Raw genomic sequence first — 72,089 nt, 5'->3', positions numbered from 1 at the left:
TGGGTAGGATGGGCCTCTTTTCACAGTTGATATAGGCATTACTTATTTTTATTTTTTTTAAAGTGCTGCGAAAAAAGATACTGCATTATGTGTCTACCTCATCTTTGCTTGTGCACAGAAAGCTAACATTATCTTGACAATCTCAGTGCAATAATAGAAATCAAGCTGACATTTCCACAAGACCCTTATGAGTCCCACGGTAAACTATACGCCAGATGGATTATAGTGTTACAGTTTTAACATTTTTTTTATTGTTTTCTGGTGGCTGAAGTTTAGAGAGGAGCAGTTGGTTCTAGGGGACAATTAAATGAAATGGCCTTCAGGCTGGAGTTTGAAAAGAACAGAAAAGAACAGATAGGAACAGACATTGAAGGGTAAAAACACGTCCACAAATATAACACAATAACATAGTAAATTGTTAGGATAACTGCGGAACATGGTGTAAGGGTAACATAAGTGTTTACAATTCAATGATGTTACTTGGAAATATTCATATTGTGCTGGAAATAAATCACATTATTCTTTATTTATGCTAACAAACTTCTAGCAGTGACAAGAAGAAACTATGCTATACTTACAAGAACAGAACGATATTATACTAAAACCTATGCTACACTGTAAACTATGAACTAAACGATACTATCCTGGCAGTATTATTTTGAGATTACAGGTAAAAAATCATTGCAGTTTTAAAGCACTGGACTGAACTTGTGCAGATAATGTGAAAATTGATTTTGCTGGTTTCACCAAATTTTCCCCCAAATTTCTGTTCAAATAATTTTTATTATAACTTTGAAATTTAATATTAGCATGTGGAAATAATCATATAGTCAGCTCGCAAGGGAATAGGGGTAAGGAGAGGGAGGGAGGTAGGGGGGATGGGTTTGGGGAAAGGTAACTTGTGATCATACTTATTCAAATAATTTTATTATATCTTTGAAATTTAATATTAGCATGTGGAGTCAGCTCACAAGGGAATAGGGGAAGGAGAGGGAGGGAGGTAGGGGGGTGGGTTTGGGGAAAGGTAAGAACAACATTGTGGACACGCTGTCCATTTTAAACAAAATTTGATAATGATTAACAATTGTTTAACAGATTAACATATAGTAACATATAATAGCATATAATAATAGCATATAGCATATAATAAACAGTAATATCCTCACAGGTATGTAGAAGCCATCATCTTTCCTTTTAATGCGATAGGTTAGAGTTTACCTCAACCCATTTCTTCCATTTCCTATCATGTTTCGTATAGTAATTATTTGCTATTGCGAAGTTTTCTTCGTATGTCTTGTGTAAGTTAATTTGGTCTATAATTTCAGTAAAAGCCGGTAAAATCGGATTCTTCCAATGGAAAGCTATGATTTGTTTGACCACAAGGCAGATATGGATGATAAGAGATCTCACATTTGTGTCTATTTTTTCCCAGTTCAGGGACAACAAGGTCATTGCAGGGGTAACTATAATATTACCTGTTAATAATTTGTTAATTAATTTTATGGCTTGCCTCCATAAGGGTTTTACCCGGGGGCATGACCAAAACACATGTAGCAAACTTCCATGCTCTCCACATTCTCTCCAGCATAATGGAGATCCTCCTGATGGCAGATGAGAAAGGCGAGCCGGAGTTTAGTACCATCTTGTTATTATTTCATAGTAGGCCTCTTTCAGTGTCATGCAGATGTTTGATGCATAAGTAATAGCCCGGTTCACTATGTATTGATTTAGGCCTTCGCCGGAATTTTTTGGAGAGTCTGAAAACTATACATTTTTGGAAAGGTTATAGTATAAGCAATACGAAAAACAATGTTTCCATTTGCCCCGAGTCCCACGTGACCGCCATATTGGATTTTACAAAATGGCTGACGTAAAACCAATTTTCGTTAATATCTCAGCTTATAAATAACATAAAAATAAAATTTGACAGCTAAACATACATTTTAGGGCTAAGAAATGCAATATTACTAGTTGCAGATGTGTTTTAGATATTTACTACAGCAGTTTTTTATAATTAATTAGTATTGACATAATAATACATAATGACAGGAATCACATGTTTTTTTTTTCTTTTATTACAGGAGTTGAACATGACAGACAAACCACAAGCTACTGAAGTCACTTGTGAAGGTGAGGCACCTATCAACTGGAAGCTATGTATGCTCTGTCAGTCTTCCAATGGCAATGAGAAGTTGGTGCAAAATCCTCGGATACAGTCTTACCAGCGCGTTTTGGACATAGTAGCAGAGAGGGCAAGTTTACAAGATGGCAACTATGTTGATATCCATCGACGGATTAGCAACAGGAAAGACACAATCGCTACACATCAGGCAGTCTACCATCGAAGTTGTTACACAAATGCAATTAACAACGACCAAATACAACGAGCCCGGGACCGTTATGCACATGCATTAGCTACTGGTAGCCACATTACCAAGAAACGAGGATTAAAAAGAGGACGTGCTGAAATGGACGAATCAGGTTCATTAACATCTGACTCTTCATCACCATTCACGAGGTCACATACATGGCCACTGGATAAGGAAAAATGTTTCTTTTGTCAGAACGATGAGAATGAGAAGCTTTATAATGTGAGGACAGTCAACGCAGGGAAATCGTTGAAACAAGCTATTGAAACATCAGATAATTTAACACTGAAAACAAGACTGAACACATGCATTGCACCAGGGGATGCACATTCTATTGACGTCCGGTACCACAAAAGCTGTTGGACAAAGCATGTTTTTCATGGACAACGAGAACGTAGTACCAACAGAACAGACCACAAAGAACCCTTATTACAACGTGCAAGTCTGCTAGAGTTGCTAAACCTAGTGGATATTCAAACACAGAACCAATCATATCTATCTATACAAGATATCGAAACCACTTATTTGAATATGCTTGGTATAGAAGGCGTGGAAAATCACAAACCTACATTCACTAGAAAGTGGCTCAAAGAAATTATAATGAATGCCTTGCCACATCTGAAATCCTGTCTTTCAAAAAACAGAAGGGAATCAGCAGTTCTTTATTCACCAGAAGCCTGTGAGGAAATCATGGTTAATTCTGCAATGGAATGTCGTAGTGATGATGCAGACAACATGCAGACAATCTACAAAGCAGCACAGTTAATTAGGAAAAGCGTTGCTAATTTTACAACGGAAGTCAATGATAAAAACACCATAACGGTCACTAGTGACATACACGACGTTCCAGCAGAATTATATTCCGCTATCCGTTGGATCATAACAGGGCCGATTAACAGCCTTGAAACTCAAAGAAGGACCAAAATTGTTGACCGAGCAGCACTCACTATGAGTCAGAACATCATGTATGAATTCAAATCAAAACGCCAGGTCAACTACAAGCCAAAAACCGAATCATCAGTATTCAGACAACCCAACGCACGAGAAAACCCACAGGTCCTGGGGCTAGCTCTGACTGTTCATCACACCACTCGCGATAAGAAATTAATGAATCTTCTTAGTTCACATGGGTTTTGTGTTCCCTATGGCCGTACCCTACGAATGGAAACTGCTTTGGCTAATGCTGTTGTAGAAAACACCCGAGAGTTAAAAGGTCTTTACGTGCCACCATTCTTGAAGAAGGGTACCTTTGTGTTCTTTGCAGTTGATAACACAGACTTTGCAGAGGATACCCCTGATGGGAAAGGAACCACACATGGAACTATTACTGCTGTATATCAGCAAGTAGATGCTGTTGGAGAACCAGTTGCACCACCCTTGAAGATAACAGATGCCCACACTTTATCTGTCACTCCATACCATGTACATATGTTGCACTGTGACAAGCCAAAAGTACAACATACCCAAAGATCAGAACACTTTGTCACAAACAAGGAAATATCAGGTTCTTCCCAACTTTCACAATTTGGATGGATTGTTGCTACTGCTGTATCCAGAATGCAGCAACTAGAGAAAGCATCGAGCAAAATTCCTGGATGGTCAGGATACAACTCACTGTTGTCCGAAAGCAAGCGATTTACCAACGTTGGAGCCTTACCACTGCTACCAGAGCTAGCACACGAGTGGTCAACCTTGCTGACTGTGATCATGCAAGCAAGTGAACTGAGGAAGTTGACTGTTGGTGAAGATCATCCCACTGTTATTTCATTTGATATGGCTCTGTATGAGAAGGTTGTCCAACTTCTAGATGCAAGACCTGATCTGAAACGCACCGTTGTTCCACGACTGGGAGAGCTACATGTTGTAATGGCTGCCCTGCGCGCTCTGGGTACCTCTACGGAGAACTCGGGTATTGATGATGCATGGATAGAAGGTGATGTGTATGGGTCTGCAACAACAAGGCAAATACTGAAATGTACCCATTACAAGCGTGCTCTTCGTGCTCACACATATACATATGTTGCTCTGTATGAACTGTTGCTGGACGAGTTCTTCATTGATAATCCAGAACTAAAACAGGTGTGTTTGATGGCAACAGAGGGAATTGAAGCTGCCTGTTCTGAGGAAAACAAGAACACAAAAAGTAAGTCAGTGAAACAAGCAAGCACTTCCCTACTAGAGGCCTTGACCACTGCTGACATAATCACAGTCTTTCAAACATGGGTGAAACAGAGATCCAAAAATGCAATGTTCAAGTCAATGATGAACTACCTACAGCGAGTGGAAACAATCCTTTTATTTGTTGCTGCAACCAGGAATGCAGACCTTGAGCTTCATCTTCAAGCCGGAGAGCAGCTCAGCAAGCTCTTCTTTGCATTTGACCGGATGAAATACAAGCGATTGTGGCCAAGGTATATCACGGACATGCATGACCTTAAAATAAATCACCCTCAAACATGGGAAGAAATGAAAGCGGGTAACATTTCAGTCACGAAAAGTGCTATCCCATTTGTATCCATTGGGGCGGACCATGCATGCGAGCATCTGAACAAGCTGATGCAAATCCATGCTGGCATAGTCGGCATCTCGAACAATGCCAATGCTCGTCAGAGATTCTTCATGGCCACACCTGAACTCTCCCGAGTTGTCAAAGAATATACCAGACAGTTTGATTTAGAACGTGACAAAACCAGAGAGCATCACGATCTTGGGCCAAGTGCAGTCAAGAAGTGTCATCATGTTATTGACAAGATTAAGGAAGCAATTTTGAAACATGGCAACCCATTTGCTGTTGTAGGTGACAAGTTGCACAATGTAATCACCCATGCCTACATCCCTGATGAGTACGTAAAAATGATCCTGAATGCAGATGAGACAGGTCAAAAGCTGTATGAAGACTATGTGTTGGCGCGAATCAATGGGGATGTTAGCCTATGGGCACCAGTAAAGAAGGAGAACAACAGGATGTTCATGTCGGCAAACAAGAAAACCACAGTAAAACTCCGAGACAAGACTGTTGATCTTAAGGAGACCAAGGACTTGTATGGAAGAATGATGGTTTTGGCAAGGTCCAACAGAGACATAAACCAGAAAGTGGCCATTGGGAACTACGAATTCACTCTGACCCCAAGAGCCTTTTTTGCTCCAGATGGTACAATGTTACCATGCCATGACAAATCAAAACTGATCAGTCTCCTTAACAAGTTGGTTATAGTAGAAACTCCACAGAAAGATCTGCAGCCAGAAGATAGGATGGACACAAGATCAGATGCTCCAAGTCGCAAGATAGCCCTGGTAGATGGAATGGTTCTTCTGCAAAAGATGGCCAAGAAACCGGCAACACTAGTGACAGTCAAAGATCTCAGTTACTGCTTCAATGACAGGCTTATGTCTCTCACAGAAAATTACGATGAAATAATCCTTGTGTTTGATACGTATAGGGAAAATTCTCTCAAGGATGCTACCAGGGATAAAAGAAGAAAAGGAAAGGCACCAATTCAGTACCAGGTCAGAGATGAAACAAACATTAATCATATTCCAATGAACAGGTTCCTTTCACATGACAAGACAAAGGCTGACCTGACCAACTATCTTGCTGCAAAGACTCTAGAGTTCAACAGTTCATCACAAAAACTGGTCATCACTTGTTCTTCAGGGTGTACCAGGAGCAACAAAAACTTAGTTTTCGACGACAACAATCACGAAGAAGCAGACACACTGTTGATCTACCAAGCTGTCTTGGCAACACAACGAAACCCACCGGATGCAAGGATGGTTTTCTTCTCCCCTGATACCGATGTACTGGTGTTGGTCATAGCTAACTATGACCTCATGCTGAAGAATACATCGATTTCAATGGTCTCTGGGATGATCGAGATAGAGCCAATAAGGCGAGTCATAGGGGCAGACAGAGCAAAGGCTTTGACAGCCTTCCATGCATTCACTGGTGCTGACACAACTGGAAGGTTCTCTCGAATTGGCAAAGCAATCTGGCTGCAAGCTTACATGAACGCAACACCAGATGTAATCAGTTCTCTGCAGATGCTTTCGACTGAAAAAGAAGTGAGCAAAACTATGTTGTCAACTCTTGCTACCTTCGTATGTTTTGCTTACTCTCCAAAAGGCATTTTTATTAAGAATATTCCCGAACTGCGATGGCATCTATTTTGCAAGCATATGGCAGAAAGTGACAGGTTACCTCCTACACTCGGAGCTCTAAAACAACATGTCCTCAGAGTCCATATCCAAGCCAGAGTGTGGGGACAAGCTAACATTGCTTTGCAGGATTCTCAGCTGGATCCCGAGAAGAATGGCTATCACAAAGGGTTGGATGGACAGTTGAAACCAACCATGACAGATGTTCTTCCAGCTCCAAAAGCAATAATCGAGATGATTAGTTGTCAATGCAAACATGACTGTTCTTCTTCAAGGTGTTCGTGCCGAAAAAATAACTTATCCTGTACCGATCTTTGTCAGTGTGACAGCGAGTGTATGAATGACGAGGACACTCAGACCAAATATGAAACTGATGATGACAGTGATGGTGGCGATATGTAAAGACACTTTGGTTGTTCAAAAGTTAAAAACATTAACTCTCTGCTTTTCGAGTTCGAAAATTTGTTCAAATATAAACCGATACAATTTGTAGTCGTATATAGAGTATTTATTTGGATACCACTGCATTTCTTAGTACTCAAAATGTATGTTTAGCTGTCAAAATTTAAGTTTTACGTTACTTACAAGCTGAGATATTAACGAAAATCGATGTAAATCAGCCATTTTGTAAAATCCAAGATGGCGGCCACTTAGGACTCGGGGCAAATGGAAACATTGTTTTTCTTATTGCTTATACCATAGCCTTTCCAAAAATGTACATATTTGAAACTCTCCAGAAAATTCCGGCGAAATTACATAGTGAACCGGACTATAAAGTGGATTGCATTTTCCCACTGTTCTGGAGTGAACGTTACATTCAGATTCCCTTCCCATTTTATCATATGAGCTAACTTATTAAATTGTGAGTCATTGTTAAACCACCGATATATTTGCTTGTTGCTCCAAAATAAATTGTGTGTGGGGTTTTTTAGTAAATTAATAGTTGCTTCAGATATTTTTGGTTTGTTTGTAATGAATTTTTGAGCTTGGTCCTTTAGTACCATGTAAGGGAAAAAGGCTGAGGAGGGTATTTTAAATTTTTGTTTAATAGAGCCGAAGGTGAGAAATTTAACCCCATCATGGATATCATTTAATTTTTGAATCCCATTGTCTCTCCATATGGGGGAGGGGTTAATATTTTGGGTAAGCATGATAATCTCTATAGGGGTATTTTGGAGGAGGACTTTCCTGTTGGAGCCTCTCTTTCGTTTGGACAATTTATTCCAGGCATATATAATGGGAGAAAAGATAGGGTGATGGGCGTAGGCCTTATAAGGTCTGTTGAGAATATGGTCAAAAACCAATTCTTTGGGAGATTTCCTATTGTTAAGTTCAATTTCAAGGTCAAGCCAATTCGGAGGATCTTCTTTCATGAACCAATACTGGCTTTGTTTTATTAAATTTGATAGATATAAAGCTGTAATGTTTGGTAAGCCTATGCCCCCAAATTCCTTGCATTTATATAGAATGTTTGTGGAAATGCGGGCCCTTTTTTTATTCCAAATAAACGTATTTATTGTTGATTGGAAGCTAGTCAGGTAGGAAGTGTTGATTTTTAGGGGAAGTGTTCTCATTATATAAGAGATTTTTGGGACGATAAAAATTTTAGTTGCCAATACTCTGCCCCACCATGAGAGGTCTTTAGTACCGAGGAAACCCAGGTCTTTGTTTACATTTTCCAAGAGTTTGTTCAAGTTTTTCTTCATTAATGTGTCTAAGTTTTTTGAAATGATTGTACCTAGATAGTCTAGTTCTCCTTCCGACCAACTGAATGAAACAATATCTTTTATTTTCTTTGTTTCTAATTCCGTCAAGTAAAATGGCAATATTTTGGATTTATTTTTGTTTATCTTAAAAAAGGTAATAGTTGAAAAAAATTGAAGGTTTTTTTGTAGCTCCGAAACTGATTCATAGGGGTCCGTCAGGGTAAACATCATATCGTCGGCAAAGAGCCCTATCTTATAATGGCATGTTCGCGTTTGTAGATCTTTTATGGAATTATTTTGCCTAATTGATTGCGCCAGTGGTTCCATTGATAAAATAAAAAGCAGCGGAGATAAAGGGCACCCTTGTCGTGTACCATTTGAAATGCTAAATGGTGTAGAGGAGTAATTGTTTGCATAAATTTTGGCTGTTGGTTTTGAATAGAGTGCCATTACACTGTTGATATATTTTTCATTAAACCCAAATTTTTGAAGTACTGATGTTAAATAAAGCCAATTTAATCGGTCAAAAGCCTTTTCGGCGTCTAGAGTAATAATTACAGATGGCACTTTAGAGGAATGAATCAATTTAATTGAGTTGATAAGTCTTCTAGTACCATCTGGCGCTTGACGACCTGTTATAAAACCCATTTGGTCCCCATGAACCAATAACGGCAAACAGGATTTGAGCCTATTTGCAATTAGCTTGGAGTAAATTTTCAGATCTGTATTGATTAAGGAAATTGGCCTGTAATTATTAACAAGGGTTAAGTCCGAATTGTGTTTGGGAATTAAAATAATTGTCGATTCTAACATTTCTGCTGGGAATTTACCTGAGGAACTAGCTATATTAAAAAGGTTTTGTAGATGTGGGGAGAGTAATTTGGTGAAGGTTTTATAATATTCGTTTCCGAAACCATCTGGGCCTGGCGATTTAAAGTCCTTGAGTTGAAGAATGGTTCTTTCTATTTCTTCTAGGGAAAAAGGGGAGGTTAGGTTTTCTAAATCACCAAGGGTCAATTTTGGAAGGCTAATTGAGGTCAAGAATTTTTCAATTTCAGAAATATTGGGAAGTGGGGTGGAGGGTTGGGAATGTAAATTATACAATTTGCTGTAATATTCTGCGAAGGAGTTGGCTATATCTTGGGGATGAGATACCGTTGTACCATTTTTTGTTTGTATTTTGGTGATCCTGTTTACTTGTCTTATCTTTTTTATTCTATTAGTCATGTATCGCGTTGGCTTATTAATTGAGGAATACTGCTTCATTTTGGAAATTTTGACCATGGTGCGGTATGATGAAAAAATGATTTTCTTGAGCTCCTGCCTGAGTTTTAGTAGCTCTGTTTTAATTTGAGTAGATGGGGGTTTGAATTTAGTTGTTCGCTTTCCTTATCTTTTATTTTATTTTGAATATCCTCAATCTGGATCCTAAACATTCTTTTCCTTTTTGCAGAGATTTGGATCATGATGCCCCTTATGACCGCTTTATGGGCGCACCAATGGGTGAATGGGGTTGTTTCGGTAGGTGAGTTTTCTGTGAAATAATTTGTTAGTGATTTTTCTATTATTGATCTATGATCAGGGTGGTGTAATAGGTTAGCGTCACATTTCCATAGTGGATTTTTATTAATCATGTGGCCAATTTGAATTTCCGCTGAAACTGGGGAGTGGTCCGAGAAGGTTTTCCTTTCTATAGTAATTCTATGGATCTTGGGGAGTGTAAAGATATCTGATAGGATTAAGTCAATTCGTGACGCTGATTGATGAGGGTCAGAGAAATGGGAGAATTTAATTGAAGTGGTGTTTAGGCACCGAAAGATGTCAAATAATTCATTTTGATGTATCCAATTGTCTAAAGTGTGTGGTCTGTATCTATTTGGGTTGGAGGAATCCATATTTGCATTCGGAACCATATTAAAGGCTCCCAACCAAATCATGGCACCTCTCTTGACTGATATGACTTTTTTATTTACTTTGTTTAGGAAAGCTATTTGACCCGTGTTGGGGGCGTAGATATTAACGATTCTGCAAATCTGGTTATTCAGAGAACAAACAAGAATATGAAATCTCCCTTTAGCATCTTTGATCTCCTCTAGAAATTCAAATGAGATAGTTCCTATGATGATGGTGACCACGCCAGCTTTCTTTTTTGTGTTGTCAGACTTGTAGATATGTGGGAAGTTTTTATGCGAAAATTTTGGGTTGTCTGTGTGTTTAAATTTGGATTCCTGTATACAAATTATATCGACATGGCTTTTAATTAGTTCTCTCCAAAGGGTGTGTCTTTTGTGTGGACTATTTAAACCTCTTACGTTGTAAGATAATAATTTTAAACTCATTGTGTATAAGCAAACCTGTGAGGATTAACAAACCTATATACTTTAAATAAAAGTAAGAACAATAAACAGTAAACTGAAATGTCCACTTGAAGTGGTCCACTGCGGTGAAACTGACTTCACCTGTTGGGGGGGAAAAGTTCGTGTTACTAGCTCCCAAGCAACACCTTCTTGGTTGTTGAACTTATACCCATGTAACATTAACAAGAACGACCAAAGATAGGTATTAGCTTCTTTTTGGGATAGTTTCCCATTTAAGTAAACAATAAACTTGATCAAAAACTCTTCATGTTTTACCATCAGAGTCAAGGCGATCCTTATGTCGTGGTTGAAGAGGAATACTGATGGAGTGCAAGAAGTCTCTGCCTTCTTCTGGAGAATTAAGAACGATAAAGTTGCCTTTGTAGTTGACTATTAACTTGAGTGGGAATCCCCACTTATAGGAGATTTTATTGTCCCTGAGAGGTATGGTAATGCTTTGAAACGTTTTCCTCCCTTCGATCGTTTCTTTGGAGAGGTCAGCATATATTTTTAGTTTTTCAAATGGCTCAGGGAAATGTTTATTTTCTCTAAAGTAATTTTGGATTCTTTCTTTTGTTTTGAAGAAGTGCACTCTCATGAGTGTGTCTCTGGGTAGGTCTTTAGGGATGGTGGGCGGTTTTCGCAGCCTATGTATTCTGTCAATTTCTAGCTCTTGCTCCGTTAGGGAGGGAATAATTTTCCTGAATAATTTTTTGGTAAATTCCTCCAGTTTGTTTGGGCCTATGGTCTCGGGGATGCCCCTAATTTTAATATTGTTTCTGCCATTTCGATCTTCTAAATCCGCTACCTTGAGCTTCAGCTTGTGCAACTCTTTTGTTATGTCTTTGTTTATTTTAGAGGTTAGATCTGGCCTCTCTTCTATTTTTTTAATTCTGTCCTCAAACCTGTCCATCCTTTTGCTGAGGAGGGACAATGAGTCTTCTAGTAATTTATTTTGTTTATCAAATTTTTCATTCATACTATTTTCAAATTTGTCCATTTTCCCTGTCAATTTAGATATAAGAATCCCCACAGAATTCAGGTCAAATCCCTGGGTATCGTCTATGTTTGGGTTACTTATTTTTTGCTTGGATTTAGCTGGGCTCAAGTTAGGAGAGGTTTCTGAGACCTCATCAGATGAGTCATGTGGAGTAGTGTATTTTTCGGCTATAACCTCTGGAATTTTCCTCTTTAAAGAGGTAGATGAATCCATCTCTATAATAGTAGTGGGGGAGGATTGTTTTACTTCATTGCGGTTAGAGAGTTTTTCGTGGTCTGATTCTTCCTCATCTTTTAGTGTGGACCTGGACCTATTGGGACTTGTTTTAGTTATCAAGTCTTTTGATGTATTTCGCCCTACCCCTTTACATTTTTGGGCTTTTTGAGAATTTGATGAGGCCATGTTTGAGAATTGGGGTTTGGCTGAAGAGTTACTCATAATTATCCCCGATCCGTGCTCTAGAGTTCAGATAGTAGTAACTAAGACAGTCACAGAATAGGGTAGGAGGGTTGCCCACACTCTAAATCTCCCAGCAAAGTTGGAGTTATATAGACTGATTTACATGTTGTTGTGGAAGAATTTTAGGGAGGATTAGTCAGAATTCTCTACTGGTAACTCTGAAGTAAGAGACAAAGGGTTGCTTATTAGAATAACCCTAAGAATATAATTAGGAGAGAGAAGGTACTACATAGGCAGGCAGTAGTTATGACTATGCAGAGATACAGAGGGGTGTGTAAACTAATACTATTCACCTGGGGTTGATCCTGCCAGAGAAATTAGGTTATAGCTCTTTTGCATTAAAAGCCCTTCAGGCTCCTAACTAGTCGTCAGCAGGATTAGTTGTGTTGTAGTCTCTTCTTCTTGCTAGTGGATCTGGCAGGATCTTCAGAGCCAACGGCGTTCCGGACCGTCGGTCTTCGTTAATCTCTCTACCCCCTGTGATGCAGCATCCAGCATAAGCTGGAACTTACCACCTCCAGAAATGGCGCTGAAGCAGTCCGGCCGGCTGTCTGAGTCCTCAGCTTGTGTTGCCGCGTTGTCGTCTTCCGGTGCAGCGACTTTCCCAGCCAGGAGCTGGAACTTACCGCCGAGTAGATTTGCAGCTGATCGGGTCCAGCGTGTGTTGTCCGGCGCAGCTTTAACAGTAGCCGGTCGTGCGTGTCGCCTGGTCCGCCGCTGACCACCAATAAAATGGCGCCGTCTTCTGTTTTCTCCTATGATGCGAAGTCCAGGGGAGTGTCGGAGGTGGCGTGAAGCGCTGTCCGTCACTTCACCGGATCCTCCCTGAATCCTTAATTGTTCTTTTCTGCCTCCGCCTTTCAGTCCGGGGAGGCTTGGTGCTGTATAGAGATGGGCAGGGCGGTATTGTGTCAGATGACGATTTTCTAAGGTGGCGCCCGGAGAGCTGGTACTTCTCTAATTAGCCGGGCCGGTGTCGGGGTGAAGGTAATAAACACTGTGACCCGTTAATTCCAGGGGTTCCTCTGTTGTCAGGTGGGTTGTCACAGTACTGGGTGGACAAGCTGAGGAATCACAGTCAATTTAACAGGGAGAAAACCGGCAGGAAAAATGGCTGAGGATTCCTGTCACAAAGATTGACAGGCCTCAAAATGCTGACAGGAATTTCTCTCAGAAGAGACAATTAAGTCACAAATTAGGCTCTCTGTTATCCTAGAGAGATACTGGGAACATATCCTCAATTATTTTTACCAAAGGATGCTGTTTTTCCACGGTTTGAGTTGATTTCAGACAATGTCACTCAGGAGCTTAGGCACCGCACACCTTACACCATTGCTGCCTAGGCCACGCCCCCATTTTCCCCCAAATTTCATGGCCAATGATTCTATTCATGGTTAATACATTTGCCACAAATTGTTTATTCTTTAGTGCTTTCAGCATCTAGACACCAGAACATATTAAGTGTAAGAAAAAAAAGAAGAAAAATAATACTCACCTCACTGGCAGCTCCAATGTTTGCTGCCAGATTTCCAGTCTTCTTTTTTGCAGTTGTGCACTGCATCCCATCATCTCCACTATTGACCAGGACTTTCAGCTCAGTCACTGCACTTTATAATGTTGTGGCATCCATCGTGATCTCATGATGTCTCAATTTGCAATGCACAGTGATTTTCCAAAGGCCTTATTTGGAAGTTTTGAATTTGGAAGTTCCAGGCCTATAGTGAAGAGACCAGAGATGCGGCACCCAATGGCAGAAAGAAAAGACTTGATGGTGGACAGCAAGCATAGTGGCAGCCGTAGAGGTAAGTGGTGAGATAATTTTATTTGACAATCGCGATGCACCATATTAGAATTTTTGAGACGGCAAATTTCTGTCAAATATTCACAGGCATGCGCATACGGATGAGTGTATTAAAAAATGCATTACTGTCTATGGGAACGCATTCGTATGCATGCCTTTGCGTACGCATGTGTTCGATGCCCTTGTGTTCTTCAGACTGCGCATGTCCAGGAACTGATTGAGACACACCCATTGAGACACACCCTCTTGGAAATATCAAACACATGTTCATAAAAAACGCGAACACATGCAAAAACGCATACAAACGCGTGCAAACGTTGCGTTTTTTTAACAGTCATGCGTAAGTTGATGCGGATAAAGAATACAGCATTAGCATGCGTCTGCATGTGTTTTGCAATGTGTTTGCGGTTGCGGATGAGACGCTGCGGACTCAACCGCAAATGTGAACCTAGTCTTAAAGTAAGATATGATTCAGTCATTCCATGCTCTTGGTCAGGATAGGAATATTTTCATACAGAATTTTTTTATGTATATTTTTCAGGGTGAATAAATCCCAAACAAGAGACTGTTAAAAAAAATATGTTATCTTGGTGTGCTATTTGTAATTTTTCTGTTAGTGGAATTTTTCAGCCTTTTAATGCTTCAGTTTACATGACTTATTTAACCAGAAACATCTCAAGAATTGAGATGTTTCTTCTTTTTCCACGTGGCAAAAAAAATAAATGGGAAAAATAGCACCATGGGAACTACAATTACAATTAATAGGAAGCTTTTTCAAAAAGTATTCAAAGTGTTTTAGTATGTGGATATTGGAGAAGATTCAACACATTTGCTTGCATTCATAAGAACATGGCAGAAGCCAGCATATGGAACACTGTACTGCACCTTACTATGAAGCTGTATAGCTTCTGTGCCCTGCCATGAAAATTCAATGTTCTAAGTGATTTCCTGATCTTCATAAAGTGATCCAAATTTCACCAGAATACCCAGGTTGTGGTCTCCAACATGGTAAGAGACTAATGACAGAAAACAGGTATAAAATGTGTTGTATAGATGAATGATACAATCACCACTAGAGATTTCCAGACATGATGAGCCTTGTGGGAATCCTTTAGTTAAGGGCCCCTTTCCACTTGCGAGGAAAACGGACTAGTGCAATCCGATAAAAAATCGGATTGCACTCGGACCAATGTTATTCAATAGGTGTCTTTTCATTTGCGATTTTTTTCTCAGCCGAAATCGGACTGAGAAAAATCTGGATCGGCTGAGAAAAAAATCGCAGCATGCTGCATATTGCTGCGATTCTCGGACGAGACTCGCCAATGCAAGTCAATGGGTGCGAGAAAAAAATCGCACAGCACTCGCACCATGCGAGTTCTGTCCAATTTTTACGCACCGGTGTCCTTTGAAAAGCAGGTAATTCAGCGCGGTGTACAGTAAAATCACACTGACAGGTTAGAATAGAGTAGATATATACACATAGAATAGGTATATATACATATATACAGTATATGTCAGTGAGACACCTATATATGTATATTTATATTTAATGCAGCGCAAGATAGCATTAAAGCCGCTAATTCAATTGCCGGCTTTTCAATTCTCCTTCCCAAACCCGACATGATATGAGACATGGTTTACATACCCCCTTTTTTTTTGCATATTCCACACTACTAATGTTAGTAGTGTGTATGTGCAAAATTTTGGCACTGTAGCTATTAAATTTAAGGGTTAAATCGCGGAAAAAATTGCTCCCGCGCAATTTTCTCCGCCAGAGTAGTGAAGCCAGTGACTGAGGGCAGATATTAACCCCTTCATGACCTTGCCGTTTTTTGCAATTCTGACCAGTGTCCTTTTATGAGGTAATAACTCAGGAACGCTTCAACGGATCCTAGCGATTCTGAGATTGTTTTTTCGTGACATATTGGGCTTCATGTTAGTGGTAAATTTAGGTCGATAATTTCTGAGTTTATTTGTGAAAAAAATGGAAATTTGGCAAAAATTTTGAAAATTTCGCAATTTTCACATTTTGAATTTTTATTCTGTTAAACTAGAGAGTTATGTGACACAAAATAGTTAATAAATAACATTTCCCACATGTCTACTTTACATCAGCACAATTTTGGAAACAAATTTTTTTTTTGCTAGGAAGTTATAAGGGTTAAAATTTGACCAGTGATTTCTCATTTTTACGACAAAATTTACAAAACCATTTTTTTTAGGGACCACCTCACATTTGAAGTCAGTTTGAGGGTTCTATATGGCTGAAAATACCCAAAGTGACACCATTCTAAAAACTGCACCCCTCAAGGTGCTCAAAACCACATTCAAGAAGTTTATTAACACTTCAGGTGTTTCACAGCAGCAGAAGCAACATGGAAGTAAAAAATGAACATTTAACTTTTTAGTCACAAAAATTATATTTTAGCGAATTTTTTTTTATTTTCCCAAGGGTAAAAGGAGAAACTGGACCACGAACCTTGTTGTACAATTTGTTCTGAGTACGCTGATACCTCATATGTGGGGGTAAACCACTGTTTGGGCGCACGGCAGGGCTCGGAAGGGAAGGAGCGCCATTTGACTTTTTCAATGAAAAATTATCTCCATCGCTAGCAGACACCATGTCACGTTTGGAGAGCCCCTGTGTGCCTAAACATTGGGGCTCCCCCACAAGTGACCCCATTTTGGAAACTAGACCCCCCAAGGAACTTATCTAGAAGCATAGTGAGCACTTTAAACTCTCAGGTGCTTCACAAATTGATCCGTAAAAATGAAAAAGTACTTTTTTTTCACACAAAATTTCTTTTAGCCTCAATTTTTTCATTTTCACATAGGCAACAGGATAAAATGGATCCTAAAATTTGTTGGGCAATTTCTCCTGAGTGCGCCGATACCTCATATGTGGGGGTAAACCACTGTTTGGGTGCACGGCAAGGCTCGGAAGGGGAGGCGTGCCATTTGACTTTTTGAATGGAAAATTAGCTCCAATCATTAGCGGACACCATGTCGCGTTTGGAGAGCCCCTGTGTGCCTAAACATTGGAGCTCCCCTACAAGTGACCCCATTTTGGAAACTAGACCCCCCTAGGAACTTATCTAGATGCATAGTGAGCACTTATAACCCCCAGGTGCTTTACAGAAGTTTATAACGCAGAGCCGTGAAAATAAAAAATAATTTTTCTTTCCTCAAAAATGATTTTTAGCCCAGAATTTTTTATTTTCCCAAGGGTAATAGGAGAAATTGGACCCCAAATATTGTTGTTCAGTTTGTCCTGAGTACGATGATACCCCATATGTGGGGGTAAACCACTGTTTGGGCGCACCGCAGGGCTCGGAAGGGAAGGCACGCCATTTGGCTTTTTGAATGGAAAATTAGCTCCAATCATTAGCGGACACCATGTCGCGTTTGGAGAGCCCCTGTGTGCCTAAACATTGGAGCTCCCGCACAAGTGACCCCATTTTGGAAACTAGACCTCCGAAGGAACTAATCTAGATGTGTGGTAAGCACTTTGAACCCCCAAGTGCTTCACAGAAGTAAATAACGCAGCGCCATGAAAATAAAAAATAATTTTTCTTTTCTCAAAAATGATTTTTTAGCCCAGAATTTTTTATTTTTGCAAGGGTAACAGGAGAAATTTGACCCCAAAAGTTGTTGTCCAGTTTCTCCTGAGTACGCTGATACCCCATATGTGGGGGTAAACCACTGTTTTGGCACACGTCGGGGTTTGGAAGGGAAGTAGTGACGTTTTAAAATGCAGACTTTGATGGAATGCTCTGCGGGCGTCAGGTTGCGTTTGCAGAGCCCCTGATGTGCTTAAACAGTAGGAACTCCCCACAAGTGACTCCATTTTGGAAACTAGACCCCCAAGGGAACTTATCTAGATGTGTGGTGAGCACTTTGAACCCCCAAGTGCTTCACAGAAGTTTATAACGCAGAGCCGTGAAATTAATAAATGTGTTTCCTTTCCTCAAAAATATTTTTTTAGCCCAGAATTTTTTATTTTTGCAAGGGTAACAGGAGAAATTTGACCCCAAAAGTTGTTTTCCAGTTTCTCCTGAGTATGCTTATACCCCATATGTGGGGGTAAACCACTGTTTGGGCACATGCCGGGGCTCGGAAGGGAAGTAGTGACGTTTTGAAATGCAGACTTTGATGGAATGGTCTGCGGGCATCATGTTACGTTTGCAGAGCCCCTGATATGCCTAAACAGTAGAAACCCCCCCACAAGTGACCCCATTTTGGAAACTAGACCCCCCAAGGAACTTATCTAGATGTGTGGTGAGCACGTTCAACCCCCAAGTGCTTCACAGAAGTTTATAACGCAGAGCCGTGAAAATAAAAAATAATTGTTCTTTCCTCAAAAATTATGTTTTAGCAAGTAATTTTTTATTTTTGCAAGGGTATCAGGAGAAATTGGACCCCAACAGTTGTTGCCCAGTTTGTCCTGAGTACGCTGGTACCCCATATGTGGGGGTAAACCACTGTTTGGGCGCACGTCGGGGCTTGGAAGGGAGGGAGCACCATTTGACTTTTTGAACGCAAGATTGGCTGGAATCAATGGTGGTGCCATGTTGCGTTTGGAGACCCCTGATGTGCCTAAACAGTGGAAACCCCTCAATTCTAACTTCAACACTAACCCCAACACACCCCTAATCCTAATCCCAACTGTAGCCATAACCCTAATCACAACCCTAACCCCAACACACCCCTAACCACAACCCTAACCCCAACACACCCGTAACCCTAATTCCAATCCTAATCCTAACCCTAATCCCAACCCTAACCCTAATCCCAACCCTAACCACAACTGTAACCCCAACACACCCCTAACCCTATCCATAACCCTAACCACAAGCCTAATCTTAACCCTATTTCTAACCCTAGCCCTAATTCCAACCCTAACTCTAATTCCAACCCTAACCCTAAGGCTACGTGCCCACGTTGCGGATTCGTGTGAGATTTTTCCGCACGATTTTTGAAAAATCTGCAGGTAAAAGGCACTGCGTTTTACCTGCGGATTTACAGCAGATTTCCAGTGTTTTTTTTGTGTGGATTTCACCTGCGGATTCCTATTGAGGAACAGGTGTAAAACGCTGCGGAATCTGCACAAAGAATTGACATGCTGCGGAAAATACAACGCAGCGTTTCTGCACGGAATTTTCCGCACCATGGGCACAGCGGATTTGGTTTTCCATAGGTGTACATGGTACTGTAAACCTGATGTAAAACTGCTACGAATTCGCAGCGGCCAATCCGCTGCGGATCCGCGGCCAATCCGCTGCGGATCCGCGGCCAATCCGCTTCGGATCCGCGGCCAATCCGCTGCGGATCCGCGGCCAATCCGCTGCGGATCCGCAGCCAAATCCGCACTGTGTGCACATGCCATAACCCTAACCCTACCCCTAACCCTACCCCTAACCCTACCCCTAGTTCTAACCCTAGTTCTAACCCTAACCCTAGTGGAAAAAGAAAAAAAAATATTTTCTTTATTTTATTATTGTCCCTACCTATGGGGGTGATAAAGGGGGGGGTTTATTTATTATTTTTTTTATTTTGATCGCTGTGATAGAACCTACCACAGCGATCAAAATGTACTTGTAATGAATCTGCCAGCCGGCAGATTCGGCGGGCGCACTGAGCATGCGCCTGCCATCTTGGAAGATGGCGGCGCCCAGGGAGAAGACGGACCGACTTTGGGAGGCTCGGTAAGTATGAGGGGGTGGTGGCGGGGTGGATCGGAGCACAGGGGGGGGATCGGAGGACGGGGGGAGCGGACAGGAGCACGGGGGAGTGGACAGGAGCACGGGGGAGCGAACAGGGGGACGGAGGGGGGTACCGGACAGAACGGAGGACTGGGGAGGAGATCGGGGGCAGTGGGGGGGGCCAGAACATGATTTCCAGCCATGGCAGATGCTATTGCAGCATCGGCCATGGCTGGATTGCAATATTTCACCATTTTCATAGGTGAAATATTGCAAATTGCTCTGATTGGCTGTTGCACTTTCAACAGCCAATCAGAGCGATCGTAGCCACGTGGGGGCAAAGCCACCCCCCTAGGCTGAAGTACAACTCCCCCTCTCCCTGCAGATCGGGTAAAATAGGAGTTAACCCTTTCACCCGATCTGCAGGGATGCGATCATTCCATGATGCCACATAGGCGTCATGGGTCGGGAAGGGGTTAATAGCCAGGAGAGGGTCCATGGTAATTGGCCCCCCCCATGGCTAAAAACATCTGCCCCCAGCCACCCCAGAAAAGGCACATCTGGAAGATACGCCAATTCTGGCACTTGGCCACTCTCTTCCCACTCCCGTGTAGCGGTGGGATATGGGGTAATGAAGGGTTAATGCCACCTTGCTATTGTAAGGTGACATTAAGCCAGATTAATAATGGAGAGGCGTCAATTATGACACCTATCCATTATTAATCCAATTGTATGAAAGGGTTAAAGAAACACACACACATTATTAAAAAGTATTTTAATGAAATAAACACACAGGTTGTTTTAATATTTTATTGCTCTCTCAATCCATGTGAAGACCCTCGCTTGGAAAAATAATAAACCAACAATATACATACCTTCAGATGACCTGTCACGTCCCACGAGGTAATCCATCTGAAGGGGTTAAAATATTTTACAAGCAGGAGCCCTGCTAAAGCAGCTGTGCTCTTGCTTGTAAGACCTGGGGAATGAAGGAAATGTAGGTCAATGACCTATAGTTACCTTCAGTCGCGGTGATGCGCCCCCTGCTGGTTGTCCTCATATGACCTCGAGCGTGGGAAAAAGTTCCCAGGCTGCTGTTCATGAGGACAGCCAGCAGGGGGCGCATCACCGCGACTGAAGGTAACTATAGGTCATTGACCTACATTTCCTTCATTCCCCAGGGCTTACAAGCACAAGCACAGCTGCTTTAGCAGGGCTCCTGCTTGTAAAATATTTTAACCCTTTCACATGGATTACCTCGTGGGATGTGACAGGTCATCTGAAGGTATGTATATTGTTGGTTTATTATTTTTCCAAGCGAGGGTCTTCACATGGATTGAGAGAGCAATAAAATATTAAAACAACCTGTGTGTTTATTTCATTAAAATACTTTTTAATAATGTGTGTGTGTTTCTTTAACCCTTTCATACAATTGGATTAATAATGGATAGGTGTCATAATTGACGCCTCTCCATTATTAATCTGGCTTAATGTCACCTTACAATAGCAAGGTGACATTAACCCTTCATTACCCCATATCCCACCGCTACACGGGAGTGGGAAGAGAGTGGCCAAGTGCCAGAATTGGCGCATCTTCCAGATGTGCCTTTTCTGGGGTGGCTGGGGGCAGATGTTTTTAGCCACGGGGGGGCCAATAACCATGGACCCTCTCCTGGCTATTAATATCTGCCCTCAGTCACTGGCTTTACTACTCTGGCGGAGAAAATTGCGCGGGAGCCCACGCCAATTTTTTCCGTGATTTAACCCTTAAATTTAATAGCTACAGCGCCGAAATTTTGCACATACACACTACTAACAGTAGTAGGGTGGAATATGCAAAAAAAAGGGGGATATGAGATGGTTTACTGTATGTAAACCATGTCTCATATCATGTCGGGTATGGGAAGGAGAAATGAAAAGCCGGCACTTGAATTAGCGGCTTTAATGCTATCTAGCGCTGCATTAAATATAAATATACATATATAGGTGTCTCACTGACATATATATATGTATATATACCTATTCTATGTGTATATATCTACACTCACATAATTTGCAATTTTAATTATGTGAGTGTTCTTAGTAATTGCTTCTTAATTTTCATTTGCTGTTCTTCCTTTATATACCTCCCCTGTCCTACTCTATGTATAACTGCCACCTGAAGAAGACGGAACCTTTCCGTTGAAACGTGTTGTGGAAATATTAAATGAAGACTTTTTAATACCAGCTGAACTGTGTCGATTGCGCTCCATATGACCGGTCCATTTTTTACTTCATCCAGTCTTATCCTCTTCTGAGGCATCCGGCCGAAGCTGCAGCGTGCTATCTGCACTAAAAAACTCCCATCACCAGCTTGGCACTCCTGTGAAGACGCCTATTCTGACTCTGTTCACAATATGCTTCTCTATGGTCAGTGGTCTCACAGAGCTAAGGATCCCCAGGGTAATGCAAGCGCTGTGATTCCGGTGCAGAGCCTACAGGTGACATCATCAGGACCTTATTGGATCAGGTCCCAATGATCTTAACTTTTTGCCATGTTCTAGCTGCATTTAGAAGATAGTGAGAGGGAGAGACCTGCTTTAGGCTAGGTTCACATTAGGGCAATCCGTTTAGCGCTAGCGCTAGCGGATTGCGCTAACGCAATGTTTATTTAGGGGCCGCATTAGGGGTCGCGGTAACGTCCCCGCTCTCGCAGATCCCCGATCTGCGAGAGCGGGGAACGGACCTCGGGCGTGCCGCGGACGCTGCAAGCAGCGTCCGAGGCGCGCCACAGAAGAACGGCACATCGCTGGCCCGAGCCGAAAAAGGCACGCGCTAGTGATGCGCTACAGGGAAACTTCACATTGCTGTCAATGGGTGCGCTAATGGACCCGTTGCACGGCGTTAATTGCGACATTTTCGCTGTGCAACGCTGTCCGGTAGCGTGCACACATTAACGCAATGTGAACCTAGCCTTACTCACTTTTTCAACGACCCCCATGATGAAATGTGAACACATCATGGGGGAGTCAATCATTGTCATGACCTCCAGATCTGCAAGCCACGGTGGCCTGTTAGACTCGGCCAGCAGAGGAAAAAAATTGGCTTAGTCATGAAAGTGAAAATAGGCTCTGGCGCGACAGGGTTAAGATTGAAAAGTCATTTAAATACATGTTGTAAAAAACATGTTCAGCGAATGAACTACTTGTGCATATTCTTTGTAGGACTTATGTGTGACTTTGGAAGCAATACAATCTATAAGGATTAACTACTGCACTTTTTGTTAAATCAGCAAATGTAATGTGATTATTATGCCTAATTTTCAAGTCATTAATAAACATCATGAAAGTAATGGACCACAAAAGGAAACTAAAGGAACTTTAAAGCACAAAGAGCTCCATTCAAATGATTTACTGTTAATTAATAATCCTAATATGATTTATCCCGCAGCAGAAATAAAATGAAATTACTCCCAGGTAGTCATCTCTGCAAATATAACTGTCAGATTAAACTATAGTAAATAAATCATATTGCCAGCTCTCCACAACTGAGATAAAAGAGACTGAACAATTTAACAAAACAATCCCAGACAATTACCAGCGCATGTTATTAGTTTTAATCAACTACAATGTACATGGTTCTTTCTACATAATGATGGGTGAGTAGAAGAACGCCTTTCTCCAGACACTTACAGGTAGAGAGCATTTATCATCTTTTAGCTGGGCAACCCATAAAGAAGCAGTACAGCCTCGTGCATTCGGGAAGGTCCTCATTTACTATTCTATAAAATACCGCGCCTAGGCACAGCTCTAAGTATTGAAATCAGTGTAGATACATCCGTGCCTATAACAGAATACATGAAATTATGGACTGCATTGAAATGTGATACAACAGGTACAGTATGCATTAGAGATGAGCCAGCTTGGATGAATTTTTCTAAAAAAAATTCAATTTGAAATGAATTTATTCTCTTTATGCTCTTTAAACACGTGTGTAACACTTTGAGGTCTCCCAATACTGTGCTGAACACTTTTCAATCTTTTTCATTCAACCATAAGCTAAGCAATGTCAGAGTAACCTTAACATATATGGCTAAATGGATTTTTGCTGTCACACACTATATGTAATTTATTCAGTACTTTAAAGGGAACTTATCATGTACAAAAGGAGTATTTACTTACAGATGTCGGCATAAGTAGCATTAAAATACAGCCTAGCTGCCTTATTGAAAGCATGACTATCAGAAGGAAATGAGCTTATCCTCCCGAGAGCTGCTCGCTTTCACTCATATGGGCAGGCATGAAGCTCCAGCAGTCATCACTCATTGTACTGTGAGCAGTAGTTAGAATCAGTCCCCGACACATTGATTGATTGACAGCTTGCTCTGCGCAAACAGGCTACAGAGCAGGATGTCAATCAAAGTGCATCACTTCTATGAAAATTGTCCCAAGCATTGCTGGAGGGGTTATAGCCAAAGTCACAATAACTTATTCAAGAAAGTGCTGTAATTACAGGAGAAATCTACAGCAGCTCATAGCTGTAGTAGATTTTTATTCTAGTTCACAAATATGCCAGATGCCAGATTTATTAATCCTTTTGCTTTTATTTTTACATTTTTCCTCAGGTAGCTAGAATACGTTTTTTGTACTTGACTAAAATTAAAACTGCAAAATAAGAAATTGATATTAAACAGTCCTGCTTATTTAGCTTCTGAAAGAACATATGTATATACATATATATGCACTTCTAAAAAAAAGGGAAACTAAGGTGCCACATCCTTGATATCATTGAATGAGATATTCCAGTTGTAAATCTTTATTCATTACATATTGGAATGTGTTGACTGTGTTGACAACAATAGAACCTAAAAATGATCAACGTAAATCACAACTAATATTCCACAGAGATCTGGAGTTGGAATAATGCTCAAAATCAAAGTGGAAAATTAAGTTACTGGCTGATCCAACATCAGTGGAAATGCTTCAAGACATGGTAATTATACTCAGTAGTGTGTGTGGCCTCCACGTGCGTGTATGACCTCCCTACAACACCTGGGCATGCTCCTGATGAGCAGGTGGATGGTCTCCAGAGGGATCTCCTCCCAGACCTGGACTAAAGCATCCGTCAACTCCTGGACAGTCTGTGGTGCAACGTGACATTGATGGATGGTGCGAGACATGATGTTCCAGATGAGTTCATTTGGATTCAGGTCTGGGGAACAGGTGGGCCAGTCCATAGCTTCAATGCCTTCACACTCCAGCCACATGAGGTCTGGCATTGTCCTGCATTAGGAGGAACCCAGGGCCAACCACATCAGCCTATGGTCTCATAAGGGGTCTGATGATTTCATCTCAGTATGTAATGGCAGCCAGGCTACCTCTGGTGAGCACATGGTCATGCTGAAGTATGTTGCAGGCAGCAGATCACTTTCCACTGTGTCTCAAGACTCTGTCACGTCTGTCACATGTGCTCAGTGTGAACCTGCTTTAATCTGTGAAGAGCACAGGGCGCCAGTGGCGAATTTGCCAACCATGGTGTTCTGTGGCAAATGCCAAGCATCCTGCATGGTGTTGGGCTGTTAGCACAGCCCCATCTGTGGACATTGGGCACTCAGACCATCCTCATGGAGTCAGTTTCTAACCGTTTGCACAGGCACATGCACATTTGTGGACTCATGGAGTTAATTTTGCAGGGCTCTGGCAGTGCTCCTCCTGTTCCTCCTTGCACAAAGGCTGAGTAGCGATCCTGCTGCTGAGTTGTTGCCCTCTTATGGCCCCCTCCATGTCTCCTGGTGTACTGGCCTGTCTCCTGGAAGCACATCCAGCCTCTGGACACTACGCTGAAAGACACAGCAAATCTTCTTGCCACAGCTCAAATTCATGTGCTATTCTGGATGAGCTGCACTACCTGAGCCACTTGTGTGGGTTGTAGAGTCTGTCTCATGCTACCATTAGTGTGAAAGCACAACCAACATTCAAAAGTTACCAAACATCAGCCAGAAAGCATTGGTACTGAGATGTGGTCTGTGGTCCCTACCTGAAGAACCACTCCTTTATTGAGGATGTCTTGATAATTGCCAATAATTTCCATCTGTTGTCGATTCCATTTGCACAACAGCATATGAAATTGATTGTCAAACAGTGTTGCTTCCTAAGTGGACAGTTTGATTTCAGAGACGTTTGATTTACTTGTAGTTATATTTCCAAAATGAGGTCACTTGAGGGGGGATTCTGCTCTTCTAGCACTTAGGGGCTCTTTATATGGATTCTGCAAACTATTCTAGGAGAGTCTCGCTGTGTTGCTAAGCAGTACAGTACAGCCACATATTGTGTAGTTCTACATTCAGCAGTAATTGTGGACAAATTTTGGTGTCATTTTTACCCCTTTCCCAGTGTGAAAATGTAATATATGGGGCTAAAACAAAATTTTTCGTAGGAAAATCTAATTATTTTTTTCTTTACTGCCCAATGGCATAAAATTCTGTGACCCACTTGTGGTGTTAATATAATCACGTCACCTCTTGAGGAATTCATTGAGAGTTTTAGTCTGTAAAATGGTGTCTTTTTTGGGGGTTCTGCTGTTCTGGCACCTCAGGGGCTCTGTCAATGTGACATGGCACCTTTAAGCCAGTCCAGAAAAATCTGAACTCCAATATGGCGCTCCTTCCTTGCTGAGCTTTTTATTGTGCCTCAAAAGTAGTTTTCGACCACATACTCAGGAGAAATTGCACAACAAATTTTGGGATCCACTTTCTCTTGTTACCTATGTGAAAATAAAAAATTGGGCTAAAAAAACTGTTTTGTAAGAAAATTGTAATTTTTGTTATTTTCACAGCTCTATGTTATAAACTTCTGTGAAGCATCTGCGAGTTCAACTTGCTCATTGTATATCTAGATACATTCCTTGAGGGGTCTAGTTTCCAAAATGGGGTCACTTGTGGGGGTTTCCACTGCTTAGGCACATCGGTGGCTCTCCAAATGTGACACGACACATGTAGACCATTCCATTATTATCTGTGCTCCAAATCTGCACTCCTTCCTTTCTGAACCCCAAGCCCAAACAGTAGTTTTTAAACACATATGAGGTATATGCAAACAAACAAATTTGGGGGTCTATTTTCTCCTGTTACCTTGTAAAAATAAAAAATTTTGGACCAAAAGAAAATTTTTGTGCGATTTTTTTTTCAGGGCTCTACTTTATAAACTTTTGTGAAGCACCAGTGGGTTCAAGTTTATCAACACACATCAAGATAAGTTACTGGAGGAGTCTAGTTTCCAAAATTGTGTCACTTTTGCTGTGTTTCCACTCTTTAGGCACACCAGGGCTCTTTAAATGCCTCATGACGTCCACTAATTATTCCAGCAAATTTTGCATTCAAAAAGTCAAATGATGCTCTTTCCATTCCAAGCCATGTTGTGCGCACAAACAGTAGTTTTACTCCACATTTTGAGTATTGAAATACTCAGGAGAAATTGCGCAACAAATTTTATTGTGCAATTTATCCTGTTACCCTTATGAAAATACAAAATGAGGGTCTAAAAACATTTTTTGTGGGAAAAATTAGATTTTTTTTATTTTCATGGCTCAATGTCATAAACATCTGCAAAGCACCTGGGGCTTAAAAGTGCTCACCACTTATCTAAGTTCCCCAAGGGATCTATTTTCCAAAGTGGTGTTACTTGTGAGTGGGTTTCCAGTGTTTAGGCACATCAGGGGCTCTCCAAACGTGACATGGCATGAGCAGCCCCCGGGATCACTCCACACAGCGTGACGGACCGGACGTCTATAAGTGCCATATGCAGCGGCGGATACACACCCTCCTTCTCTCTTCAAGGATCTGAGACGCTCCAGGTGCACTTTCCATCCCGGGTTGCCTAGGCTCATATACCTCATTGTCCTATGCTTCCAGTTTTGTTAAGGATATTTCTGATGAAGGTCTTGTGATTTGACCGAAAACGTTTAAATAATCTTTGAACTGGATGCACAAATAAATGGGATGTTCACTTTTTTCATCTGAAAGAAACCATTTGAGTGCCAAGTGATTTATTACTATTGGATTGACGGGCTGGAAACCTGACTTGGGCACCACACAGGATCCTTGAGTGCCGTGTGTTTTGTCTTTTTCCAGTGTTTAGGCACATCAGGGGCTCTCCAAACGTGACATGGCATCCACTAATTATTCTAACACTTTTTTTTTATTCAAAAAGACAAATCTCACTTTTTCCCTTTCGAGCCCTGCCATGTAGTATTCCCCCACATATGAGGTATGGGTTTAATCAAGAGAAATGCTACCCTTGTTAAAATGCAAAATTTGGGCTAAAAACATTTTTATGGGAAAAATGTGATTTTTTTTTCACAGCTCAATGTTAGAAATTTCTGTAAAGTACTTGGGGGTTCAAGGTGCTCAGCAGACACTTAGATTAATTCCATGAGGGTTCTAATTTTCCAAAATGTTGTCACTTGTAGGGGATTACCACTGGGGCTCTCCAAACGTGACATAGCACCCGCTAATTATTCTGAGCCCTGACATGCACCCAAACAGTGGCTTTCCCCCACATATGTGGTATCAGCATGCTTAGGAGAAATTGCACAACCAATTTTGCAGTCCATTTTTCCTGTTAACCTTGTGAAAATAAAAAAAATGTGTGTAAATAATTTTTTTGTGAAAAAAGTTAAATGTTTTTTTTTCCTTCCACATCCTAAAAATCCCTGTGAAGCACCTGAAAGGTTAATAAACTTCTTGAATGAGATTTTGAGCATCTTGAGGGGCACAGCATTTAGAATTATGTAACTTTTTGGTATTTTCTGTCATATAGACCCCACAAAGTCACTTCAAATGTAATGTGGTCCTTAAAAAACGGTTTTGTAAATTTTGTTGAAAAAATGAGAAATTACTGGTCAACTTTTAACTCTTATAACTTCCTAACAAAAGCATTATGCTTCAAAAATTCTACTGATGTAAAGTAGACATGTGGTCAATGATGTTTATTAACTATTTTGTGTGAAAAACTCTGATTTAAGGGCATAAAAATTAAAAGTTTGAAAATTGCTAAATTTTTGCCAAAATTCAGCTTTTTTCACAAATAAACTCGTCATGTTGAAGAAATTTGACGACTATCATGAATCTTTAAGGTAATTCCACAGAAATTTGTTTAACAAGTAAAAGGAGATTGCCCATATGGTGTGCTGCAATGTGTGCTATATGTTTACAGACTTGTCAGAAGAAAAGACAAACTTTACGTGTCGCAAATGCAAGCTTGTGACTCTGTTATAGGAAAAGGTGCAAGGTCTTGGGGAGAGAATAGCTACACTGCTCAAAGCAGATGCATCAAAGAAGATGAGAATTTCCTTGTCAGAGGAAGAATCTGTTCAGAAGAACTTTTCAGTGTTCCTGCAGAAGCTAATGACAGAGTAAGAATAACTATTCAGAATGTTAGAAGAGGAGCACCTTTCAACGTACCTTCAATGGAAGAGAAATGGAAGCATTTGACCCAAAGAAGCAGGAAGATGAGGAAGCAGTCAGCACCCTTACCGCTGAAGAACTACTACCAAGCTCTCACACAGAACAACTATAAAAATGTACATAAAAAAGTGTTTTGCTCACAAATAACACCAATAATAAATCAGAAGCCTCTTGAAGTGAGAAAATGAAGCACTGTAGTGAAGAAGAAAAGGAGAGTGGTGGTTGTGGGGGATTCCCTACTGAGAGGAAGAGAAGCCGTTATATGCCGATTGGACATTACCTCAAGAGAAGAGTGCTGTCTTCCCGGTGCGCAAATCAAAGATGTGTCTGATAGGGTATCAAGACTCTTTAGTGCTACAGATGATTACACATGCCCACTAATAAACGTAGGAACAAATTACACAGCAAAAAAGAACCTGGAGACTATATACAGAGACTTTACAGACCTAGGCTGGAAAATGATGGAACTGGGAGCGCAGGTCATCTTCTCATCCATCCTCTCAGTGGATGGACATGGACCAAGGAGATTTCAATCAGAAGCCGCGATGTCATCGAAGGCCCTTCACGCGCTCATTCTTAGGAACAAAGGCTCCCGGTTACAGCGCTAAGATCCAGGGGCCACCGGAGAGGTGAGTATATCCATATTTTTTATTTTAATTCTTTATTTTACACATGAATATGGTTCCGATACCGATTCCCGATACCACAAAAGTATCGGAACTCGGTATCAGAATTCCGATACCGCAAGTATCGGCCAATACCCGATACTTGCGGTATCGGAATGCTCCACACTACTGAAGAGTAGATGTTTGGTAAGGATGCCGAACTCTACTGTTTTGGTTCTCCCATTTCTAGCCCTTCCCAGATTTATGCATGAAGCCATATACATCACTCCTGGCTTTCTAATATTGCTTACTTTATCCAGCACCATGATCCATACGTACACCTCATCAAACAAGCACTGTTCTTCTTCCCTCTGATTATTTCTTAATTAATAACCTGCTGATTTTTCTGACTCCTCCTTGGCCTTCTATGAATATTAAATTAAAGATCTAAATTCAAGAACTGGAGAATGGAGATCTATTACATTGACTGCGTGCAAAATAATTAATCAGCTGCTAAAATACATCTACAGAATTGAGTTTCTAGGACTTTAGCACATATCATGCTGCTGACAGGGTTTTACTATAGAAGACTATAAATTATATTCATTTTTAAAAGATACAGATGAACATTACTTTCTGTAGAAGAGAAGGTCCATTCTACTTATCTATCTCTCCATCTATGTATCAATCTATCTATCTACACTGGCCTATAAATGTTTGGGTCAAAATTATTGTTATTGTGAAAAGTTTTGCAAAATTAAGATGACACATTTTATTAGTATTTTAGGAAAAAAAATCTAACCCTTCTTTACTTCAAAATAACTTCAAAAAGATTTAGCAGGCTCTGGACTTGGGGTATATTGTTCTACTGTTCAGAAACATCTGCACAAATATTGCTTTCATGGAAATGTCATTAGAAGAAAACCTTTCCTGCATCCTCGGCACAAAATTCAGTCAGAAGTATGCAAAATAACATCTAAACAAGCCTGATGCATTTGCATGAGGTTAAATAGAATTATTTGGTTACAATGATCATAGGTATGTGTGTAGAAGAAAGGGCATAGAAAGGGCCAGAGAGAAGAATGAATTAAATTAAATTTCAAGGGATCCAAGAAGTATGGATCCCAGTCAGATGCCTCTCAATCATCCAAACCAGATCTCCACTTGACGAGGGGCAGTACCCCGAAACACAGTGTCTGCAAATTGAGATCTGGTTTGGCTCTTATCCTAAGTAATGTGACAAGGCTCGTTAAAGGGTCGACATTGACTGTTAGGATTGCTACTTCCAATAGGTGGCACTAGAGTTCTAGTCCTCTTCCTCTCTTAAGAGAATTTGCAATGAAAGTTCATCAAATTCTTGATGTAATCTTAACACCATCTGTTAAAAGCTGAAGGTGAAAGAGGATGTCTTCTACAAATGGATAATGATCCTAAACACATGTCAAAATCCACAATAAATGACCTCTAAAAGCACAAGTTGCAGGTTTTACAATGGCCCTCACAGTCCCCTGAACTGAACATCATTAAAAATCTGTGGCTAGATCTCAATAAAGCAGTGCATGTAAGGTGACCCCAAAATCTCTCAGAACTGGAAGAATTTTCCAAGGAATAATGTATAAAAATCCCTCAAACCAGAATTGAAAGACTCTAGGCTGGCTGTAAATTACTTTTGAGCAGGGGTGCCCAAAGTTTTACATGCTACTCTATCTATCTATCTTTTTACCTATCTAACTATCTGTAAAGATATAATAGAACAGCAGCAAAATATGTGCAAGGCCTTTTGGACAAAAATCTAGATCTTCCAACCATAGAGAAAGAGAATAGGAGGCAACACTCTAACACGCTGTTTGCAAAGGAAGTAGACTTTTATTAGCCCATGTGGCTACAAGAAATATCAAAGTAAATAAACTAAATTGAATTGCTTCCGCAAGATGTTTTAAAGATAATAATAAAATAAATAAATAAATAAAAAGTGGCAAAAATGTATTATTGTTGTATGACCACATCATGGAATAGTAGCTGAAGAGCTGAGTAAAACTTAGTTTTTAATTTTAATTTCTCCTCTACTTTGTGGAGATATTAGCTTATATTATTTAGGTTATAATTTACGATATATCACAACTGGGCTTTACCAGAGATTTATTTATGAGGCATGTAATTCTTTCCCTGCACGAGGTTAATCATTGATAAACAGACAGCATCATACAGGGGATAAAAAAAACACTCTTCTCCTCATTAATACAGCTACTGTGCAGATGAAGAGCAGAAGTGAATTGTGGATCATTAGAAGCACTTACAGATCTCATCTCATGGCAGTCAGTGTGGAAGAGACGTGAGAACTGATGACACTGTGAGATGAGATCTAGAAGTGTTTATAATGATGCACAGCCCAGCTTTTTTTATCTCTACGCAGTAACTGTGGAACTCAGTGAGGAGAAGAGGGCATGTTTGTTTCTCCTGGTATGATGCTACCTGTTTATGATTAGTCACCATGACTTAAAGGAAGAAGTACATGTCCCAGAAACAAATCTCTGGTAAAAACCCAGTTGACCTATAGCATAAATTATAATCTAAATTTTATAAGCTAAAGTCTCAGAGAAAACAAAAAAAATAAAAGAAAAAAATTACATTTTACTAATTTCTGCAGCAACTATTTCATGACGTGGCCAGTTTAACATGCCCAAAGTGGTGAAAGATTCTCCTTAAAGGGAATCTGTCAGCAGGACTTTGCTCAATAACCTAAAGACAGTGTCGGCTCGGCGCTGCTATACTGATTAAAATGATACCTTGGTTGATGAAATCCATCTTGTGGTTGTTTTTTAATCTTTATTTTCAGTTTTGAGATAATGATATGCCCTTGTCCTGGGGTGTCCTGTGTGGATTCTTTATGTTGTGCTCTGCTTAGGTATTCATAACTCAGACTGCTGACAGGTCAATTGTCCCTCAGTGACCTGCCCCCTAGTTTGCATAATGAATACCTATACGTACTGAAGAAAAAAAATAACCTTTCTGCAGGCAGGATTTCATCAACCAAGGTATCACTGCAATCAGTATAACGGCGCAGACCTGACACTGTGTGTAGGTTACTGTGCACAATCCTGCTGACAGGTTCCCTTTAAATCACAGGAATAAAACAAACACAATAGGAGTTAAGTGCAGCATTAGGCCATTGGGATTCATGAATACTGTGATATCCTCAGCTGTCTCACATACCAGACTAAGCCAGGCAGCCACAAAGGAGTGACATGCACCTGCTTGCCGTTCAACAGAACCAGTAAGTTTTAAGAGCACTTATGATCCTAATGAAGATCCTCACTCCTATGCTCAAACCACCATGTCACATCCCAAAATAAACAATTATACAAGATGTATTGTACCCAGTTCTGATGAGACAAGATCAATCTGTGAGTTTAGAAAACTAAAGGTACCTTCACATTAAGCGACGCTGCAGCGATAGCGACAATGATGCCGATCGCTGCAGCGTCGGTGTTTGATCGCTGGAGAGCTGTCACACAGACCGCTCTCCAGCGACCAATGATGCCGAGGTCCCCGGGTAACCAGGGTAAACATCGGGTTGCTAAGCGCAGGGCCGCGCTTAGTAACCCGATGTTTACCCTGGTTACCATCGTAAAAGTAAAAAAAACAAACAGTACATACTCACCTGCGCGTCCCCCGGCGTCCGCTTCCTACACTGTGTGAGCGCCGGCCCTAACAGCAGAGTGGTGACGTCACCGCTGTGCTTTTACTTTCACTTTAGGGCCGGCGCTCAGTCAGAGCAGGAAGCGGACGGCAGGGGACGCGCAGGTGAGTATGTACTGTTTGTTTTTTTTACTTTTACGCTGGTAACCAGGGTAAACATTGGGTTACTAAGCGCGGGCCTGCGCTTAGTAACCCGATATTTACCCTGGTTACCAGCGTAAAACATCGCTGGTATCGTTGCTTTTGGTGTCAAACCTGACGATAAATGCCGGTCTTACGACCAAATAAAGTTCTGAACTTTATTCAACGACCAGCGATATCACAGCAGGATCCTGATCGCTGCTGCGTGTCAAACTAAACGATATCGCTAGCCAGGACGCTGCAATGTCACGGATCGCTAGCGATATCGTTTAGTGTGAAGGTACCTTAATAGTCTAGCTAAGCCCATTAGCAAAGACTTTCCACAACACCAGACAATGATATATCCTAAACCCACTTTCTCCTGACCATAAAAATGTGAAGAGCAGAGATAAATTAGAAACATATTAGCTGTGCCTCTGCTTTCCTAGGCTCCAAACCTCCAAATATTCCATCCTTCACATCCCCTCCTTGGGTTGGTTGTTAATGCTGCAACAATATGTAAAGATTACGTACAAGCAATAAATATGTATTAGATAAATATGGGCAAATAAGTAATAACATCTCATTAATAATTTTTGAACAAACTTATTCAAAAGTAATAAATCCATTGCAGAAAAAGTCGTTTAAGGCATTATTAATAGAGTTGAGCAAATTTTTCAAAATTCGGTTCCGAATATGATCGGCGGCAAATATTGTTTTTGCAATATTCATCAGACACAGCCGAATTAGAGTCAATGGGAGTAGAAATTTCTGAACATGTTCAGAACCAATCATCAAACATAAATTCTGCATGAATAGGGTACAAATATAGCAAGAATATGGCAAATTCAGATTCGGCGACAGAATCGGAACAAAATTGCTCAACTGTAATTATTAACATCGCTGCCACTCATTCGTCAATTATTTCGAGATCGACTTGATGACATTCAGCCTCTATAGTTATCATCAAAACTGATGACCTTTTTAAGACAAAACTGTGGGGTTTTTTTGTTCCTTTCATTTAACCATGTAAGCAGAAAACTAAACATTCCAGCTTCGTTATTTCCAGCACTAAATATCCCTCTGGTGCACCCATTTCTCCTGCTCTTAATCTTTGTTGGTGGCTATATTCCTCTAATACAAATAGTCAAATTGATCAGGCTCCAAACTTAATGCGAACCTGTCTGCAGGATTTTGCTCAGTAAACTACAGACATTGTCAGGTTGGCGCGATTGTACTGATTAAAATAATACCTTGGTTGATGAAATCTGTCTTGTGGTTGTTGTTTAATCTGTATTTGCAGTTTTCAGTTAATGAGATTCCTGCATTCCAGGGCAGACTGTAAGCAGGGCTTATGTGGTTCTCTGTTTACCTGCCTCCTTTTTTTACAAAATGCATATAATATTGTTGGATTAGAAAAAATTATTACTTCAGCAAAATGGCTTTGGCGGCAGTGCATCGCAGTAGCATCTATTGCATAATGCATCTAATAATGTTAGCTTAGAAAAAAATAGAATCCATCATTTGCTGATAGATGCTACTGCACAAGTGCTGCCGCCGGCGCCATTTTGCTGCAGCCAAATGTTATTTTTCCCCTCCAGCAAAATTGCGCAGGCGCATGCTTAGAAGCTTCTATGGCTTGCCGATAGATGTACCGCCACTGTTTTGTTGAAGTTATTTTTTTTTCCTCCAGCAATATATCTGCATTCTATAAAATAGAAGAGAGCATCACCTAATACCTCACCTAATAAAACCCTGCCCACAGTCCCGCCACGGACGGAGCATGAGAATTTAATTAACTGAAAACTGCAAATACAGATTAAAGAGCAACCACAAGACAGATTTCATCAACCAAGGTATCATGTTAATCAGTACAAAAGTGCCAACCTGACAGTGTCTGTAGTTTAGTTAGCAAAATCCTACTGACAGGTTTGCTTTAATGCTGAAATTAATTTTCATTCTTTCATGTGGATCAGCTCCATTTTGATGCTGCCTGATCCTTCTTACAGCAAAAAGTCTACATAGCTCATATATGCCAAAGATGGACTTTCCATGATAAATAGTCCTGTGCTCCATGTGTAAAGTAATTACACTGGGAACTTTATCACACCTAATGCTATATTCATCCAATGATAGACTTCAAAGAAACCAGAGTTGTTTGATATATGTAGTCTATTTTAATACCTCAGAATTAAGAGTAACGAACAGAGGGTGTTTGAAGCTACAGATTACTTGGAAGACTGAATTAATTCTGAAGGAATGTAATATATGATTATCATGGCCCCAGTTACTTTATTCTGGCAGATCATGATAAGATATAAATGTTTTTTTAAAAACAAGGGATCTTACCAAGATGGTTACCCTTCCAAACCAATAAGTCACACCTGAGATGCTTACTCCTGCTCTCAGAGGGCCATACCTACGAAGGTTATTATTTCACAGAGAGGGCCATACCTGAAATGGTTACCTTTCACACAGTGGCATGTAAAAGTTTGGGCACCTCTGGTCAAAATTACTGTTATTGTGAACAGTTAAGCAAGTTGAAAAAGAAATTATCTCTAAAAGGATTGAAGTGAAAGATGACATATTTCCTTTATATTTTAGGCAAAAAAATAAATAAATATATTTCTATATTTTACGTTTTAAAAATTACAAAAATAAAAATAGACCAATGCAAAGTTTGGGCGCCCTTTATGGTTAGTACCTAGTAGCACCCTCTTTTGAAAGTATCACAGCTTCTAAATGCTTTTTGTAGCCAGCCAAGAGTCTTTCAATTCTTCTTTGAGGAATTTTCACCCATTCATCCTTTAAAAATTCTTCCAGTTTTGTGAGATTCCTCAGTTGTCTTGCATGCACTGAAATTTTGACATCTAGCAACAGAATTTCAATGATGTTCAAATCAAGGGACTGTGAGGGCCATTGTAAAACTTTCAGCTTATGCCTTTTGAGATTGTCTATTGTGGATTTTGCTGTGTGCTTAGGATCATTACCCATTTGTAGAAGCCATCCTTTTTTCAATATCACTGAGTATTGTGAATCACAGATCTTCCTTTTAGCCGGTTTATTTGGATCCCAAAATATGCTTTTATGCTGATCAGAAACATGCAGCTCTGTTTTAGCTGCTTCTGATCTGGCCATTAACGTTTCCTATATAACCTGTCCAGACCCTCTCTGTCCTGCTGGTAAAAGCTCTACTTCCTTGCTCTTAGGAGACGCTATGGTGAATAGGAGTTTGTTGTTGCTATTGGAGATTTGTCTTCCTGTGCTGTGTGCTAAAGCTAAGTAGTTGAAGTTTGGAATTGGAATTGTGGTATTCTGTAGGTTACTGTTGTACATGTGTGTTTATCTCCTGTTCCCTTTTCCCAATTAGTTTATTTCTCCCTGTCCCCATCCTACTCCCTATTGTTGGTTAGTGTTTTTGTATGATAGAGGTTTTCTGCTTTCTGTCTCATGCCTCATGTGGTGCAGGAGAGGACAGATTAGGGTTTTTATAGGAACATAGTAAGGCCAGAGACTCAGGCTTTTCTACCTTTAAGAGTACCCCGGGATGGGGATAGTTAGGGTCCCAGCTCCAGGGACACTTTGAGGCCCCTCTTCCTTACTGAAGACCCTCACAGCATGACAAGTCTCATATGAAACAATGGCTCAATTGGGTAACAAGGGTAATGAAATAATTGCTTTACCTGATTACCAATCTTGTGTCTGGCCTTACGAATACATATGCATGCATGTCTTCTACTGCTAAGGCTACTTTCACACTAGCGTCGTACGACGAACGTCGCAATGCAACGTGCCGACGTACCGAAGCATACTGAGAAAAAAAAACAACAACGGGGCAGCGGATGCAGTTTTACAACACATCCGCTGCCCCATTGTAATGTCCGGGGAGGAGGGGGCGGAGTTCCGGCCACGCATGCACGGTCGGAAATGGCAGACACGATGCACAAAAAAATGTTACATGTAACTTTTTTTGTGCCGACGGTCCGCCACAACACGACGCATCCGTCGCACGACGGATGCTACGTGTGGCAATCCGTCGTAATGCATCGCTAGTGCAAGTGTATGGAGAAAAACGCATCCTGCAGGCAATTTTGCAGTATGCGATTTTTCACCAAAACAACGTGCGTTGTACGACGCTAGTGTGAAAGTACCCTTACTGTAATTGAATGGAAACATTGATTCCTAAAGGTACCTTCACACTAAACGATATCGCTAGCGATCCGTGACGTTGCAGCGTCCTGGCTAGCGATATCGTTTAGTTTGACACGCAGCAGCGATCAGGATCCTGCTGTGATATCGCTGGTCATTGATTAAAGTTCAGAACTTTATTTGGTCGTCAGACCGGCGTTTATCGTCGTGTTTGACACCAAAAGCAACGATACCAGCGATGTTTTACACTGGTAACCAGGGTAAATATCGGGTTACTAAGCGCAGGGCCGCGCTTAGTAACCCAATGTTTACCCTGGTTACCAGTGTAAAATGTAAAAAAAACAAACAGTACATACTCACCTTCGCGTCCCCCGCCGTCCGCTTCCCACACTGACTGAGCGCCGTAAAGTGAAAGTGAAAGTACAGCACAGCGGTGACGTCACCGCTCTGCTGTTAGGGCCGGCGCTCAGTCAGTGCCGGAAGCGGATGCCGGGGGACGCGAATGTAAGTATGTGCTGTTTGTTTTTTTTACATTTTACGCTGGTAACCAGGGTAAACATCAGGTTACTAAGCGCGGCCCTGCGCTTAGTAACCCGATGTTTACCCTGGTTACCCAGGGACCTCGGCATCGTTGGTCGCTGGAGAGCGGTCTGTGTGACAACTCTCCAACGATCAAACAGCGACACTGCAGCGATCGGCATCGTTGTCGCTATCGCTGCAGCGTCGCTTAATGTGAAGGTACCTTAAGGCTGAACTGATGTGCAAACAAATTTCTAATAAAACATAGCAATCCAATCTCTAATAAAATACAACAATAATATCAACGTAAACAGTGCTCCATGCTGGACAAATTCAGCATCTCTTAGAGCTGTGGATTCAGCTCTATGTGCATTGGTCCAGTAGTCTTAGGAGCAAGACCAGCTCATCTCACCTTTTATAAATCATTTTCCTTGCGTGAGTCATCACTGCAAAAGTCCCATGCAGGTGAGGACAAGCTTAGCAACTAGTTCAAGAGTAGAAGAGGAGGAAAACTCATGCTGGGAAACAAGACTTTCTGTTTCTACATAGCACAAACAAAAGAGAATAACTGGGTAGAAAGGCAAAATGAGCAATTGTAAGTACACAGCTATATAATATGATGATTTTAATATATTAAAAGGGTAAAAAATGTAATAGGAGCACTTCTTTAACCCCTTTCTGACTTTGGACGGGATAGTACGTCCGAGGTCAGGTCTCCTGCTTTGATGTGGGCTCCGGCGGTGAGCCCGCATCAAAGCAGGGACATGTCAGCTGTTTTGTACAGCTGACATGTGCCCACAATAGCGGCGAGTAGAATCTCGATCCACCCGCCGCTATTAACTAGTTAAATGCCGCTGTCAAACGCTGACAGCGGCATTTAACTACTGCTTCCGGCTGGAAATGTTCGCCTCGCCGACCCCCGTCACATGATCGGGGGTCAGCGATGCTTCAGGATAGTAACCATAGAGGTCCTTGAGACCTCTATGTTTACTGATGCCGGTTTGCTGTGAGCGCCACCCTGTGGTCGGCGGTCATAGCAAGCCTGTAATTAAGCTACATAGGAGCGATCTGATGATCACTGCTATGTAGCAGAGCCGATCAGGCTATGCCAGCTTCCCATGGAGGCTATTGAAGCATGGCAAAAGTAAAAAAAAATGTTTAAAAAAAATGAAATAAATAAAAATATATAAAAGATGAAATCACCCCCCTTTCGCCCCATTCAAAATGAAACAATAAAAATAAAATAAAATATACGCATATTTGGTATCACCGTGTTCAGAATTCGCCAATCTATCAACAAAAAAAGATTAACCTGATTGCTAAATGGCGTAGCGATAAAAAAAATTTAAACGCCAAAATTAAGGTTTTTTGGTCGCTGCAACATTGAATTAAAATGCAATAACGGGCGATCAATTAAATGTATCTGCACCAAAATGGTATCACTAAAAACCTCAGCTCAGCATGCAAAACATAAGCCCTCACCCGACCCCAGATCACGAAAAATGGAGACGCTACGGGCATCAGAAAATGGCACAATTTTTATTATTTTTTTAACAAAGTTTGGAATTTTTTTTCACCACTTAGATAAAAAATAACCTAGTCATCTTTGGTGTCTATGAACTCGATTTGACCTGGAGAATCATGATGGCAGGTCAGTTTTAGCATTTAGTGAACCTAGCAAAAAAGCAATACAAAAAACACGCATGGGATTGCACTTTTTTTGCAATTTCCCTGCACTTGGAATTGTTTTCCCATTTTCTAGTACACGTCATGGTAAAACCAATGATGTTGATAAAAAAAGTACAACTCGTCCCGCAAAAAATAAGCCCTCACATGGCCATATTAACGGAAAAATAAAAAAGTTATGGCTCTGGGAAGAAGGGGAGTGAAAAACGAAAACAGAAAAACGGAAAACCCCAAGGTCATGAATGGGTTAAGAACAGATACTGTAGTACTGCCTCCTTTCTACAAATAATGTAAACATACATAGTTTTGCCTGATTTGATGTTCTTTTGTTTAAAGAGAACCTGACAACTGATACAAGGTGTCTAATCCACGGGCAGCATGTATGAGGCACTAGCTGTTGACTCTGAAAGGCTGCAACATTTCAGAGAAAAACATACTGTAAAAGCTTACCAGGCCCAAGCTGCTCCATAGACTAGTTAGATAGGCAGGTCCCCAGTGAATGTAGGCAGGAGAATGTCACTCCTAGGGTAGGAGAGAAGCTGGAGGGGAACTGCCTGTCTGACTAATCTGCAAGACACCTCACTCTCTGGCGGTTGTCAAACATACCTGGCTGAGATCATACAGCCAGTGCCTGATCCATGCTACCCATGAATCAGGCAGCATGTATCAGCTGTCAGGTTACTATTATAATTATTATTATGTATTTTTTGAGCACCATTGATTTGAACGTGCTGTACATGAGAAGGGTTTACATAAAAAATGCAAATATAAGATACAGTGAATAAACCAACAACGACAGACTAGTTCAGAAATGAGAGGGCTCTGCCCTTGCCAGTTTACATTCTACAGGATAATGGGGAAGGAGACAGTAGATAGGGATTGCATCAGCTTTGGGGAGAGTGGGGTGGGAAGTTCACGTTAAGGATCTAATTTCAGATATTACTCTTACCTTTCTTTAACAAAATATAAAAGTAAAGATAGTACTATTTCCTTTTCTCTATGAAAATGAGACATGCACTTATAGTCTATGTAACATAGTAACATAGTAACATAGTTATTAAGGTTGAAGGAAGACTTTAAGTCCATCTAGTTCAACCCATAGCCTAACCTAACATGCCCTAACATGTTGATCCAGAGGAAGGCAAAAAAAAAAACCATGTGGCAAAGAGTAAGCTCAACTTTGGTAAAAAAATTCCTTCCCGACTCCACATACGGCAATCAGACTAGTTCCCTGCATCAACACCCTATCAAAGAATCTAGTATATATAACCTGTAATAGAAAATTGTCCTCCTCTGTATTGATTATCCTGCATAGTTTAGTGTCATCTGCAACTATTGAAATTCTACTCTGTATGCCCCCTACAAGATCATTAATAAATATGTTAAAAAGAAGAGGGCCCAATACTGACCCCTGTGGTACCCCACTGCTAGAAATTGATCAGATTAGTCTGACAGGAATGGTCCCCAGTAAACCCATGTTGGTATTGGGTCATGAGGTTATTCCTCTTCAGATACTCAAGTATAGCATCCCTTAGAATACCCTCCAGGATTTTACCCACAGTAGAGGTTAAGCTTACTGGCCTATAATTTCCGAGTTCAGTTTTTGTCCCCTTTTTGAATATTGGCACCACATTTGCTATACGCCAGTCCTGTGGTACAGACCCTGTTATTATGGAGTCTTTAAAGATTAAAAATAATGGTTTATCAATGACTGTACTTAATTCCTGCAGTACTTGGGGGTGGATCCCATCCGGGCCCGGAGATTTGTCAATTTTAGTGATTTTTAGACGTCGCTGTACTTCCTACTGGGTTAAGCAGGTGACACTTAATGGGGAATTTCTGTTATCACTGATCATATTGTCTGCCATGGAATTTTCTTGTGTAAATACTGATGAAAAAAGTCATTTAGCATATTGGCTTTTTCCTCATCCTCATCCACCATTTCACCCAGACTATTTTTAAGGGGGCCAACACTACCATTTTTTAGTTTCTTACTATTTACGTAGCTGAAGAATATTTTGGGATTATTTTACTCTCTCTGGCAATGAGTCTCTCTGTCTCAATCTTAGCTGCCTTGATTTGCTTTTTACAGAATTTGTTTAATTTTCTGTGGTGATAGGGTTGGTATTAATTTGAGTAATTATGAGGTGACACCTAGAAATCTTTTATAAAGTTGAAGGTTTGTTTTCTTCCACTAGCAGGATGGTAAAAAATACTGTGAATGAAATAATTTTGCCAATGTACATTATGACTTCCTACTTGCTTACTTTATATTCCACACATATAGTACTTAAAGAAATGAGCGCATCAGTCATGAAAGAAAATATGATCTTGTTCACAGGTATATTACCATTAAGATAGCATAGGAAAACTTACTATGAGAGACGTAACTTCCTAACTGATGATAAGTGAGGAAGTTTCATTATTGCCAAGGAAAGGTTTGAAATATGGCATTAAGTAACTTAGCCTTCCTTGTCATTTGCAAGCTGAAAATATGATTACCCATGTATAGTTTCAAGCATAGTATTACTATTCCTACAATGACTTCTCAATCAGGCCTTGGAGAGAACGAGTATCCTTTTGGTGCTCAGTGACTAGTGACTGGAATGTGATGTATGATTATTGAAGTTTGTATATTTCACTGTTATCGACATTGAAAAAGTTCTAGGGACTATAATGCTTCAATTACCGGTAATACTGTAGGGTTTCTATGCACTATTCTTTATGTAAAATGTTGCCAGTGACCTTACTTGTAATTGGAATGAAGGCAGGTTTCAAACCATTATAGATCCCCAGAAAAATCAAAGATGATCTTCATCAGTGCAAACAGTTTTCCAATTTTTAAAGGAGCATCTCTAGACTAAAAAATCTTCGTTATGGAAACCTTGATAAAGCATCTTTTCCTCTGTTGTATTGTTTTTTTAGAATATCATTTATGATTTATAAAAGAAAAGAGCTAAAGACTTAACTACCCAAAAAAACAGAAAAAAGAATAGAGAAGGTAATCACTTCAAATAAGCCTATTTAATTGCAACTGAAACATTTTAGGAGGCTATCTAACCTTACTCAGGATATTCTGTAGAAATTAGTGAATTGCTAAGTAATTTATCAAACTGGTTACGAATTTTCCCAAAAATTCCGATCCACCAGATTTAAAATTTTTTGGGGGAGTTTTCAGTCCCACAAAAGCAACAAATCCATCCAACCACCATCGTACAAGGTTTTTTAGGGCCTAGAAGTAGAAGACAGATGCTAAAATTTTGTAGTCATTTTTTCTAGACCCAACCCTCACCTTTTCTGTTGCCATAACTCACCGCCTGGTGTGCTACTACCTTCATATCATGGTCTTAAGGTTCTGACTAGGCCTCACATAGCCATGTGTGGTGATATGTGGTGTGAAACAAGTCATGATGTGACCACATGGAGCGATGTTAGTACGTGAGTAAGGCCGGAGACACACTGGTGCGAGATACGGCCGAGTCTCGCTGGTTAAAAGCAAGCTGTGGCACCTGCACTCCGGAGCGGAGCTGTGCAGCTGCATAGCAATACATGGAGCTGCACAGCTCCGCTCTGGAGTGCCGGCGCCACAGCTTGCTTTTAATCAGCGAGACTCGGCCGTATCTCGCACCAGTGTGTCTCCGGCCTAAGGGATGGGCCAGTAGTATGGTTCCTGTATTTTTGTTAACCGCTTCCCACCCTTTCCTTTCTAATACTTTCAGATATGGAGAGACATAAGCATAATCAGTGGCAATTGAGGAATTTTCAATTTGGACCAAATTTTGGAAAGCAAATCAAATCTGCCATGTTAAATGATTTTGGAAATGTTAGCTTTTTTTTCTGTAGTAAGTATGGGGAGCCGAAAAATTTAAAATCAGTAATCTATTTAGGAGAAGACTACAACCAGGCTCTCCAGATTCAGAAATGCCATGTAAAAGTAGATTGTTTTTATAGAGGACTTCTGTTACTAAACCAATTAATTACCAGAGATACACCATTCAATGAGAATCTTTAATTAGTTATACTTTATAGTGCCTTTTTGGATACAATAGATATTGATTTCCCAGAAGATTGTAACGTAATGGCGTTAGTTGTCACAGACAGCAAGGCACTAAAAATACAGGTAAAAAGAAGTATTTTACCATTTCAGGTTTTGTGATCTTCATAATATGATTCAATTAGATCCAAAAATTGCAAAAATGATTCTACAGTGACTGGTCAAATGACCATCTTAAAAAGCCTAACTAGACCCAACATTGCCCTATCAGTAAAAATAACTTAACAGGACTTTTTTGTGCCTGGAACAAGATAAATAAAAAAAAATGAGTGCAAAAATCAAGAAAAATGTACAATTTTTTTTTTAAAAATCGTAATAAATATAGACCTACCACCAATATAAAAAAAAAACAACGATCACAAACAAATTACTCTCCAAATTACTGTGCATTAACTAACTGCATTTCAAATGAAAAAAGTACAATTTTTATATTAATATGAACATTTTTTCTTTTTTATACAATAAAAGGGTCAATATTGTAATAAAAGCAAATATTATATGGTCAAAAGCGATGACATAAAAATCACTGAGATTTAAAAAAAAAAATACCAACATCAGTTAAATAAACTAAAGTATAAATAGTTAATAGTAAATAGTCAGTACAAGCAAAAAACAGTCATTGAGGATGGGAAGGGATTAAAGATGTATGACACAGTATTCTATGGATACATCAGAAAATATCGTTAATGGTGTTAAAACATTCACGCATCAACAGAATAAGTGATTCGCCCTCCAGGACTGTAAGAGGTAAACTTTTACCTCCAATGATGGACTCTCACAAAGCCCTGAACACAACTGTTCCATTTAAGTTTCCTTGTAGCCTATAATCCTTATAGGTGTAAATCAAGGGATTGATATGAGCTTCAACAGAAGAGAAGGAGAAGATGCTCAGAAGTAAGCATTTGTCATAAACTGTAACTCAATTTTAGTTTTGAACAAAGATCATGGGAAATACTTCTGTTAAAACAATTCTTGGGTAGTTTCAGCACGGTAGTACTAAAAAGGTCTAGAAAAGCTAAATTTTCATCAGTCTTTTTACTATTGGAGGGAAATGGTTGATTTTCAGCTAAACACATTGAGGAATTGGATTGAAATAGATTTGATGAATAAAGTTAATTCCATATTAACAAGAGATGCTGTATCTAGAAAGTACAATTCAGATAATTAATTTTCTACAAATGTTATGTATGAACATTTGTTGATAATGGCTTTTGACATCCTTAAAATTAGTTAACTGGACTTTTTTCTTGGGCGAAGTTCTCACAATGAGTATTTGGTGAGTTGTGATGTTGCTGATTTTCTATAGTATTTCTGCTCTGAGGGTATGAGCATAGGGAGTCCTTTTACTGAGTGTTCAAAGTGGAAACTCCAAGATTTTGGCAAATATTTAGATTTATAGAATTTCTGTTCAGTTTCCGGTCAGTTTATGTTCCAAAAACTCCATGAAAAAAATCTGTGTGCACATAGCTGAAGTAGTAAAATTAGTTTTTTTTTCTCTATATAAAATACAAACTACAAACATGAAATAGAATTAATATAATCTATGCCCATTATCTTCATTAATTGAAATAGTCAGGAAAAAAAAACATTAGGTTTCTTGTACTTTTTTATGACATTTTTAGTGCTTTTTTTTGTGTTTTTTTGCTGCATTTTTGTCCTTTTGGTATGTCATGTTTTAAGCACCACTGCTTTGTTTTGGATACTTCCTATCATCTTGCTTTAATAAAGCATTCTTGATAAACTCAAGTGTGGATTACATGAGGAAACACATCCTCATCTTATTTATAGTTTTTAATGTTTAAGATAGACTTTAGTCCACTGAGATCCACCTAAAGCCTAACATTATGATGAAATAAGGGAAATCCGCAAATAAAATACATATTTACCTGAAGAGAAATTGACTTATTTCAAACACATGGCTGGTAAGTTTATTCTGCATAAAATGGAGTATTTGTAGAGTTACCACATTGTTTCTAGCCTAAAAACTTAGCAAAAATTCTATGTGCACATACCATAAAATTGGATAGATGTGTAAACTCCTGAGTAGGGTTGAGCGAAACGGGTCGGCCATTTTCAGAAGTCAGCCATGAGGTCGGCGATCTTCTGAATCTGGTATCGGAATTCCGATACCGAGTTCCGATATGTTTGCGATATCGGGAATCGGTATCAGAATCCATATTTAAGTGTTAAATAAAGAATCAAAATAAAAAATATTGATATACTCACCCTCGGACGCGCCCTGGTACTAACCGGCAGGCTTCCTTCCTAAGAATGAGCGCGTGAATGACCTGCGGTGACGTCGCGGCTTGTGATTGGTCGCGAGCGGTCACATGGACAAGCCGCGACGTCATCTAAGGTCCTTCATGCGCTCATTCTTAGGAAGGAAGGCTGCCGAAAAGAAGCAGGGCGCGTCCGAGGGTGAATATATACCTAATAGGAATATACTCACCCTCGGACGCACCCTGTTTCTTTCCGGCAGCCTTCCTTCCTAAGAATGAGCGCATGAAGGACCTTAGATGACATCGCGGCTTGTCCATGTGACCGCTCGCAACCAATCACAAGCCGCGACGTCACCGCAGGTAATTCACTGTTATGGTTCTCAATGGCAAGAGAACATAGCCCAGCAAACATAGAACTAGCTCTTGGAAGGATGGAAACTAAACTGACCATGAACTAAACCTGCCGCACAACTAACAGTAGCCGGGTAGCGTTGCCTACGTTTTTTATCCCTAGACACCCAGCGCCGGCCGGAGGACTAACTAATCCTGGCAGAGGAAAATATAGTCCTGGCTCACCTCTAGAGAAATTTCCCCGATAGGCAGACAGAGGCCCCCACATATATTGGCGGTGATTTTAGATGAAATGACAAACGTAGTATGAAAATAGGTTTAGCAAAATTGAGGTCCGCTTACTAGATAGTAGGAAGACAGAAAGCGCACTTTCATGGTCAGCTGAAAACCCTATCAAAACGCCATCCTGAAATTATTTTAAGACTCTAGTATTAACTCATAACATCAGAGTGGCAATTTCAGATCACAAGAGCTTTCCAGACACAGAAACGAAACTACAGCTGTGAACTGGAACAAAATGCAAAAACAAACGAGGACTAAAGTCCAACTTAGCTGGGAGTTGTCTAGCAGCAGGAACATGCACAGAAAGGCTTCTGATTACAATGTTGACCGGCATGGAAGTGACAGAGGAGCAAGGCTAAATAGCGACTCCCACATCCTGATGGAAACAGGTGAACAGAGGGGATGATGCACACCAGTTCAATTCCACCAGTGGCCACCGGGGGAGCCCAAAATCCAATTTCACAACAGTACCCCCCCCTCAAGGAGGGGGCACCGAACCCTCACCAGAACCACCAGGGCGATCAGGATGAGCCCTATGAAAGGCACGGACCAGATCGGAGGCATGAACATCAGAGGCAGTCACCCAAGAATTATCCTCCTGACCGTATCCCTTCCATTTGACCAGATACTGGAGTTTCCGTCTGGAAACACGGGAGTCCAAGATTTTTTCCACAACGTACTCCAACTCGCCCTCAACCAACACCGGAGCAGGAGGCTCAACGGAAGGCACAACCGGTACCTCATACCTGCGCAATAATGACCGATGAAAAACATTATGAATAGAAAAAGATGCAGGGAGGTCCAAACGGAAGGACACAGGGTTAAGAATCTCCAATATCTTGTACGGGCCGATGAACCGAGGCTTAAACTTAGGAGAAGAAACCCTCATAGGGACAAAACGAGAAGACAACCACACCAAGTCCCCAACACAAAGCCGAGGACCAACCCGACGCCGGCGGTTGGCAAAAAGCTGAGTCTTCTCCTGGGACAACTTCAAATTGTCCACTACCTGCCCCCAAATCTGATGCAACCTCTCCACCACAGCATCCACTCCAGGACAATCCGAAGATTCCACCTGACCAGAAGAAAATCGAGGATGAAACCCCGAATTACAGAAAAAAGGAGACACCAAGGTGGCAGAGCTGGCCCGATTATTGAGGGCAAACTCCGCTAAAGGCAAAAAAGCAACCCAATCATCCTGATCTGCAGACACAAAACACCTCAAATATGTCTCCAAGGTCTGATTCGTCCGCTCGGTCTGGCCATTAGTCTGAGGATGGAAAGCAGACGAAAAAGACAGATCTATGCCTATCCTAGCACAGAATGCTCGCCAAAATCTAGACACGAATTGGGTTCCTCTGTCAGAAACGATATTCTCCGGAATACCATGCAAACGGACCACATTTTGAAAAAACAGAGGAACCAACTCAGAAGAAGAAGGCAACTTAGGCAGGGGAACCAAATGGACCATCTTAGAGAAACCGTCACACACCACCCAGATGACAGACATCTTCTGAGAAACAGGAAGATCCGAAATAAAATCCATCGAGATGTGCGTCCAGGGCCTCTTCGGGATAGGCAAGGGCAACAACAATCCACTAGCCCGAGAACAACAAGGCTTGGCCCGAGCACAAACGTCACAAGACTGCACAAAGCCTCGCACATCCCGAGACAGGGAAGGCCACCAGAAGGACCTTGCCACCAAATCCCTGGTACCAAAGATTCCAGGATGACCTGTCAACGCAGAAGAATGAACCTCAGAAATGACTTTACTGGTCCAATCATCAGGAACAAACAGTCTACCAGGTGGGCAACGATCAGGTCTATCCGCCTGAAACTCCTGCAAGGCCCGCCGCAGGTCTGGAGAAACGGCAGACAATATCACTCCATCCTTAAGGATACCTGTAGGTTCAGAGTTACCAGGGGAGTCAGGCTCAAAACTCCTAGAAAGGGCATCCGCCTTAACATTCTTAGAACCCGGCAGGTAGGACACCACAAAATTAAACCGAGAGAAAAACAACGACCAGCGCGCCTGTCTAGGATTCAGGCGTCTGGCGGACTCAAGATAAATTAGATTTTTGTGGTCAGTCAATACCACCACCTGATGTCTAGCCCCCTCAAGCCAATGACGCCACTCCTCAAAAGCCCACTTCATGGCCAAAAGCTCCCGATTCCCAACATCATAATTCCGCTCGGCGGGCGAAAATTTACGCGAGAAAAAGGCACAAGGTCTCATCACGGAACAATCGGAACTTCTCTGCGACAAAACCGCCCCAGCTCCGATTTCAGAAGCGTCGACCTCAACCTGAAAAGGAAGAGCAACATCAGGCTGACGCAACACAGGGGCGGAAGAAAAGCGGCGCTTAAGCTCCCGAAAGGCCTCCACAGCAGCAGGGGACCAATCAGCAACATCAGCACCCTTCTTAGTCAAATCAGTCAATGGTTTAACAACATCAGAAAAACCAGCAATAAATCGACGATAAAAGTTAGCAAAGCCCAAAAATTTCTGAAGACTCTTAAGAGAAGAGGGTTGCGTCCAATCACAAATAGCCTGAACCTTGACAGGATCCATCTCGATGGAAGAGGGGGAAAAAATATATCCCAAAAAGGAAATCTTTTGAACCCCAAAAACGCACTTAGAACCCTTCACACACAAGGAATTAGACCGCAAAACCTGAAAAACCCTCCTGACCTGCTGGACATGAGAGTCCCAGTCATCCGAAAAAATCAAAATATCATCCAGATACACAATCATAAATTTATCCAAATAATCACGGAAAATGTCATGCATAAAGGACTGAAAGACTGAAGGGGCATTTGAAAGACCAAAAGGCATCACCAAATACTCAAAGTGGCCCTCGGACGTATTAAATGCGGTCTTCCACTCATCCCCCTGCTTAATTCGCACCAAATTATACGCCCCACGGAGATCTATCTTAGAGAACCACTTGGCCACCTTTATGCGAGCAAACAAATCGGTCAGCAGTGGCAACGGATATTGATATTTAACCGTGATTTTATTCAAAAGCCGATAATCAATACACGGCCTCAAAGAGCCATCTTTCTTAGCCACAAAGAAAAAACCGGCTCCTAAGGGAGATGACGAAGGATGAATATGTCCCTTTTCCAAGGACTCCTTTATATATTCTCGCATAGCAGCATGTTCAGGCACAGACAGATTAAATAAACGACCCTTAGGGTATTTACTACCCGGAATCAAATCTATGGCACAATCGCACTCCCGGTGCGGAGGTAATGAACCAAGCTTAGGTTCTTCAAAAACGTCACGAAATTCAGTCAAGAATTCAGGAATCTCAGAGGGAATAGATGATGAAATGGAAACCACAGGTACGTCCCCATGCGTCCCCTTACATCCCCAGCTTAACACAGACATAGCTTTCCAGTCAAGGACTGGGTTATGAGATTGCAGCCATGGCAATCCAAGCACCAACACATCATGTAGGTTATACAGCACAAGAAAGCGAATAATCTCCTGATGATCCGGATTAATCCGCATAGTTACTTGTGTCCAGTATTGTGGTTTATTACTAGCCAATGGGGTGGAGTCAATCCCCTTCAGGGGTATAGAAGTTTCAAGAGGCTCCAAATCATACCCACAGCGTTTGGCAAAGGACCAATCCATAAGACTCAAAGCGGCGCCAGAGTCGACATAGGCATCCGCGGTAATAGATGATAAAGAACAAATCAGGGTCACAGATAGAATAAACTTAGACTGTAAAGTGCCAATTGAAACAGACTTATCAAGCTTCTTAGTACGCTTAGAGCATGCTGATATAACATGAGTTGAATCACCGCAATAGAAGCACAACCCATTTTTTCGTCTAAAATTCTGCCGTTCACTTCTGGACAGAATTCTATCACATTGCATATTCTCTGGCGTCTTCTCAGTAGACACCGCCAAATGGTGCACAGGTTTGCGCTCCCGCAGACGCCTATCGATCTGGATAGCCATTGTCATGGACTCATTCAGACCCGCAGGCACAGGGAACCCCACCATAACATCCTTAATGGCATCAGAGAGACCCTCTCTGAAATTCGCCGCCAGGGCGCACTCATTCCACTGAGTAAGCACAGCCCATTTACGGAATTTCTGGCAGTATATTTCAGCTTCATCTTGCCCCTGAGATAGGGACATCAAGGCCTTTTCCGCCTGAAGCTCTAACTGAGGTTCCTCATAAAGCAACCCCAAGGCCAGAAAAAACGCATCCACATTGAGCAACGCAGGATCCCCTGGAGCCAATGCAAAAGCCCAATCCTGAGGGTCGCCCCGGAGCAAGGAAATCACAATCCTGACCTGCTGAGCAGGATCTCCAGCAGAGCGAGATTTCAGGGACAAAAACAACTTGCAATTATTTTTGAAATTTTGAAAGCAAGATCTATTCCCCGAGAAAAATTCAGGCAAAGGAATTCTAGGTTCAGATATAGGAACATGAACAACAAAATCTTGTAAATTTTGAACTTTCGTGGTGAGATTATTCAAACCTGCAGCTAAACTCTGAATATCCATTTTAAACAGGTGAACACAGAGCCATTCCAGGATTAGAAGGAGAGAGAGAGAGAAAGGCTGCAATATAGGCAGACTTGCAAGAGATTCAATTACAAGCACACTCAGAACTGAAGGGGAAAAAAAAAAAAAAAAAAAAAAATCTTCAGCAGACTTCTCTTTTCTCTCCTTTCTCTGTCAATTAATTTAACCCTTTTGGGGCCGGTCAAACTGTTATGGTTCTCAATGGCAAGAGAACATAGCCCAGCAAACATAGAACTAGCTCTTGGAAGGATGGAAACTAAACTGACCATGAACTAAACCTGCCGCACAACTAACAGTAGCCGGGTAGCGTTGCCTACGTTTTTTATCCCTAGACGCCCAGCGCCGGCCGGAGGACTAACTAATCCTGCCAGAGGAAAATATAGTCCTGGCTCACCTCTAGAGAAATTTCCCCGATAGGCAGACAGAGGCCCCCACATATATTGGCGGTGATTTTAGATGAAATGACAAACGTAGTATGAAAATAGGTTTAGCAAAATTGAGGTCCGCTTACTAGATAGTAGGAAGACAGAAAGCGCACTTTCATGGTCAGCTGAAAACCCTATCAAAACGCCATCCTGAAATTCGCCACTCTACTCTCAAGATCGCATCTCACCACCTGTGCACTTGACCCGCTCCCATCCCACCTCATCCCAAACCTCACCACAATCTTCATCCCAACCCTAACCTATCTCTTCAACCTATCACTAACAACTGGTGTTTTCCCCTCAAGCTTTAAACATGCCTCCATCACACCTATCCTCAAAAAGCCCTCTCTTGACCCATCCTCTGTATCTAGCTATCGCCCTATATCACTTCTCCCCTATGCCTCAAAACTACTGGAACAACACGTCTACCTTGAACTGTCCTCCCATCTCTCTTCTTGCTCCCTCTTTGACCGCTTACAATCTGGCTTCCGGTTACACCATTCCACTGAAACTGCCCTAACTAAGGTCACCAATGACCTCTTAACCGCCAAGAGCAAGCGACACTACTCTGTCCTCCTCCTCCTCGACCTGTCGGCTGCCTTTGACACAGTGGACCATTCCCTATTATTACAGACCCTCTCATCCCTTGGCATCACAGACTTGGCCCTATCCTGGATCTCATCATACCTAACAGACCGGACATTCAGCGTCTCCCACTCACACACCACCTCCTCACCTCGCCCCCTATCTGTCGGAGTCCCACAAGGTTCAGTCCTTGGGCCCCTGCTCTTCTCCATTTACACCTTTGGCCTGGGACAGCTCATAGAATCTCATGGCTTTCAGTATCACCTCTATGCTGATGACACACAGATCTACATTTCTGGACCAGATATCACCTCCCTACTAACCAGAATCCCTCAATGTCTGTCCACTATTTCATCCTTCTTCTCCGCTAGATTTCTGAAACTTAACATGGACAAAACAGAATTCATCATCTTTCCCCCATCTCACGTGACCCCCCCAACGAACCTATCCATTACAGTAAATGGTTGCCCACTCTCCCCAGTCCCACAAGCTCGCTGCCTCGGGGTAATCCTTGACGCTGATCTCTCCTTCAAACCACATATCCAAGCCCTTTCCACTTCCTGCCGACTTCAACTCAAAAATATTGCACGAATCCGTTCATTCCTCAACCAAAAATCTGCAAAAACCCTAGTCCATGCCCTCATCATCTCTCGCCTTGACTACTGCAACCTTCTGCTCTGTGGCCTCCCCTCAAACACTCTCGCACCCCTCCAATCTATTCTAAACTCTGCTGCCCGACTAATCCACCTGTCCCCCCGCTATTCTCCGGCCTCTCCCCTCTGTCAATCCCTTCACTGGCTCCCCATTGCCCAGAGACTCCAGTACAAAACCCTAACCATGACGTACAAAGCCATCCACAACCTGTCTCCTCCTTACATCTGCGACCTCATCTCCCGGTACTTTCCTACACGCAACCTCCGATCCTCACAAGATCTCCTTCTCTACTCCCCTCTTATCTCCTCTTCCCACAATCGCATACAAGATTTCTCTCGCGTATCACCCCTACTCTGGAACCCTCTACCACAACACATCAGACTCTCGCCCACCATCGAAACCTTCAAAAAAGAATCTGAAGACCCACCTCTTCCGACAAGCCTACAACCTGCAGTAACCACCGATCGACCAAACCGCTGCATGACCAGCTCTACCCTCACCTACTGTATTCTCACCCATCCCTTGTAGATTGTGAGCCTTCGCGGGCAGGGTCCTCTCTCCTACTGTACCAGTTATGACTTGTATTGTTCAAGATTATTGTACTTGTTATTATGTATACCCCTCCTCACTTGTAAAGCGCCATGGAATAAATGGCGCTATAACAATAAATAATAATAATAATAATAATAATAATAAATTACTTTAAGACTCTAGTATTAACTCATAACATCAGAGTGGCAATTTCAGATCACAAGAGCTTTCCAGACACAGAAACGAAACTACAGCTGTGAACTGGAACAAAATGCAAAAACAAACGAGGACTAAAGTCCAACTTAGCTGGGAGTTGTCTAGCAGCAGGAACATGCACAGAAAGGCTTCTGATTACAATGTTGACCGGCATGGAAGTGACAGAGGAGCAAGGCTAAATAGCGACTCCCACATCCTGATGGAAACAGGTGAACAGAGGGGATGATGCACACCAGTTCAATTCCACCAGTGGCCACCGGGGGAGCCCAAAATCCAATTTCACAACAATTCACGTGCTCATTCTTAGGAAGGAAGCCTGCTGGTTAGTACCAGGGCACGTCCGAGGGTGAGTATATCAATATTTTTTATTTTGATTCTTTATTTTACACATTAATATGGATCCCAGGGCCTGAAGGAGAGTTTCCTCTCCTTCAGACCCTGGGAACCATAGTATCCCATTGCACTGCATTGGGTTTCGTGTTTTGGCCGACCCCGACCCCGACTTTTTTATAGGATCGGCCGATTTCACTCGACCCGACTTTTGAGAAAGTCGGGTTTCGTGAAACCCGACCCGATCCTATAAAAATAAAAGTCGCTCAACCCTACTCCTGAGATTTGGCCTAATCCAAAGTGTAGTGGATTAGGTATCGCTCATTTAATTCAAATTGAACCAATCCAAGGGCAGCATCTTTTGGGCAATGGATGTATGATTTTATCCATGCATCTTCGACTCTGCCAAAGCGTTAATTGAAAACGCTGGTCTCCGGCAGCTTTTGTCTGTCAGCTCCCCTTGAGTGATATGTCTCTCCCTATGTGTATTTATATGGATAGGCCTATCAGTCATTGGCAGCAGTCAGAAAGAAACAACCAACCAGGGACCTGCCTGTCCGACTTGTCTCCTATGCTGCTTGGTCCCCAGTGGCCTTCAAAGTATTATTCTCTGAAATGTCACAGTAGTTCAAAGTCAAACCTATATGGCTGAAATCATGCAGCCAATGCCTGATACATGCTACCCTTTTAACCATGTCCATTATAATAAAATGATGAAAGCAGCATCATACATGTACGTAGAGATCCCAATGATAAAGAGAAGCTTCTTTTGAGGTGCTAGCTACCATCACACTCCAAGACCCAATGCAGTATACATAACTAACATTTGTTAGCACCTATAGAGGCTAAGAGTCACATAACAACCGCTATACTGTACGTACTAAATCTATGGAATGTATAATATTGGATGTAAGTTGATCATTGTCACAGTGATGTAAATGGTCTCTTCAATCTTAGACAAATTGATCATATTTGATAGATAATATGATGAACACTCAAACTGCAAATATTTCTAATAAATTATGCTTTCAGACCCTGGAAAAATACCATTAAATTGCCTACTACTAGGAGTCTCATTTATTTATGGGCTCGTTCAGACTCCAGTTTTTTAAATGAACAAGAAAAACAGATAGAGAGTCCTCAGAGAGTCATCAGAGGATCGTCAGAGTGTCAACAGAGTGTCCTCAGAGTGTCATCAAAGTGTCGTCAGAGTGTCCTTAGAATGTCTTCAGACTGTCATCAGAGGGTCGTCAGAGTGTTGTCAGAGTGTCATCAGAGGGTCGTCAGAGTGTCATCAGAGGGTCGTCAGAGTGTCATCAGAGTGTCGTCAGAGTGTCAGAGGGTCGTCAGAGTGTCGTTAGAGTGTCGTCAGACTGTCATCAGAGGGTCGTCAGAGGGTCATCAGAGTGTCATCAGAGAGTTGTCAGTGTCGTCTTTTTTTTCACTGATGAAAAAAAAGTTTTTCCATTTTCTACTATCAGTCAATGGAAAACAGGCAGTACATAGACCAGGTGGGAACCGATTATTTTCGCAGACCCATAGGCTTTCATTGCTGAATTTGATCTGATACTTGGATTAATATCAGACACGTCTTCATGATTTTGCATCAATCATTCAGTCTGAGGAAAATACCAGATATGTGAACAGTCCCATAGATAGTCACAGGTACGATTGCTAGATGGGAAAAAATGGATAGCACTTGTACAAGAAAAACTGATGCGTGAATGAGCCCTAATGTGCTGTCCACTGGCTGATGTGAAATACAATCCTTTAGTAGCTGAGATTCTGAAACAGACTTCATAAAGTGAGGAAGGGGCCTTTATTGCTCCTGTTCTCTGACAAACTACTTACAGGCATCACTATAGAGTCAGCAAAGTATTAAACAATAGGGAGCCATAAACACTGTGACTTGAGTGATAGGAGGTTCCAGCTCCTATAGTTCAGACAGAATGTTAATGAAGAGCAGCTGTCTATTAAAAATGAGAGAACTGCAAGTTATAGAGCTTGAGATTCGGGACAATTCCTTGACATCTTACACTTGTTTGTGAGTTTTGACTTGTGGGGACAGAGGGTAACAAGAACATGCTTTTGTACAGATTTTCTGTGAAAGTCCTTGTATGCTTTAATCACACAACATATGTATCATAATCTATGAATAAGCAAAGGCTGAAACATATTTATAAAAAATTAGGAAAACAATGTAACAAAAATTACAAAGAACGTTAAACTTTTTTTTATTTTATAAGGTGGCATTTGCTTACTTGGAGGAAATCTTAAAAAAATCTTAAAAATGAACAGAGAACCATTAAAACAAGATATATTGATGGTAATAAAGGAGATCTGACATTTCATTTACAGAGATGGAATAAAGTGAAATCCACTGAATGCACAATATAAAGTGTGTTCATATGTGATTCTGCATCCCTCGCTGTATGTTTTGACCTGTCTGAGGTTCCCTGTCAGTTTTACTCTGCTTGGATCTGAAATGATCTCACTGTATGGAAGTCATATTTTTTCACAAATAAGATGTGAAGTCAGAGTGTTATTTTTTTCTACATTTTCGGGGCTATGACAAGTCCTATATTTGATTCTGCAGCCGCTGATAAAGTTATTCAGCTAGACACAGCTGCAATCTGGCATTAGGAATTACGGTAAAAGATTTCTCAGCTTTCAATTCATTCTACTATTAATGGAAAACATTTCAAAATGTATTCAAAATATTAGCTTTATTTCTAGAAGTTTTCACCGAAACCCGAACAGATGTAAATGCGGATGACTGCTGCTGCCGTGTGGGAAATGCAAATAGAACTAGAGGAACCTCGGGCACTGGTTAAGTCTCTTGAGAATAATATCTGCAACTTTTACATGATTTATATATTGGTTTAAAATATATATTTGTCTCTTATTTTCTCTACACATACACACAAACAGTATCCTTAACACCACCTGTTGTGAAGCAAATATGTTCAAACGATCATCAACGTTTTGCAATTATATTTACTCTATTACTTAGCTATTACTTGTTTCAAATGTGACTCCTAATTTGACTTACTGTATATTTTGTCTCACATTAAATATGGTGTGTAAAGCTGCAGTAGCTTCGTACGCAGTGAAGAAGCAGTGACCCACAAATTCAAACACAAAAGTCTCTTTTAATGTGTTTCTTCACAGCATTAAAGTCCAGTACACATAAATGCATATAACTTAAGTGATTAGTTTACACCAGTTCAATGCAATACATTTCACATGGCTTTAGATTTGCGGTACCTAAACAGGCCAGACTTCCCTTGTCCAGTTTCCCTGGGCGACCGCACGCCATCTCACAGTCTCTATATGTCTCCATTCACACAGCCTCGTATGTTGCAGACACTACTCACGCCAGCCCTCCTCTGACTAGTTCCCGTGGGTGTCCTGCATCGCTGTATCACAGTCTCTTTACAGACTCTTTACTCACACAGTCGTACACAGTTCAGGATATCCTCCGGATAGCAGCCGGGCACCATATCCACCTGTTTGCAATCGCTGCACATGCTAGTCCTTTTTCGGGCACAGGACATCCACCTCCGGGCACAGAACATCCACCTCTGGGCACAGGACTGTCCACCTCCGGGCACAGGAATGTCCACCTCCGAGACCAGTACCATGGACGACTTGCATCTCTGTGTACGCTGCGGGTGCCAGGCTATTCAGCTGCCCTGGGTGCTGGCTCTGCTGGCCTCCATGGACTCTGCAGACCAGCACACACCAGACTGACACTGACGTGCACCTCACACACCTGGCCTCACCTGGCCAGACACCTGACACAGCCTGCATGGCCTGACACGGCCTGCACGGCCTGACACACCCATACTCCTTACTGCAGGGCTTTTAAACACACACAAACCTGTGGCCTTCAGCCACATGGAAAACCCGGACCAGAAATCCATGACTCTCATGCACACCTATGGACTTCATCTGTCTGCATGCACATTCTGGGGAGAACAAACAGCGCCCCCTAGCTGTATCAGAGGCCATAGCCTCACAGGTGTCTCACATGTAAATACAGCTAAAAAACAATTTATTGGATATGCATTAAAACCTGTTCCCAAAATGACCAAAAATAAAAAAAAATCACTAGAAAAACCTTAAAAAGGTAAGTAAGGCCACTAGATGATAGAGCACTATCTGATACCAAGCATGAATGATACAGGAATGATAGATCCTGGCAGCGGAGGTTGGCAATCTAGATGATAGATGACAATGGATAACCCTAATTAATCCCTATCAAAAAGTAATCAGAGAGACACAGTGTTAATGTCACTGTGAGGAACTGGCCACGGACTAAAGACTTTTGGACCAATGATCGTAGAGGGGAGTCCACTGCTCTATGGGATGCAGACTTTTCCAGCACGGAGCACTGGTTGTGTCGATATTATTGTGTTTTATTAAATATTTTATTGCTATGTTCTATTAGTGATTTGCTTGCTTGTCAGTTTAGCCTCAGGAATCAATGTTTCCATTCAGTTAATGCAAGCAGGGGAGGAGTGGCAGGATGAATCTTATGTAAACCTAAGGGTACCGTCTCACAATGGCACTTTGGTCGCTACAACGGCACGATCCGTGACGCTCCAGCGTCGCTCCATTATCGCTCCAGCGTCGTAGACTGCGGTCACACTTCGCAATGCATGGCGCTGGAGCGATAATTTCATGACGTATTTGTGATGTAGAAGCCATTGGTTACTGTGCGCACATCGTATACAATATCGTGCACACCTTTGTTACACGATGCGATCATGTCACCACAGCGGGACACTTGACGATAAAAGAAAGTTTCAAACGATCTGCTACGACGTACGATTCTCAGCGGGGTCCCTGATCGCAGTAACGTGTCAGACACAGCGAGATCGTAAGTATATCGCTGGAACGTCACGGATCGTGCCGTTGTAGCGACCAAAGTGCCACTGTGAGACGGTACTTTAAAGGCCAGACAGGAGTTTGCTAAAGGTAAATGTAAAACAATCCTTCTATTAATCTCATTTGTATCTCAAGGTCTCAAACCATTGAGCTGCCAGTAGCTAGGCCCTGTTTGTGACAACTTGAACACATGCAGGGATTGCCTGTTTGTTAGGGAATCCCCACATGTATTCAGACAAATTATGCAGCTGCGGGGACATAAACATAATCTACGAGCATACCCAAGATACTTGGGAACATCCGAGCATGCTCGGAAAACTCGAGTTACGAGCACACTCGCTCATCAAAAGATGTGGATATGGAAAAGTTATTTGGGATATATGTCAAACTGGCTAGGCCCAGAGCTGCTGTAAGATTTCTCCCTATTATCGCACATCACCATGCCAGGCTTTAGGTTCACGTGCACCAACCACTCATCTGCCTGCTGTTTTATACCAATCCACAGCTCTTGCGAGTTGTGGGATTTGTCCCTCAAAGCTGGAGTGCAGTATCATGGGTTACTTGTGGCTCCAAAAAGACCTCTTTCAGGGCACCCAAAAAACAAGAGGTGCTCCGAACCACCTGGTCTTTACGTTCCCACAACAGCATAGCCCACTCCAATGCTCTGTCCGTCAACAGAGACACCACAAATTCCACCTTAGCACACTCAGAAGAGAAACGTGATGCCAGTAATTCCAGCTGGATTGAACACTGGTTCACAAATCACCTGCAAGCCTTGCTGTCACCAGAGAATTATCAGGAAGCGGGAAATGTGAAAGAGAAGGAACAGGAGCCGCAGCAGAGGTTGCCCGCTCAAGCGTGGACAACCTGTCCATCAGCCACAGGATGTACCACTGAAGACGCTGCTCATCCACCATTACTAGCCAGACCCAGGCACTAGTATACTGTTAGGGTTGGCGGATTGCGCTAAATAACATAAATAATAAAACGCAATCACAATTCTATGAACTTCTGACAACATGCCTCCGAATTTCCAAACAACATATTTTTTTTTCTGAAAAGGAGAAATGGTCAAAATAAAAAAACAGTGCTTTCAGACCTCAAATAATGCAAATAAAACAAGTTCATTATCATGTAGAAACAGCAATACTAATGTTTTAACTCAGGAAGAGTTCAGAAATTAATATTTTGTGGAAAAACCATGATTTTTAATCACAGCTTTCATGCGTCTTGGCATGCTTTCCACCAGTCTTTCACACTGCTCCTGGTGCAAAAATGTAAGCTGTTCTTCTTTGTTTGATGGCTTGTGACTATCTATCATTCTCTTGATTACATTCCAGAGGTTTTCAATGGGTTTCAGGTCTGATGATTGGGCTGCCTATGACAGGGTTTTGATGTGGTGGTCTCTTAATTTTTGACAGAGTTGTATATGTTATCACACAGTTTGATTGTAGAACAATCTTTTCATTTCTTGCAAACTGTGTATTCTTGAACCCATATCTGTGGGTGTAATGTGCCTTTAAGCCACTGTGTGTACTCTGCCTGTTGCGGTACTGTGGTCCATTGTCTGGGTGTGCAATTTGTCTGGCTTTGCACTTTCTGCAGAGCCTTTATAAGTGTATAACTACATGAAATACTCTTTCAAAATATTTACTTTAAAATGTTTTTAATGGATTCATTGACTCATCCATACAGTTTGACACAGTTACTGTTGCATTACGGTGGCATGTAAAACTTAAAACAGGCATAGAAAAATATTTCTGGATTAGATTACTCATCCATAGAGTATTACGTGCTTTATGTCACATTTTTTTATATAACACTACAAAAAAAACATTAAAAAATGTTGCCTGTTGGATTACATTTTTTACCCATACACTATTCCGTGTTCTGGGGTACATTTTTGTGATATACAACACTGAAGAAAACTTTAACAAATGCATCTAGGTTACATTTCTCAGCCACACAGTATTACGTGTTCTTGGGTACATTCTCAAGGTATATAATCCTCAAAAAACTTGATTGCAAAATTATCGGTAATATATTGCTCACCCATAGAGTATTATGCCTTCTTGGGTGTATTTTATTGGTTTCTAAGCCTCTAAAAACTTTTTAAAAATGTGTCAGTATTACATTGCCTGTCCATGCAGTATGACATCTTCTTGGGTACAACTTGTTTAAAACATTATCGGTATTATATTGCTCATTCATATTATACTGTTTATTCTTGGGTAGATTTTGGTGGTACATAATCCTCAAAAATCTTGTTCAAAATGTATTGTATATCTTGCTCATTCATAGACTTTTACATATTCTTGGATAGATTTTGGTGATGTATAAGTCTCAAAAAGCTTGTTAAAAAATTTATTGGTATTACTGTATATTGCTTATCTATAGGCTTGTACATATTTTTGGGTAGATTTCAGTAGTATGTAAGCCTCCAAAAATTTGTTCAAAATTTTATCAGTTTTATATTGCTCACACATAGACTACTCCTTGGTCTGGAGTACATTTATTGGCATGAAAACCTAAAAAAATTGATTGAAATTTAATCGGCATTATATTGCTTACCCATAGACTATTCAATGGTCTGGGGTACATTTCCTTGGTATGTAACCCCCAAAAGTGCATAGCCTTTAAGAGTATTGGAGTACTAATACATGACAATTTGAACCAAATGTGTATGAGGCCCTCCTTTATTTCTAATACAGGGTGTATCTGAGTCCCACTGAGTTCCTATTTTTGGCAATTCTTGCTTCCTTCATAAATCAAACTGAAATTTCCTATTTTTTAATAAAAAAAAACTATTTTGGTTTACTAAATGATAATTTTTTTTTTATTCTTTTTAAATTTGACTTTATATACAAGTCATTATACAGAAAAAAATATTCCTAATATTCCTTTCCTGTAAAATGCAATTTCTCCTCAGCTTGGAATATTTTATTATCACTCCTTAAAGTGGAGCAAAAGCATGATATTGTTCTCAGCAGCGATCTGGGAGTCAGAGATGCTTCCAGAGGTCATCCCCATGCTGTTCTCCATGATATTCAGCACTTTTCCTACTCATTTGATCATTTCCACTACCCCCCCAGACCTTTTTCTAGAGTCTACCAGGAAAAAGTTTGGCTTTTCCATTGACTCCTATTGTACTCATTTCTTGAAACGAGAATTCGACTATTAGGAATTGCTTGGTTCGAGCAACGAGTACTCGTGCATTCTAGTGCTCGCTCATCTCTAGTGACAACCCTTTAAGAACTTTAATAATTTGCTTTTTCCCATCATTCCCTATTTGGAGTATATATAATTTCTTTCACTTTTTAAAGTTTATCTTATGCCAAGGCAAAGTTATAAATGTATCAGAGTAATATAAGTAGAATGTATTGAAACCTTTTGTTTCGCAGACAGAAGTGGCTGTCGTCCGCAGATAATGTCGGTTCAGAGAAAATTAATATTATCTTTTCTATTGATGCTCTTAATTGTAATAATAATTATTGGTGAGTGCAAAAGAACATGCAGAGTAGTACATTCTTTACCATAAGCTACAATTAGTCTGGTGCCTACTGGCTCAGCTTGAAAAACTATCATAGTGAAAAGGTAGCATTCTTTTTATTATACCTCTATTATTTCATTACAATAGCATCAAACCTTGGGAGCTTCTATTACCATGCAATATTCAATGCTGCTATGCAATGTCATTTATTCATGTATTTAATGGTTAGAGTAAAAGCAAGATGTGCATCATATATTCTGCACAGCATCAAAATATAAAGATCTGTATATCATACTCATCTATGGATATTTGATGGAACTGAAAAGGTTTTTATACGTCAATTAGTGAATAGGAAACCCAGAGCAATTATAGGATATCTATCACCAGGTTTTTCATTCCTTATCTGAGAGCAACATAATGTAGGAAAATAGACCTTGATTCCAATGATGTATCACTTAGTTCATTGAGTGCAGTAGTTGTGACACATTCAGATTTCTTAGATGTACGGATGAGCGAACCTGAATTGTAAAGTTTGAGGTTTGTACTAGACACCTTGTGTCCGGTGCTGAGCTTTGAACACAAACTTCTCAGAATGCTGAATAAAGCAGGCCAAAAGGGTGTAGCACAACAATTAACAAGCTTCTCAGCTGTAGGCACTTCCGAGTCCAGGGATTATGCAGTCCTAGACCCCACATGGGCAGTTCGGAGGAAGAGTTGGTGTTCACGCTGCCCTACCTTCAGAGCAAAAGGGGGAGCAGGGTGCAAAAGCAAAGTGACCTGCCCCTAAGCCAATATGTCAGCTGCTACTGCCTATCCCGCTGACAAACTGAGCACACCAAAGGTAGCTCGAATGAGCACACTGGTGTCTAATTTTTCCAGCTAATATGCTGATGACAAGACACGGGTGGTTTGCAAACTCTGCCATCAGTGCCTGAAGCTAGGCATAACATGTTCTTATCACGGATTTTCAGTGACAAAGAGGGGCCAGACGACGGTGTCTGATTTCAAGTACTCCTACACTGATTAGAAGCAAGTCTTCTTCATAATGAACAGTGCAGGTTTTTGTTAGCAGTGCAGGAGTTAAACTATTCTGCTTAAAGTCTCTGAAGCCTCTCTGCTTGGATGATCTTACCTGTGCAGTATTAACCACTCCACTCTGCTATATATACCCAGCTCTGGCAATCTGGACTGCCACTGTTAAGTCTTGTACTGCCTGGTGTGGTGTGGAGGAGTCAGTTGTTGGTAGAGGCATTTGGAGTATTGTTCTGTCACTGTTGACTGGACTTTTGGCTGTTGGCAAATCCTCTTCTCCTATTTGGTTTACATTCCTTTTATCCCTGATGTTCCCCTCTGTTGTCTGTGAGTGCATAGTTGTATGATTGTTATTTTTCCTTTATTCCTGGACCTTATTGATTCTCTTCCTTTTTCTGGCGTGTGAATATTCATACACTATTGCTCAACACTTTCCAGTGTGGGGAAGGGGGACAGGCATAGCGCTGACTCAGGAGTTCAGCAAGGTACGTAGCCATGGCATCTACACCATTAAAAGTAATCTGGGGACCATGAACATCTAGGGTGCCCCTAGCATTAGGGACAGGGAAATGACCCCTGGATCTGGGTAATCTGACAGCAAAGTTGTGACAGTTTTTTACCTGATCATCATCTGCATAAGGAGGCATCTGAGTGCAAAGCTCAAGCTGCAGTAGAGTACACACCTGAAAAACCTGGAAAGATCTGAAACTCTTTCTTCTCCATCTTCTGTTGCGGTCTTGGCCTATTCCTCCAACTCCCACACTACACGGCTACCTGGCTCTGATGATGCGATCATTAGCATTACTATCCCACTTCTATGCTGCTTTGAAATTATGATTCAGGCGATGATGGATGAGGTAGTGGCACCTCATGGGCATCACTGGATCGTGGCTGGGGAGATACAGAGGACACAGATGATACACCTCCAAATGCAGACAATTTGTCATTGACTCTGGGTAGCCTGGCACACATAAGCAAATATATGCTGCTGTGCCTGCGTATGAACGTCCCAGTTGCTTAGATTATTACTAGTGCTGACTACTAAGTGGCCACCATGCTGGATTCCCACTCCAAGAACAATGTGCAATCTCTACGTCCATCACTGGAGCAAGATTGGAAAATGTGGGAATACAAGAACACCCTGGTAAAGGCACTAGTGATGGCTTTCCCACCTGACAGCGGAGCATCAGTGGAAGCACAAGGCAGAGGATGAGGAGGAAGTTGCCAATGTAGCTGAGTCACTGGCACTACCTCAGAAAGGAGGGTTAGCCTGGACAAAATGTGGAAACCCTTCCTCGGCACGACACAACATCCAACACCACCATCTGATACTGTTAGTATTAGCAGGATGCAGCATTACAACACCATGGTGGAAGAGTATGTCTCCACACGTCTTCACATCATGAGTCTAACCCATTTAACTTCTGTGTCTCTAAATTCGACACACGGCTTGAGCTTGCCTTTTTACTCCTTGAAAGTGCTGGCCTTCCCTGTACTGTTGGAACATGTGTTTAGCATAGCAGGGGCTGTCATCACAGACAGGTGCATCCGCCCGTCGGCAGCCAACCTGAACAATCTCACATTCATTAAAATTAACCACGTTTGGATCCCACAGGACTTGCCCATACTTTTGTTTGAAAAGAGATGTATACCAGCCGCACTCAGCCATTGTTATACTCCAACGCAGTTTGCTTGATTTGCTATTCTCAATGTTTTGGGGCCTCCCCACATGAAATAAAAAACACAAAAACAGTGTTGGCTACCTCCTCCTCCTTCTCTGCCTCTTCCACTTACACTGTCACATCACCTTCATCTCCTCCTCCATATCCTCCTCCACATGGATCTCCACCTCCTGGTTCAAGATTATTATTTTATTTTTTTTATTATTCCATTATTTTATTTTATAAGAGTTGTCCCATGAACAGCACTCATTTTAATCAATAGATCTTATAATAATAATTAGGGTTGAGCGAAACGGGTCGGCAATTTTCAGAAGTCGCCGACTTTTGGCAAAGTCGGGTTTCATGAAACCCGACCCGACCCCTGTGTGGGGGTCGGCCATGAAGTCGGCGATCTTCTGAATCTGGAATCGGAATTCCGATACCGATTCCCGATATGTTTAAGATATCGGGAATTGGTATCGGAATTCAGATTTAAGTGTAAAATAAAGAATTAAAATAAAAAATATCGCTATACTTACACTCTGATGCGCCCTGGTACTAAGCGGGAACCTTCCTTCCTTAGAATCAGCCTTCCAGGACCTTGCGGTGATGTCGCGGGGACGTCGCGGCTTGTGATTGGTCGCGCGAGCGGTCACATGGGCGGCCGCGCGACCAATCACAAGCCGCGACGTCCCCGCGACGTCACCGCAAGGTCCTGGAAGGCTGATTCTAAGGAAGGAAGGTTCCCGCTTAGTACCAGGGCGCATCAGAGTGTAAGTATAGCGATATTTTTTATTTTAATTCTTTATTTTACACTTAAATATGGATCCCAGGGCCTGAAGGAGAGTTTCCGCTCCTTCAGACCCTGGGAACCATTGGAAACCCAATGCACTGCATTGGGTTTCGAGTTTTGGCCGACCCCGATTTTTTTATAGGATCGGCCGATTTCACTCGACCCGACTTTTGAAAAAGTCGGGTTTCGTGAAACCCGACCCGATCCTATAAAAGTAAAGGTCGCTCAACCCTAATAATAATAATTTCCACAATTGGATGTTTTAAAAAAATGTTGCTGTGCTGAGATAATCTTATAAATATGCCCCTGATGTGTACTGTGCAATGGCTGTGTCTGACTGTACAGGGACATGGTCTGGTCATACCACAGTTCCTTGGAAGGGGAGGAAGCAAAAAAAAGTATACAGACATTACAGCAGGTTATTGCAAATAAATATTTTGTTGAGGTAAAATATAAAACAAAAAAACAGTCAGGGTTAATCTTACCAAAAGAATCAACTGTGATCCCATGCAGTACTATACACTCTCTTTGCTGTGGAGCTGTGGTGTGATCAGATCATGTTCCTGTTTGGTGAGACACGACCATTACACAGTACACTTTAGGGGTTCATTTATAAGATTATCTCAGCACAGCAACAACTTTTTCATTCATTTGTGGAAATTATTATTATTCCAAGATGTATTGATCAAAATCAACTTTCAAATTAACTTTGTTCTTGGGAAAACTCCTTTAACTCCTTTCTGACATTAGACGTACTATACCGTTGAAGTGGGGTGGGCCCGTATGACCACCGATGAGATAGTACGTCATAGCGATCGGCCACGCTCACGGGGGAGCGCAGCCGATAGCGGCTGGGTGTCAGCTGACTAACGCAGCTGACATCTGGCGTTGCTCTGAGGGTCTCCTACCTTCTCTCTGCAGACCCCGGATCCAAAATGGCGGCGGGGCTGCATCTGGATCTTGCAGGGAGGTGGCTTACCAGCGCCTGCTCAGAGCAGGCGCCGGGAAGCCTCCAGGAGTGCATGTCAGGTCGCTGCACAGCAAAGTGTCAGATCAGCGATCTTACACTATAACATGATGCCCCCCCCTTGGGTAATGTTATATTGTAAAAAAAAATATTCAGATGTGTAAAAAAAAAAAAAAAAATCCTAAGAAAATATATATATATTGTTCCCATAAATACATTTCTTTATCTAAATAAAAAAAACAATAAAAGTACACATATTTACTATCCGGAACGACCTGACCTATAAAACTGTCCCACTAGTTAACCCCTTCAGTGAACACTGTAAAAAAATATAAAAAAACCGAGGCAAAAAACAACGCTTCATTATCATACCACTGAACAAAAAGTGGAATAGCACGCGATCAAAAAGACGGATATAAATAACCATGGTACCGCTGAAAACATCATCTTGTCCCGCAAAAAATGAGCCACGATACAGCATCATCAGCAAAAAATAAAAAAGTTATAGTCCTCAGAATAAAGCAATGCAAAAATAATAATTTTTTCTATAAAAGAGTTTTTATCGTATGAAAGCGCCAAAACATAAAAAAAATATAAATGAGGTATTGCTGTAATCATACTCACCTGAAGAATAATATTGCTTTATCCATTTTACCAAAAGCGGAACGGTATAAAGGCCCCCCCCCAAAAGAAATTCATGAATAGCTGGGTTTGGGTCATTCTGCCTCACAAAAATCGTAATAAAAAGTGATCAAAAAATGTCACGTGCCCGAAAATGTTACCAATAAAAACATCAACTAGTCCCGCAAAAAACAAGTCCTCACATGACTCTGTGAACCAAAATATGGAAAAATTATATCTCTCAAAATGTGGTAACGCAAAAAATATTTTTTGCAATAAGAAGCGTCTTTTAGTGTGTGATGGCTGCCAATCATAAAAATCCACTAGAAAACCTGCAATAAATAGTAAATCAAACCCCCCTTTAGTTAGGTAAAAGTTCAAAAATTAAAAAAAATGTATTTATTTCCATTTTCCCATTAGGGTTAGGGCTAGGGTTATAGCTAGGGTTAGGATTAGGGCTGGAGTTAGGGCTAGGGTTAGGGCTGGGGTTAGGGCTAGGGTTAGGGTAGGGTTAGGGTTAGGGCAAGGGTTAGGGTTGGGACTAGGGTTAGGGCTACAGTTAGGGTTGGGGCTAAAGTTAGGGTTAGGGTTGGGGCTAAAGTTAGGCTTAGGGTTTGGATTACATATACAGTTGGGAATAGGGTTGGAATTAGGGTTAGGGGTGTGTCAGGGTTAGGGGTGTGGTTAGGGTTACCATTGGGATTAGGGTTAGTGGTGTGTTTGGAGTAGGGTTTCAGTTATAATTGGGGTTTTTTCACTGTTTAGGCACATCAGGGGCTCTCCAAACGCGACATGGCATCCAATCTCAATTCCAGCCAATTCTGCACTGAAAAAGTAAAACAGTGTTCCTTCCCTTCCGAGCTCTCCCGTGCGCCCAAACATGGGTTTACCCCAACATATGGGGTATCGGCGTACTCATGACACATTGCACAACAACTTTCGGGGTCCAATTTCTCCTGTTACCCTTGGGAAAATACAAAACTGGGGGCTAAAATATATTTTTTGTGGAAAAAAAAGGATTTTTTATTTTCACGGCTCTGCATTGTAAACTGTAGTGAAACACTTGGGGATTCAAAGTTCTCACAACACATCTAGATAAGTTCCTTGGGGGGTCTAGTTTCCAATATGGGGTCATTCGTGGGGGTTTCTACTGTTTAGTTACATCAGGGGCTCTGCAAATGCAACGTGACGCCTGCAGACCAATCCATCTAAGTCTGCATTCCAAATAGTGCTTCTTTTCTTCCGAGCTCTGCCATGCGCTCAAATGGTGATTATCAGCGTACTCAGGACAAATTGTACATCAACTTGTGGGGCCCAATTTCTTCTCTTACCCTTGAAAAAATAAAAAATTGCGGCAAAAAGATAATTTTTCTGAAAAAATATGATTTTTTATTTTTACGGCTCTACATTATAAACTTCTGTGATGCACTTGGTGCGTCGAAGTGCTCACCACACATCCAGATAAGTTCCTTAGGGGGTCTAATTTCAAAAATGGTGTCACTTGTGGGCGATTTCAATGTTTAGGCACATCAGGGGCTCTCCAAATGCAACATCGCGTCCCATCTCAATTCCTGTCAATTTTGCATTGAAAAGTCAAACGGTGCTCCTTCCCTTCCGAGCTCTCCCATGCACCTAAACAGTGGTTTACCCCCACATATGGGGTATCAGCGTACTCAGGACAAACTGTACAACAACTTTTGGTGTCCAATTTTTTCTCTTACCATTGGGAAAATAAAAAATTGGGGGCAAAAAATTCATTTTTTTGAAAAAATATGATTTTTTATTTTTATGGCTCTGCATTATAAACTTCTGTGAATTACTTAATGGGTCAAAGTGCTCACCACATATCTGGATAAGTTCCTTAGGGGGTCTACTTTCCAAAATGGTGTCACTTGTGGGGATTTCAATGTTTAGGCACATCAGGGGCTCTCCAAACGCAACATGGCGTCCCATCTCAATTCCAGTCAATTTTGCATTCAAATGACGCTCCTTCGCTTCCGAGCTCTGCCATGCACCCAAACAGTGGTTTACCCCCACATATGGAGTATCGGCATACTCAGGACAAATTGTACAACCACTTTTGGTGTCATTTTCTCCTGTTACCCTTGGTAAAATGAAACAAATTGGAGCTGAAGTAAATTTTTGGTGAAAAAAAGTTAAATGTTCATTTTTATTTAAACATTCCAAAAATTCCTGTGAAACACCTGAAGGGTTAATAAACTTCTTGAATGTGGTTTTGAGCACCTTGAGGGGTGTAGTTTTTAGAATGGTGTCACGCTTGGTTATTTTCTATCATATAGACCCCTCAAAATGACTTCAAATGAGATGTGGTCCCTAAAAAAAAATGGTGTTGTATAAATGACAAATTGCTGGTCAACTTTTAACCCTTATAACTCCCTAATAAAAAAAATGTTGGTTCCGAAATTGTGCTGATGTAAAGTAGACATGTGGGAAATGTTACTTATTAAGTATTTTGTGTGACATATCTCTGTGATTTAATTGCATAAAAATTCAAAGTTGGAAAATTGCAAAATTTTCAAAATTGTTGACAAATTTCTGTTTTTTCACAAATAAACGCAGGTAATATCAAAGAAATTTTACCACTATCATGAAGTACAATATGTCACGAGAAAACTTTCATAATCACCGGGATCCGTTGAAGCGTTCCAGAGTTATAACCTCATAAAGGGACAGTGGTCAGAATTGTAAAAATTGGCCTGGCCATTAATGTGCAAACCACCCTTGGGGGTAAAGGGGTTAAGTCATTTCCATATCCACATTTGTTTGCAGGACAATTGTCCTGCTCTTACCCTCATTTTGCAGCACCTTAGCCTTTACTTCAACCATTTTATAGCCATTTTATAACACAAAAGTTTGGGTCCCCATTGACTTCTATGGGGTTTGGGTTCAGGTTCAAGTTCGGTTACAGTTTTGGTATCCGAACTGAACTTTGGACTGCAGTTTGGTCTAACCCGATGAAACCAAACATCCAAGGATCTGCTCAACCCTGCTTAGAAGTAGAATGCAGCAGAGCTGAGAAAGCTAACCCCACCCACCCCTGGCTTTGTATGTACATTGTCTATTGACAGTGATCTGCTTATCAAAGGACGTGGCATGGTCTAACGATTTGGCAAGATGCAGCTAGTCCCAGCAATAATAATGTAAACAACAGCACACAGCCTGATAAGTGAAACATACCTGAAATCAGTGCTCTCATCCCTACTTCATGCTGTCCTCAGACTACATAATACAAACCTACTGAGAGATTCCCTGTAAATGTTGACCTTTTAATAAGATGCTCTCCTTAAGAGGAAGTGATAAGTATATGGGGTGTTGTTGATGTTGCAGTTTTTTTCCACCAATTATCTAAATGAGATTACCTGTTCTTTTTGTATTGCTGTTTTGAGTCTGTTTTTTAGTGATGAGTGAATATACTCGTTACTCGAGATTTCTCGAGCATGCTCAGGGGTCCTCCGAGTATTTTTTAGTACTCAGAGACTTTGTTTTCTTCACTGCAGCTGAATAATTTACATTTGTTAGCCAGCATAAGTATGTGTGGGGATTCCCTAGCAACCAGGCAACCCCCACATGTACTTATGCTGGCTATTGGCTAACAGATGTAAATCATGCAGCTGCGGCGAAGAAAACTAAATCTCCAAGCACTAAAAAATACTTGGAGGACATCTAAGCATGCTCGAGAAATCTCGAGTAACGAGTATATTCGCTCATCACTACTGGTTTTTTTTCACATGCACAGTTAGGGTATGTGTCCATGTTCAGGATTGCATCAGGCTTTGGTCAGGATTTTATGCAAGTAAAATCCTGACCAAAACTGCACCTGAGGTCACTGGCAGGTCACCTGCGGTGTGCCTGCGTGTTTTGCTCATTGTAGCAACATGCTTCGTTTGGAAAAAACGCACCACGCATGCGTTTTCGCGGCAAAAACGCATGCGTTTTTTAACGCATAGTGGAGTCTGGATTTCATGAAATCCCCTCCACTATGCTGTAACATCTGTACGCTGCGTTTTTGACGTGGAAACATACCCTTATTGTATTTTTTTTTCTACATCAGCTTTTGTCTATTTTAGCTATTTTATGTTTTAAATCCAGCTGCTTCATTTCGGAAGAATGTGTGATTTTAACTTGTGGATTTTCCTTATCTTGTTCAAGTCCTTAGAGAAAATCCACAAATAAATCACATATTTCAAGCGCTTGAAAGACCTTAGATGATGTCACGGCTTGTGATTGGTCGCGTGGCGGTCACCTGACCGCTCACGCGACCAATCACAGGCCGCGACGTCATCTAAGGTCTTTCAAGCGCTCATTCTTATGAGCGGAAGCTGCCGGTTACTTCAGTAAGGTACAGGCTGCACCGGAGAGGTGGGTATATCAATATTTTTTATTTTTATTCTTTATTTTACACATTAATATCGATCCCGATACCGATTCCCGATATCACAAAAGTATCGGATCTCGGTATCGGAATTCTGATACCGCAAATATCGGCCGATACCCGATACTTGCGGTATCGGAATGCTCAACACTACTGGATACCCTTCTCATCCTTCTCCTACATGACCTGACAATATCAGGATACTAAGATGTACATTTCAGAACTATGGAGGATACACAGCTTACAGTGTAGATAATGCTGCGCTTCCTCCATT

Source organism: Ranitomeya variabilis, chromosome 3 (assembly GCF_051348905.1).
Source record: "Ranitomeya variabilis isolate aRanVar5 chromosome 3, aRanVar5.hap1, whole genome shotgun sequence".
NCBI lineage: Eukaryota > Metazoa > Chordata > Amphibia > Anura > Dendrobatidae > Ranitomeya > Ranitomeya variabilis.
The sequence above is the reverse complement of the archived record's forward strand: the minus strand, read 5'-3'. Positions refer to the sequence as shown.